Here is a 72,089-nt window from a genome sequence, read left to right as displayed (position 1 = left end):
CATCCTCAGACCAATGGTCAGTCTGAGCGAACGATTCAAGTGTTGGAGGATATGCTTCGTGCGTGTGTGATAAAGTTTGGTGGTCATTGGGATAGCTTCCTACCCTTAGCGGAGTTTTCATACAATAATAGCTATCACTCAAGTATTGATATGGCTCCATTCGAAGCATTGTATGGTAGGAGATGTAGGTCTCCCATTGGTTGGTTTGATGCATTTGAGGTTAGGCCTTGGGGTACTGACCTTTTGAGGGATTCGATGGAAAAAGTGAAGTCTATTCAAGAAAAGCTTCTAGCAGTGCAAAGTAGACAAAAAGAATATGCAGATCGAAAGGTTAGAGACTTAGAGTTCATGGAAGGTGAACAAGTCTTGTTGAAAGTTTCGCCCATGAAAGGGGTGATGCGGTTTGGAAAAAGGGGTAAACTAAGTCCAAGGTACATTGGACCATTTGAAGTACTCAAGCGAGTAGGGGAGGTGGCTTATGAGTTAGCCTTGCCCCCAGGGCTGTCCGGAGTACATCCGGTATTCCATGTGTCGATGTTGAAAAGATACCACGAGGATGGAAACTACATTATCCGTTGGGATTCAGTTTTGCTTGATGAGAACTTGTCTTATGAGGAGGAGCCTGTTGCTATTTTAGATAGAGAAGTTCGCAAGTTGAGGTCAAGAGATATTGCATCCATCAAGGTGCAATGGAAGAATCGACCGGTTGAAGAAGCCACTTGGGAGAAGGAGGCGGATATGCGAGAAAAATACCCACATCTGTTTACAGATTCAGGTACTCCTTTTCGCCCTTGTTTTCCTTCTTTTGATCGTTCGGGGACGAACGATGGGTAAATTGGTATCTAATGTAATGACCCATTTAGTCGTTTTGAGCAATAGACTTCAATTTTGAAAAAACTGGCAGAAGCGACGGACCCCACGACGGAACGTCATGGGCACGACAGACCGTCGCAGTGTCTCGTTTCAAAACACTTAGAAAATCTGAAATTGGGTAATGAAAATCGACTCTCTGAACTTTGTGACGGAATGGCAGGACGGACCGTCACAGGTGTGACGGACCGTCACAGACCCTTGGTGGAAATATTGGGTCTCTGAACCTTGCGACGACCTGCAGGACGGACCGTCGCAGGCACGACGGCCCATCACAGGTTGCGCAAATCCTAGGCAGAATCGGATTTCCTTACACGTTTTAAGGGACGTTTTGGGACTATTCTTTCCTTAATTATAGATTTCGTGGGTTTATATTAATAACTCAAATTCTTGGGGGTTAAAAGAGGTAACCCTAAGTTAATTAGTGGGGTATTATTGCCATCTTTTATTCTTAATTATATACTAATTAGGGTAAAAGAAAGAGGGTTTGAATAAGAAAAATAGAAAGAACGAAGAGAGACAGAAAAAGAAAGAGAACGAGTAGAGAGAGAGAGAAACGAAGAGGATAGCAAGGACTTTGAGAAGATAGCTTGTTGATCGCAATTCTTCGGTGGAGGTAGGTTATGGTTTTCATGCTTTCATAGTAAACTCTTAATAGAGAATGATGTGTATTAGTAGTATTGTAAACCCTACTATATGCTTAATTGTATGTTTGCATGAATATGATTATGTGATTGTGATAAGATAAGCATGATGAAAATATTGAATCCCAAATCTTGAAAAGAAACTTTAATATACATTATTAATGATGATGCCTTGGTATAGAAGAAGGCTTGATGAATTAAAGTAATGAGATTGAGGATGCCTTGGTATAGAGAAGGCTTGATGATTTACAGAATGATATTAGTGGATCGGAGTGTCACGTTCTGACACATAGATTTAGTGGATCGGAGTGTCACGTACCGACACATGTAGGGGATCGGAGTGTCACGTTCCGACACATGTAGGGGATCGGAGTGTCACGTACCGACACATGTAGGGGATCGGAGTGTCACGTTCCGACACATGTAGGGGATCGAAGTGTCACGTTCCGACACATGTAGGGGATCGGAGTGTCACGTACCGACACATGTAGGGGATCGGAGTGTCACGTTCAGACACATGTAGGGGATCGGAGTGTCACATACCTACACATGCAGGGGATAGGAGTGTCACGTTCCGACACATGTAGGGGATCGGAGTGTCACGTTCCGACACATAGAATTAGGGGATCGGAGTGTCACGTACCGACACATAGTGGTAGGGGATCGGAGTGTCACGTACCGACACAAGAGGAGGAAAGATAATGAATCTTGAAAGATGATAATATACTCAACTTAATAAACTTAATTCCCAAATGAGTATGGTGTTGAGGCTTGAGCCCTCATGGATGAACTTGATGGTACTTATTGATGATTATAGTACTTGTTGTTGCTACATGTTGAGTTTTATAGTTGATTTACGATAATATTTGATATATACTGTTCCCTACTTTGAGTTGGCCGATGATATCTACTCAGTACCCGTGTTTTGTACTGACCCCTACTTTTATGTTTTTCTTCTTGTTATTTGTGGAGTGCAGCAAACGTGCCGTCATCTTCGACTCAACAGTAACTCAAGCCAGTCTTCATCACACCGGATCTTCAGGGTGAGCTAACGCTTCTAGCTTGGACTGGATCTTTTCCTTCATGTCTTGATGTCTTGAACCTCCGGCATGGACTAGCTTCTTATGTATTTTTAGCTTTTAGAAACTCTTAGAATTAGTAGTTTAAAGTAGATGTTCTTGTGATGATGACTTCCAGGTTTTGGGAATAATAGATGTTGAATATTGATAGTTATTGAATTGGTTTTTATTAATGAGTTTAAGTCTTCCGCATTACTTTCTGTTGCTATTACATTGAAATGTTAAGGTTTAGATTAGTTGGTTCGCCCACATAGGAGGGTAAGTGTGGGTGCCAGTCGCGGCCCCGATTTGGGTCGTGACAAAAACTTCTATTGATTTCAAGTTCTATCAGTGCCACATAAATTGAGACTGAGAAAATAACATGTATTATTTAAAATGACGTATATATATGCGTTTTGGAGCTTTTAAAGTTCAAAAGGTCTAAATGGCCTCAAAGTAAAAATTTTATGGTGTCGTTAGCTCCGAAATGTCGAGTTTGGTCTTGATAGACTTTTTGTTTGGTTCCAAGGCTTCTATACTCACTTCGAGTGACCAACTTTTTGGCTTATGGATAAAATAGAGTCTTGGTGTGGGACACAGTTTTTATCGAGACAACCCTACATCAAATATGATATATAGCTACGAAATCAAATTTGTCACTAATTATTCGCTTTTAGTGACAAAATTTACTTTTTCGTACTTAAATATATGAGACACATACTTTTAATGACGAAACATAAGAATTTGTAGCAAATTTTTGTCCACTAAAGACTCCCACCAAAAAATTATTTTGGGCCATTTTTTAAGTAGTTTAAACACGAATTTAAAGTTACGGGTGACACATTATTTCGTCACCAATAGTGTAGGTAATTCATGACAAACTACGACATCAAATTCGTCACTAATTATTCGCTTTTAGTGACAAATTTCACCTTTTGCACCTAAATATATGAGACACATACTTTTACTGACGAAACAAAAAAATATGTAGCAAAGTTTTATCCACTAAAATTTTCCACCAAAAAATTGATTGACGTCATTTGTTAAGTTGTGTTAGTCACGAATTTATAGTTATCAGTGACACATTATTTCATCACTAATAATATATTTAATTCATGGAAAAACATTTTCTGTCTTATAATTTATTAAACTTTTGACACAAAAAAAATTTAATCTAAAAAAACTGTTGTTACAATATCGATAAATTAGAGTTCGTAGTTAAATATAATAACTTTTAGCTAAGAAAATTTATATTTAATTATGAGATTTATTTCATCACTAATGATATAAATAATTGGTGACAAATATTTTATTGTGTCTAATCAATCTATGATTTAGTGACAACAAAAAATTGTCACAAAATATGTAAGGTGTTAAATAGCAACGATTTATAATTGTAGTGAATAATTAAACTATTTTCTACGAATAAAATTCACAGCTAAATACAATTTCTTTAAGCTACAATTGTTCATAATTACAAGTAACAATTTACAAAAAAAAAACAATACAAGTGCTTCAACAGAAGTAGACAGAGTCCATTAATTAATTGGCAAGTGAAAATATTAAAACCAATGAATTCGGTCAATTTTGTAAGAATAAAAAAGTTCAATACATCAATTTTCTTAAATTACGCAATTATAAAATGCATCATTTGAAAAATACAATCAAGGTTATATGTATTGTGATTGAGCACGATTCTACCACTAAATCACTAATATTTGTTGGTTTGACACTTTTATTTTTTATTTGATACACTTTCATTGATAAGCACGATAAAAAAATAGTTTATGAAGTCTTTGTGCTAATTTTTGTGCATGTCTATTGAATTCTGATTGGTAAATTACATAGATTAAGTCGATCTATTTACTTCTATTTATAAATATGTATATATTTAATAGTAATTCCACATACGTACGTAGAGTAACTATACAGAGATAACATCGACTTACAAACTTACTCTTTTCAAAGGTGCAATATATTTCATGAATTTCTATTAACTTTTTTCATCAGTGTGAAAATTGAAATAAACTAAAAATGGAAAGCACAAATAAAAGAAATGGATTAAAGAGGATTTCAAATATATTATGATGAAGTACTACAGTTATTGGTATCGATGTTCAACTTGAACTGATAATCAAAAATTTAATTTTAAATAAATTTATTATTGTACTGAATAATTTTTAAAATTTACAAAAATAAATAAATAAAATGACAAAAATTGTACTAGATATATTTAAAGATATTGAAAAAAATACACAGTTTAATTTAAATATAATCGACATTTGAATGAATTGTGGGTGGTAAATTTTATTCATTTGTCTATGAGTATATATAATCATATAATATATTAATACTACAAAAGTTAAATTTGAAAGAAGTGAATGGAGTATAAAATAAAACAAAAATGAATGACAAGAGAGAACAAAATAATTGTTTGTATATAAAATATAGTCATTAGTGACGATATTAGATTTTTTTTAACTACGAAATACATATAACTATAGAGACAATTGATTTCGTCAATGATTGAAGTAAAATAATTAGCAAAGAATAATTTGGTCTGTAGTAATAACTGTTTTAGTGACAAAGCATACTATTAACTACAAAAATATACTTTTTATAAAAAAAATTGTCACAAATGTTTAAGCATTTGGGAACGATTTTTCTTTTGTAGTTAATAAAATACTTTTAGAGATGAAGCTGTAAATCGTCTTTTTATACTTTTAGAGACATATATTTAGTTACTACTGAGTGACGAATTATTTTTTCGTTACACAAGATTTTTAGTGACGAAATATGATTTATTAATGATGAATTATTCCTGATAATTGAATTTGGTGTAGTGTCAGATGGAGGTTTCGACATCTCCAGTGACTCTGCAACGTCAAATTTATGGGATAACATAGTTTGTTAGTGTGCACAGGTTTTCGAACCAATCCTGAATATTCGATCGGAGTCCATTGGGGCTTAGCCAAATTTGATTGATGTTATATGTTGGTGTACCCTCTTTAGAGGCCTTGGACCGCTTTAGTGACCAAGTGACCGCTATAGTGGGGGTCAACCAACGTGGACTTGGTCATGTAAGTGACCACCTGACCGCTTTAGTAATGGCCACTTAAACACTCAGTTAATTGTTTATGTGGTCGTCGCTGGTGGTTATATTTAAGTGATCTTCCACTTTCCTTCATAATAAGAACCATTGTTGGCAATTTGTTTTGGTCTAATTTGTTGAGCATCTTTTTGCATGGAGATGGAAACAGTGTTGGAGCGTTTGGAGGGTCGTTATTCGCGCTAGCGGAACCATAAGTTCCTTTCGATTTTCTCCCTTTTAACTCTTTAATGGTGATTCCTCGAATTTTGATACATGAAATGTTTTGGGATTTGTTTAAGTTTGGATTGTGGTCATTTGTGGGGCATAAATTTCTTGGGTTGGTCGAGACCCATTGGTTAAGTCAATATTGAGATTTCTTACGTAGATCTTACAAAATTATTTTTGACTTATTTTAGTTTTATTTTTTATCATCCCGATTTTGGTGTCTAAATGTCGTATTGACGTCGGAATCATCAATTTAATAGTGTGGCATCATTCAGATGCAGCTTCAAAGGGTAGAGCGCTAGTTTAGATGTTTGGATCATGATCTACTTCAAGGAAGGCTACGACTTATTATCCTCAAACCTTGTTTGTTAATTGTTCTAACATGCTAACTAGTCAAATGTGGAGTAGATTTCTAGCATGATTCTTTGTTATGTTCCCTATTGGGTAATTCCTGAAAATTCTTACAGTTAGTTGATTATTGTTGTTCCCTTGAGTTAAAGGTAGGCTAATATGACCTTAGTTATTATTGTGGAGTCTTAGCCTAGGTTTCGATGGAATTGCTTTAGATATTGATTTATGGAGCTTGTGGGACTTGCTTCGGGATTGGATTTGGGTTAGATGTGATTCTTCGGCTAGATTACGACCTTTTGTAGACCTATTAATGTATATGATTGGTCGGTTGTGGTGAGTAAATACCTAGACTCATTTAGGATCCCATTTTCTTTTAGAATTATTGCTGACTCGAGGTCAAATTTTGGAAGAAGATAGCTAGTGTTGTAGTTATTTCGATGTAAATTTTTTGAATGGGTTAGGGTTCTGTACAACTTATATAATTTAAGGTTCTGGGAGCTACTAGGTATTTGTGTGTCCACTTCGATGTAAAATTTCAGGGTGAGACCGGCCGTTTCGATATAAGATTTTGAGGGGTGTTGAGTTTTTATAAGACCTTCCGACTTAAGATTTTGGAAAGGACTAGCTATCGGAACGTAAGATACCAAGACATATTAGGTTATATCAACGATTTCTGAAGTAAGATTTTGGAAGGAATAATCAATTTAATGTAAAATTTCAAAGTGTGTTAGGTTTCGATGAGGCTTTTCTATGTAAGATTTTGGAAGAAACTAGCTAGTCCAACAATTCTGAAAGACGGTAGATTCCCTTGTAGTGTAGAGTTTGACTGTATCCATCAAAATTATGTGGGTTAGTTCGTGCATGCCCCGAGCCAACACCCGGGATGTGACCGACACCCAATGACCATTGTTGGCCTTGAGCGAACCCTTGGCCTGACTTACTTAACTCAACGGAAGATTTAAACATAGGATTTATCTTAAGAATAACTTTAAAATAGTACTTAGCTAAAATGACAACTTCAAGCCTTACAAATGAAATGGACCAAGGAAAACTAAAATTTTCTATCTATGAAGCCTCTAAAATAGAGATGGATGTTGGGACAGGACCCCCGATCATCCTAAAAACTGAAAACTAAATCAAATAGCTAAATCATAAGGATGTCCTCCAAAATAAAGAGAGTATTAACAACAGAATCTGAGCTGCTCACTGGATCAACGGCATGCCAAAATCTGATCCTAGTTACCTGCATCTGCATCATAATACGATGCAGGTCAACTGGCATCAGTATAATGAATGTACAAGTACGCAAGTTGGAATGCTAACAACACTTAAGCTTGAAATGGAGTAAGAAGAAATACTTAGTTTGGCTCTGCTCAACTCATGGATAACTACACATTTCAATATAAGACAATTTAAAGTAATGTGCAATATAAAAAAAAACTGTCTGAAAAATATTGTAACCTAATAACATACAGTATTAAATAAATAGTATTAAATAATATTAGTATTTACTGTGTACTAATCCTAGTCCTATTAGAATTAGTACTCCTTAATCCTAGTCCTATTAGGATTAGTACTCCTTCCTATATCTCTTATATATATCTCCCATGTGTTCCCTTATGAGGTTAACACTTCAATACAATCAATATTCCTTCATGGTATCAAGAGCCAGAAAACCTAGATCTTCTTTTCTCTAGGTTTTTTTTCTCTCTTTAGGGCACCGATCGTTCCCTCTCTTCTTTTGGGCGGCGGCAGCATGCACGTTACTTCTGATCTATCCAAGCTTAACGCTCCAAATTCATATCATGGCTCCAATGGTGTTACTGTTGGCAACGGTGAGTCCCTTAATATTTCTCACACTGGCACGGGTACCATTAAAACCCCCACCGCTATCTTTCACCTAGGTAACCTTACCAACGTCCCTTCTATTAAAACCAATCTCCTTTCAGTTCACCAATTCACAAAAGCCAATAATTGCTCACTCTTGTTCACCTCTAATGATTTTCAGATCCTAGACAATACTACCAAGAGGGTGATTTTTCAGGGCCCCTGTGAGCATGGTCTGTACGTTCTTCCTGGCACAAGTTCGTCTGCCCACCCAGTTTCAGAAAGCGTTCCTGTGGCTCCGGTGGCTCTTTCGGCTGATGGCCACAGTCTGTTGTGGCACAGTCGTCTGGGTCACCCGTCTACTCAAATAATAAATTCTTTAATGTCTCAATTAGGTTTTTCTTCCATTCATGTGAACAATTGTGACTCCTGTTCAATTGCTAAATCTCATAAATTACCTTTTACTTTATCTAAGAAGCGTACAACTGCACCTTTTCAGCTTATTTATTCTGACCTATGGGGTCCTACTGTTGTTCCTTCATTTGCTGGTTTTCGCTATTATATTTGTTTTGTGGATGATTTTACAAAATACACTTGGTTGTACCCACTAAAACACAAATCACAGGCATACACCACCTTTGTCACTTTTGAAAAAATGGTCAAAATACAATTCAATTCTCATGTTAAACTTTTTCGAAGTGACAATGGAAAGGAATATGTCAATAACATTTTTGGCCAGTTTCTGCAATCCCTGGGAATTATACATCAAACATCCTGTCCATACACTTCCGAACAGAATGGGGTGGCTGAGCGTAAGCATCGCCATCTCATTGAAATGGTGGTTACTCTTCTACATCAATCTCATCTCCCTGTCTCCTTTTGGATAGAAGCTCTAGCCACCGCAAACTACCTCATTAACAGAATGCCCAGTCACACTCTCTCCAACAAATCACCCTATCAACTCCTTTACCAAGAACTTCCCAATTATACCAACCTCCGCGTCTTTGGGTGTCTTGCCTACCCTTGGCTACGCCCTCATATTACTCACAAATTACAACCCCGATCCGTCCTTGTATTTTTTTGGGCTATCATCCTACCTCCAAGGGTTATCGCTGTCTTGACCCACAAACTCATAAAGTCTACATATCTCATCATGTCAAATTTGTCGAAAATGAGTTTCCCTACGAGTCTATTTCCCCCTCCACAAATACATCATTCATTGGCGTCCTTCCCCTTTTTCCAACATACTCACAGGGTCCCTCACCACCTTCCCCCACACCTCCACCCACTACCCAACCACCCCTCATCACCCCTTCGACCGTCATCCACAATACACCCGCAGCCACCACCCACAGTCACAACCAACCCGAACCACCCCATACCCACAACATCTCCAGCCCGATCCGTTTTGGGTCCATCCCGGCCACCCCCGAATCACCACCGCCCGTACCACCCCCCAATACTCATCCCATGTTAACCCGTGGCAAAGCCGGTATCTTTAAACCCAAAACCTTTCAAGCTACCATACTACCAAATACACCCCTTCCCGATAATGAACCAACAACCTACTCTGTTGCCTCAAAAAATGCTTATTGGCGTCATGCTATGGATGACGAGTTTAAGACTTTGACTGATCAGAAAACTTGGGCTCTTGTACCTCAGCCCCATGGGCGACACCCAGTGGGCTGTAAATGGGTTTACAAAATTAAACACAATGCAGATGGCAGTATTTCCAAGTACAAGGCTCGTTTGGTTTTTAAAGGCTACAATCAGGAGTATGGGCTTGATTACTCCGAGAGATTCAGTCCTGTTATTCGGTAGGAAACCATTCGCCTGGTATTGTCACTCGTTGTGCGCAACAATTGGATCATCAATCAGTTGGATGTTTCCAATGTTTTTCTTCATGGCATGCTTGATGAAACTATCTACATGACGCAACCACCGGGCTATGTTGATCCCCGCTTCCCTCAACATGTTTGCAAACTCCAGAAGTTTCTGTATGGGCTCAAGAAAGCCCCCCGTGCTTGGTACACACGTCTGAAAATGTTCCTCCAGGGACTCGGCTTCACGTGTTGCGTACACGACACGAGTCTGTTTACTCGACATTCAGCACACGGTACAGTCATTCTTCTTGTCTATGTAGATGATATCACTATTACAGGCTCCACTGCAGCTCTCATTCAGGATGTCAATCGAGCTATGCATACTACCTTCAAAATGAAGGACCTTGGTCCGTTACATTATTTTCTGGGAATGGAGGTTTCTCGGACAGGCAGCAGCTTGTTTCTTCATCAGTCAAAATAGGCTCGAGATCTGTTGCAGAATGCTGGACTAAAAATGCACCAGTCAACCAACACCGATGGCAGTCTCTTCATCTATGAATGGAGCCGACACCCCCTTTGCCGATATCACCCACTTCCGCAGCCTCATTGGGGCTCTACAGTATCTGGTCATTACCCGTCCTAACATCCAGTTTGCTGTCAACCGAGTTGCTCAGCGCATGCATCAACCAAGTGAACATGATTACCATTGTCTAAAACGCATTCTCAGGTACATTTTTGGCACTCTTGGTCGTGGTTTGCTCATTCGACATGGGGACTTGGAGCTTCGGGATTTCTCAGATTCAGATTGGGTGAATGATAAAAATGACAGAAAATCTACATCGGGGTTTCTCATTTTTTTGGGGCCGAACATGATCTCCTAGTGTACAAAAAAACAACCCAAGGTCTCTTGGTCCTCGACTGAAGCTGAATATTGCGCCCTCGCTCTTCTTGCTGCTGAGACCATGTGGGTCAGATATATTCTTCGTGAATTCCACGCCACTCACACTGTTCATGCTCTCTATTGTGACAACAAATCAACCATCTGTGTGGCCAAGAATTCCGTCCTACACACCAGAATGAAGCATGTTGATACCGATTGTCTCTTTGTTCGCGATGAAGTTCAGGCCGGCACCATGACTGTGCAGTATGTACCCACTGAAGAACAACCGGCTGATATTCTCACCAAGCCTCTCCCGAGCCGACAGCACGATTACCTCAGTTCCAAGCTTCCGTTCGCTTCCGCTCTGCTCAGCTTGAGGGGGGATAATAAAATATAGTATTAAATAAATAGTATTAAATAATATTAGTATTTACTGTGTACTAATCCTAGTCCTATTAGGATTAGTACTCCTTAATCCTAGTCCTATTAGGATTAGTACTCCTTCCTATATCTCCTATATATATCTCCCATGTATTCCCTTATGAGGTTAACACTTCAATACAATCAATATTCCTTCATAACCTTTTAATGTATGCAAGATACAATACAGGTAAACTGATGTATATAAAATACAATAAATTATGTGGCAATTTCTCTAACTGACAACTATTAAAGAGCTGATACAACGATCTACCTCATGCTGCCAGTGCATCCTATACCCGGCCAAAGGTATAAGACCTGAACTATCTAATTAGTCAACTAGTCTACTGTGAAAAGGGTTCATCTAAAATGTGTGAACTTTTTCTACCCATGGTGGCTACATGGTTTATGGGGGCTGTGAGTTTTGTGAACTTTCCTCCATATTAGTGCTCAGTACTACTCCCAAAAATATGTTGGCTCTTATATTTTAAAAACATACTGATTATGTGGTTTGATATTAGTGATCAAAATACTTATCTCAAGGCTATCTTGGAAATCAAGTTTCCCTACTTGCTTCTTTTTTAGAAAGCTATAGTTCTTTTCTAAAAGTTTACCTTAAGGATCCTCGGAATCAAAGTTTCCTTACTAATTTAAATGTGCAACATTTTAAGTCTCTTTGGGAATACTTAGTCCCTATATACCTTTGAAGAAAAGGACTTCAACTTACTATTTACTTATCTTAAAACTTAAGTCTAAAAACATAATTAAAATGTTTAAACAAGACTTTTCAAAACCTTTAAGAGTTTTTCTTTGACTTATTTCTTAGCTTTTAGACTTAACTCTTTACTTTTTTGACTTAGATCTTAACTTTTGTTGAATTGGGTTATGGATTCAAGGTTCATGATCTCATGTTTATGGATGATTCATGTTGTTTAGATGTACCTTAGAGTGTTGGAATCAACTAAGAAACGTGGGTACATCACTTATGAACTAGTACGAAAAGATGGGGGAAGAATAGGATCTCCACACAATCCTGTCACTCTGAGAGGCACGCGGCGCCAGAGCCTGACAGAGAGACTCTGTCCTGAGGCGCTCTGGCTGGCGCGGTTCTAGGGCTTGTCGGACAGAGCCTGCCCTGAGGGGCTTTGGCAAGCGCGACGCCCCAGGGTTTGTCAGACGGGAATTCTGATTTTTCTTCTTCGTTTTTCCTCTCTAAACCTTCTCATATTCCATGGATATTTTCCTAAACACTTAGTATCACTAATACCCTCAGTACCCAATAAATTCGACTTGAAAAAAACCTAGAATTACGAATCAAATCAACTAAATGTATGCTCCGACTCAACCAACTAGAATTCAACAATTGTTCATCAAGAACTTCAATGTTCGTCATTCAATTTACTGAAAATTCACTGATTTTAAACACGTTGGTGTGTGGGTGAACTAACCTAACACATAATGATCTCACATACCTTAATAGGGATCACCATCGATGAATTCCACAAGGATCCTTGTCATTCTTGATGGATTTTTAATCTTGCTTTCTTCTCTTTTCTCCCAAGCCCTAAGCGTGAATTTATTTTCTAAAACTAACTTAAGGCTTATTTTTACTCCTAATAAACCCTTAAAACAAATTAGTAAATAGTAGGTTAAAAATACTAATTTACCCTTACTAAAATCCGCATTGGGACTTTCTCAATCCAATAATCCAACTTCCAAAAGGCATATCTCCCTTATACGGCATCAGAATCGAGCAAACTCGGCACCGTTGGAATGATCTTTTAAAGGGATTTACAACCATATGAAGAACTGAATCTAACTTACCCTGAGTTAGAAGTTATGACTGTTTGAAAATGACCAAAACTCACTTTTTAAACTTAAGAAATTGTCTAGATTTTTCCCTTTCTTTCCAAAAGTTATTATTTTGGTGTTTTTAGCTTATTCCTAGCTATTTCAAGTTACGAGATGTTACAATATATCCCTCTTGGGAGCATTCATCTTTGAATGAGATTTCTTTCACTATGTTAATGATAGTAACATTATTTCAGCACTCAACAAACAAAAACAAGTAATAACATGCTTACACATAATCTTATAAAGTGCTAAGAATAGAATTTAGTACATCGATTGACATTCTCTCCGTATTCAAAGAGATGTGAATATCTCTTCTTCATATCATCCTCAGCTATCCCAAGTTGCTTTTTCAACAAATTGATTCCTCCAAAGGACTTTGACTGATGCAATTTCCTTTTTTCTCAACTTGCAAACTTGACGATCCAAAATTTAAACCGGAATCTCTTCATACGATAAGCTGTCCTTAATCCCAACATTCTCAGTTGGTACAGTCAATGAAGGATCACCCATGCACTTTTTCAACATAGAAATATGAAATACCGGATGAACCGTTGCTAACTCTTTTGGTAGTTCCAACTCATTAGCTACATTGCTAACTCTCTTGGATAGTCTATAAGGTCGCATATACCGGGGACTAAGTTTCCCCTTCTTACAAACCTCATAACACCCTTCATGGGTGAAACTTTAAGATATACCAAATCATCCACCTCAAATACTAACGACCTTCTCCTTACATTTGTGTAGGACTTTTGGCGACTCTGTGCCGTTTTCAACCTCTCTTGAATCACTTTCACATTTTCCATAGCTTGGTGAAATAGATCTGGTCCTATCAACCCTGCTTCATCAACCTCGAACCACCCTATAGGAGATCTGCATCTTCTTCCATAAAGAGCTTCATATGGAGCCATCTGGATGCTCGAATGATAACTGATGTTGTAGGCAAACTCAATCAGAGGTAGGTGATCATACCAATTACCTTTGAAATCAATCACACAAGCTCTTAACATGTCTTCTAAGGTCTAGATAGTACGCCATGTTTGTCCATATATTTGAGGATGTAAAACAATCCTTATGTTCACCTTTGAACCCAAACCTTTCTGGAAAGATTTCCAGATTGTGCAGTAAATTATGCAAATATCTGAAATAATGGAGAACGGAACTCCATGAAGTTTTACCACTTCTTAAATGTACAACTTAGCATAATCGTCGGCCAAATGGGTAGTCTTTACCGGCAAAAAGTGGGCTGATTTTGTCATTCTATCAACAATCAACCAACTTGAATCATGTTGTCTGCAAAACTTTGGTAAGCCTCTGATGAAGTCCATATTAATCATCTCCCACTTACATTCCGGAAGTTGAATGTTCTGAGCCAAACCACCAGGTCTATGGTATTCTACTTTCACTTGCTGGCAATTCGAGTACTTTGGAACAAATTCAACAATGAACATCTTCGTACTTTCCCACCAATATACTTCTCTCGTATTGCAGTTTATCTTGGTGGAACCCGGATGAATGGAATATGTGAAGCTATAAGCCTCCTCCATGATCTTAGCTTGAGTCCATCCGCCCTAGGTACACACAATCTACTTTGATACTTCAGTATACCATCTCTCCCTTGTTCAAAATCCAATACTCTTTGCTTATGAACATTCACCTTCAAATCAAGAAAAATGTGGTCTTGGTCTTTCTTCTCTTTCACCTCTGACACTAATGATTCAGCCCCATTGGTCACCACTATTCCCCTTTCTTTGGAATCCATACATCTTTAGCTAACTCCCTCTTTTCTTCCTCAACATGGAAGGTACTCCCCATGGATAGACTGCTTAAGACATCAACAACCACATTAGTCTTCCCTGGTGATAAAGAATACTCATATTATAATCTTTGAGTAGTTCTAACCACCTCCTTTGTCTGAGATTTAGCTCCTTCTGGGCGAACGCATATTGTAGGCTCTTGTGGTCAGTGAATATGTCAATATGAACACCATACAAGTAATGGCGCCATAATTTCAAGGTGAAAACTACGGCAACCAACTCAAAGTCATGGGTTGGATAATTCTTCTTATGGAACTTCAATTATCTGGAGGCATAAGCTATAACCTTGCCATTCTGCATTAACACACAGCCCAAACCAACTCATGATACATCATAATACACTAGAAGTCAACCTCTTTTTCAACTCCTGGAAGCTTTTCTCACTAGCTTCAGACCATTCAAACTTAATTGTTTTCTGAGTCAACTTGGTCAACAGAGACGAAATAGATGAAAACCCGTCAACAAACCTTTTGTAGTAGTCAGCCAACCCAAGAAACTCTTAATATCAGTAGGAGATATGGGTCTAGGACAACTTTAAACTGCTTCTATTTTTTGGATATCCACTCTAATTCTATCACCGGAAACTATGTGGCCTAAGAATTCCACAGACTTAAGTCAAAACTCACACTTGGAGAACTTGGTGTATAACTCCTTATCTTTCAAAGTTTGAAGAACTATCCTGAGGTGACTAGCATGATCTTCTTAATTCCTTGAATAAATTAGTATGTAATCAATGAAGACGATAAAAAAACATATCTAAATAAGGTTTGAAGACTCTATTCATGAGATCCATGGAGGTTGCAGGCACATTGGTCAAACAAAGGACATAACCAAAAACTTATAATGCACATATCTGGTTCTAAAAAAATTGCCTTTGGGAAATCACATTCCCTAACTTTCAACTGATGGTAACCTGATCTGAGATCAATTTTCGAGAAGCAGAAAGCACCCTGAAGCTGGTCGAAAAGATCATCTATCCTTGGAAGAGGATACTTATTCTTGATGGTCGCCTTATTCAATTGGCGGTAGTCCATACACATCCTAATGTACCATCCTTCTTTCTTAAAAAACAAGACCGGAGCGCCTCAAGGAGAGACACTTGGTCGGATAAAATCATTATCCAACAGATTTTTCAATAGTTCGTCCAACTCTTTTAACTCTAATGGTGTCATTCTATATGGTAGAATAGAGATAGGACGAGTATCTCAAAGAAGATCTATGCCAAAGTCTATCTTTCTTTCAGGAGGGACTTCAGGTAGATCATCATAAAAGACTTCTATAAACTCTTTTATATAGGAACTGACTGAAGAGAAGGTATCTCAGCATTATACACTACAAGATAAAAGGGATTTAGTGGCAATTAAAAAGGCATTAGCAGCCATAACTATGGTGGCTATATCCATTACGAGCTAATGTACTTTGACCGCTGTATCAAAGGTCAATAAGGCTTTTGCAGCCTTTTCGACAAAAGATTGTAAAGCCAATCTCTTTTGCCGCTAAAACTCATTCGATTTAGTGGCAATTTGATGTGGCAATTTATAGGGCTGCCAAATCAAATCCTAAGCGGTTAGTTATTCTCATGCGTCTATTTTTATTTTTATAGTTGATAAAAATAACTAAATTGCCACTAAAACACATTTGTTCTAGCGATAATTGGTTGCGGCAATTTAGATGGTTGTTAAATCCAATAAAAATAGTTAGTTATGCTTGTTTAGTGTCCATTTTTATAGCTGGCAAATCCTACTTAATTGCCACTAAAATGCATTAGTTCTAGTGGCAATTAAAATAGTTGTTAAATCAAATTTAAACGACAATCACGCTTATATAACATCCATTATTAAAGTCGATAAATTTAATAAAATTGCCGCTAAAAGTTCAAATCTTTAACGACAATATTTTGGTGGCAATTACAAAGGCTAGAATATCCTAATTTTTGTGGCTAGAAAATTCATTTAGTTTGATGCTTAAAGTCAAACTTTAGTGACCAATTGTTAGCCACAATTAGTAATGACTACATCCACTCGTAAATCCAATATTCTAATCAAAATAGAGCTTATTATAGGACAATGAAGTTTGTCAAATGCTAGAAAATATATAATAAAATTCAGATAACATAATATATCTCATAATCCTAGAGAAACAAAAGAAAGTATGAATCCAAACTATAGTATCACAATTTTAAAACTAAACTTATTTGAATGAAATATCTAATATCATTGTATAACCAATCCAATAAAATAATGTCTTTAAAGAATTTCCATGATGGTTCGACGTACTAAAATATTTTATAAGTAAAATTTGTGAACATCATACCGTATGACCTGAAAATAATAAAATAAATGTGTCAAAAGATGAAATCACATTGATAAAAACATCAAGAGATGGGAATTATGTCATCTCATAAAAAACTACTCAAGGATCTAAAGCCACTTGGATCTCCTGTGTATATTATGATATAAAGTTATTTCATGTCTTTATATGATATCACTAATATCAGCTATACAAATAACACATATGGATCAGACTAACTACATTACAGGGGCTGGAGACAATGCCAATGACTTTGTGATAAAACTAAGGACTGATTCCACTAAGATGTTTCCACAAATAGTCAGCTTAGTAGTAAGGATGAGGAGAAGCAGGCAGATGAGTAAAAGAAGTGCATAGTCCAGTTCCAGTCAACAGAAGTAATAAGGATGAAGAACAGCAACTAGATGTAGTAAAAGTCATTAGTCCATAACCAATTATTTGAATGTAAGGACTAATGAGCAGAAAGATGTTTCAGTTTCTAATACTTCAGCTACTGTGGATAATACTGAAATTTCAATAAGGGGTGAGCGATTGCATATGATGAAATTGCATTGGACTAGTCCTTACCAATGCCAATACGCAACTATACCAGCAAAACCTACATATAAAACAAACTACGCTACATGCCTAGAGGGAGAAGTTTTTGGTTCGATGGGCTACTTCATGGCTGCACGATATAGATGGATTATAAAGAATAGTTATCCATCCTAAATGGTTGCCATTCATGGAGATGCAATAGTCTAAAATAGAGAAAGGATAAGACGCGCTGTAGACAGAGTAGCTTCAGAATTTAGAACACTAATATCAACAGTTATATCAACTCCACTCCTTACCCAATCATTATTCTCAATCTGAAACATGGAAATTTTCTAAGATACCCAAGTCAGTAGAATCATTTTGCATTGATGACTCGAGTTGCACACTATTTTCCTCTCACATATCAAAAACATCTCGAGGTCTAGTTAATCTAGGGACAAACCATTCATGTTCTTGACGATCTTATACAAATATTACTTGTTGAACTTGTTTTGCAAAAACAAAAGGTTCATGACGATCTCGGTTGCCATAATCAGCCAAGCGTTAAATTTTTCAACTGTGAAACCCAAGTCATCCATAAAGTTGAAGATATTCTTTCTTTCAACAGTTACTATAAGAACTAAGGATACATTAGTAAAAAATAATGGAATTAATCAATACGTAATTGCATAACTCACAAGATGTCATTTTAACGATAAAAATTATCAAAGAGAAAGTTGATACTAATTTATCCAAATAATGAATCAGCTCAACACACATGAAGAACTTCTCCATCGAGTCTATTTACATGAGAATGAGATGGAATCTTTCTCAAGGTTCCATGGAGGAACCTTGTCTATAATAATCTCTGATGTCCTAACTAGCTTATACTCCGAGGTTAGCAATACTCTTAAGGATTACCGTAGGTCACTCAAATGGGGTACAAAAGTGACTAGATTATGTGTTATGCAGCACGAACCTGAGACAATTGAGAACCTTTTCTTTAGATGTCAATTTGATAGTATTATTTGGTATTGACTTTTCTAAGATGCCTAAGGATTTCCCAAATGTCTATGGGCTGGTTTAATAAAGATAGTTGGGCTCTACAAAATTCTAGAATAAGTTTTAGTTAAGCTGAAATCTTAATTATATTAGTAACAAATTGTCTACCATTTATTGTTCAAAGGAACCATCAAGTTAAAGCTTGTAAAGTAAAGAATATTATAAGACGGGTTGCTCAAAATATTCATGTTCAAGAACAAGTTGCAGAACCTACAGGCAGTTTGTAGTAGCTCATATTTTCAGATTTAAGCATTTGCTAGTTAAGTATAAAGAGATTCTAATTGTAATACACTTAAGGCTTACGTAAATGGCTAAAGTGGAGTGTACAAAACTAACATGATTGTGACCTGAATGTATGTTATGTAGCAAAAACCTTAGACAATTGAGAACCTTTTCTAAAAGTTCAAGTTTACTTCTATCATTTGGTCAAAACTTTTATGATGCATAAGGATATATAGAAAGTATACGGGATGGTGTGGAGGTTAGTTATGCTATAAACAAATATATATTCTACAAGCAGTTTTATTTAAGTTAAATTCTTAATTATCTTACTAGCAAATTATATCTTCAATTTTATAGTTAGAAAGAAACCATTAAGGTATATAGCTTGCATAGTAAAGAATATTCTATGAAAGGTTGTTCAAGATATTTAAATTCAAGGAGAAATTACAGAAACCACATATGATTTTGTAGTTCCTACTTACATATTTAAGCTTCTAAATGTTCAATTATTGAAAGCTTTCGATCAGTATACACTTAAGACTTACATAGGTAGTTGAAATGGGGAATACAAAGTGACCTGAATGAGTGTTATGTAGAAGGAACCTGAGATTATTTAGCACCTTTTCATTAAGTGTAAGATTATTAAACACCTTTTATATTGAATTCTAACACTCAAAACAGAAAAAGAATAAACAAGTCCAGAACCCATAGGTGATGCTAGTGATCATCAAGGACTGAATTAAATGTGTCCCCTACTATGGAACCAGGAAATTTGAATGACATGACCAATGAGCCGAAAGATGTTTCTATTTCTTACACTTCACATTCTATGGACAATACTGAAATTTCAGTAAGGGATAGAGCGACTGCAGATGATGAAATTGCATTGGACTGCTCCTTACCAATGCCAATACACAGCTATACCAACAAAACCTACAGTTTCTTGTTCGATGGGCTATTCCACGGCTGCACAATATAGTCAAGATTGGTTGATCCATATCTAAATGGTTGTTAATCATCCAAGTCTTTGTCTCAGTTTGCTGCCAAAATTTCCTATTGTATTTAGGTCATTCACTGCCTTTAAATGTTTCTTATAGGTCTTTAATGAACTGTAAAGTCCCACTTACAGTTTATGAGTTTCTGCATATGAGAAACTTTGTTGGTTATACTTCATAAAATGATTCTACAATCTAGCTAAATTCTTGTATTTTGATTAAATGACTTTGTTTTGGATAAAATTACTTTATCATAGACTGCATATCACTATTACCAACAAGAAAACAAACTTATTTTCGAGGGCTGGCAACAATATTGATGAATTTGGGATAAAATTCAAGGGTCTTGCAAGTCATCAACAATAGTGATCACAATAAGAAAATGCATAAGCAATGGAATATAAATCATCTTAAACAAAGAAATCAGGGGATGAGGTTAATAAAGATTACTTCGTAATCAAACCACTAATGTACAACTATATCAACTAATCTTATAAATAGAACTAACAACACTTTAGCGGTTGGAAGCAATTCACATGATTTTGAGATAACATGCAAGGGTTGACAAGACATAAACATGAGTAGTCTAAATTGGAAAATGCAAAATTCATGGTTATGCAGATAGACTGAAACAGAGAAAGGATGGGATAGGTTACGTAAGGAATAACTTAAGTAATTGCAACACTAACCCACAACTACACCAACAAAACCGATCAATAAAACTAATTAGACTTCAGTCTAGAGGGGACCAATTAATGGTTCGATGGGCTATTTCACATGCCTAGAGGGGAGCAGTTATCTCAATTAGAAAATGCGGAATCAATGAAATATATTTTATCTTAAACAAAGTAATCAGGGGATGAGGCGTATAAGGATTACTTCGGGTGATTGGACCACTAGTATGCAACTATATTGACCGAACTCATAAATAGATTTAGCAACACTTCAACGGCTGGAAGCAATGCAGATACAAGGGCTGGCAAGGCAGAAACATGAGTAGTCTCAATTGAAAAATGCACAATTCATGGCGATGCAGATAGTCTAAACCAGAGAACAAATGGGACGGGCTGTGTAAGGAGTAGCTTAAGTAATTAGAACATTAATACACAACTATACCAACAAAATCATTCGATAAAACTAACTCGCCCATAGGCCTTGAGGGGACCAATTTCTCGTTCGATGAGCTATTGCACTGGCCTAGAGGGGAGCAGTTATCTCAATTAAGTGCAGAAGCAATGAAATATAAATTATCTTAAACAAAACAATCAGGGGATGAGGTTTATAAGTATTACTATGAGTAATCTGACCACTAATACTCAGCTATATCAACAGAACATATAGACAGAACTAACAACACTTCAGCAATCGGAAGCAATGCAGATGACTTTAAGGTAACTTTCAATGGTTGTCAAGGCATAACCATGAGTAATCTCAATTAAAAAATGCAAAATTCATGGTGATGCAGATAGTTTAAAACAGAGAAAGGATAGGACGCACTGTGTAAGGAGTGACTTAAGTAATTAGAATGCTAATAAACAGCTATTCAAAGAAAACCTATCAATAAAACTAACTCTACTTCAAGCCTACAGGGGACCAATTTCTGGTTCGATGAGATACTTTACAGGCCTAGTCAGTATGTCGTATTCGAAAGGAAAAATGAATTCAAGGCCAACATATCGATTAGATGAGGAAAAGTCATTGCATCACAATCTGATAACATAATTTCAGGTCAAGGTTAATTGCACAATGTTTAGACACATAAAAAACACATATGATCATTATAATCACCATGAGAAGGAGCAGAATTTTTTTTCTGATGCCTAAGACTGATTGGTTGAGGTTAGTTAGGCTATACAAAATTCTAGAAGTAATTCTAGCTAAGCTACAATCTTCATGATATTACAAACAGTGATACAACTATACAAAAATAAAGTCGTGAAATAGAGACAGGACATGAAAAGACATAAAAAACAAAGTATGATACAACTTCACTTCCCTTCTCACTTTAAGCGAGAAAAAAACTCACTTTTGAGAATGCTACTCGAGAGTTTTCCCACAATAGTAATAGTATTTGGATAGAAGTGTAGCTATATTTTATTTTTCTTAGCTCAAACTGATCTAGTTCCCTTTCTTCAACTCAATGAACTTTCTATTGAAATCTAATACTTAAAACATATTCTCACTTCAAAATATAATTTTCAGCTCTATTCGCAAGAATATAACTCATTTCATAAATTATTTCTAACAACTCCATCCAGAAGATCAGAATGAAAAATAGAAAAATTTGCAGACAGTGTGTTGAAAAAAAAACTTATAGCAGCTAGCGGCGCGCTACAGAGAAACAGAGAAAAAAAGAAGAATATAAGAGAAAAAAACTGAAAGATTTTAATTTATGACGACTATTAAAAAGTTTAGCAATGAACAATGTATTTTTCAAGTTACCAATTGCACAAAATATATAGTTGTAAAAGAGTACTATCACATACTAAGTAATGAAATTTCATCGATTCGCATTGGTTTCTAGTTCTTCAACAGGGAAACAAGCAGCAGTTCTCAGTTTCTAAACGTAGAGAAACAATCTTAAGAATCAAACATTCCTTTTCAATTAAATCCCGAAATCGATATGAAATTTAATTCCAATATAATAACATCCTCAATTGGAACATACGCATCAACGTACTACAAAACTTGGTTTGATGTTCTGTTTTAGATTTAAAATAATAATCACGAGAATTTAATACATTAACAAAAAACATATCAAACATATCAATCAATTGCCCAACAAATAAATAGTAGACATAAATCACACAACATACTTCGTAAACACATTATAACTATGTTTACAAAATAAGAAATCACATCAATTTTTCGATTACCTGGAAAGTAGAATCTTTATCCGATGAAGACATCAAAGTGTACGATACTATTAATTCTGTCAAAACCTACAGAAAAATGTAAATACAAAAGAAAATTGAGAAACCGTCAAACTTCATATGAATTCCAAAATCAATTCTTATTCATGTAGTTAACAAAAGTTAACCCAAATGTTCTGCCAGCTATTATGTGATAGGATTTCGTTTCAATAAGAACATGATATGAAAAATCTGAAACATAGAATTTCTACGTGAAGATGGAGAGCAGGGAAGAGCTGCGTGATGTACATGAGATTCTAAAAGAGAGAATTTATACATGAAGATGTAGAATAGGGCAGAGCTATGTGAATAAGGAAACGCTAAGGTGAATATGGAAGATGTGCAAATTGATATACCTGTGGGCTTTGAAGATGGAGACTCGCTATCATAAAAATGACAGAGGTGCGATTGATATTCAGGCAGTCGACTATAAAGGGAATAGGGTTTTTCTTTTAACTTTGTAATTTTAGAGTTAATTATTAATAATTGGAGGAAATATTAAATTGTACTGGAAACTTTTGGAGCGACAAAAAAATGAAAGTTGAGTTCAATAATGACTTCTATAGGCATATAAATTTTATTTGCCGCTAAAAATATATCTTTTAGCGGTTATAGTTCATCTGCCACTAATATCTCAGCTTAAATAATGAATTAGCAAAAAATAATTAATTGCCGCTAAATAATTGCCACTATAACGCTGTTTTGTAGTAGTGATAGTTATTAACTAGGACTAAGTGGTAGACACACCCCTTAGAAAGTAACTTCCTCACCTTAAGATACGAAATGAATCGACCCTTAGGCACTTTTGTACTACTTTTCCACTCTAAGATTGGATCATTTGGAAACTGAAACTTGACTACTCCATTTCTACAATCAACTGAGGCATAGCAGGCATGAATTCAGTCCATACCAAGAACGGCATCAAAGTCTACCATGTGTAACTCAACTAAATCAGCCATGGTACTCTTGTGACTAATGAAAACAAGACAATCACGATAGACTCTTTCTGCTAAAATGGATTCACCAACGGGTGTGGAAAAACTAAATGGTTAACTAAGTTGCTCAGGAATAATTTCAAAGTTCATGGCAACATAGGGAGTTACAAATGATAAACTCACTCCTGGGTCTAATAATGCATAAACAATAAGGTCAAAGACTCGAATCATACCAGTGACAACGTCTGGCAAATTCTCATGTTCTTGGCGATTGTTGAGAGCATACAAGCGGGTTCTTCCTCCGACAGCACCAGAAGTAGTTCCCTTGGGTGCAGCCCTGTCTGGTGGACCAACTGATGAAGACTAAGCTCGGTTGCCCCCATTACCACCACCTTGCTTGTTCTTTGGGCACTCCCTCATGAAATTCCAGTCTGACCACACTTGAAGCAACCCGCAGAGCCCTCACAACAAACACCAGAGTGGTTTCTATTACACTTGGTGTAGGTAGGAGGCTTACTACCTCCATGCGCCACACTACCTTATGAATATGCAGGCTTAGCTTGGGAGTATAGACCATGATGCTCACCTCTGTCTCTAGGCGCAGGCGCACTAGCCGATGATGGCGCAGGCTTAGCTTGGCTTTCTTGTTTTTGTACTCTTCTCTGTCCCTCAACTTTTCCTCCTGTACATGTTGTACATAAACCATCAACATCGAAATGTCTATGTCTCCCATAAGCATTGCAGCCCGACCCTCTTGGATTGAACCATGACCCAAGCTAACAACGAACAAACTCATCCTACTCCTCATGTCCTTAACCATCTCTGGAGCATAACGAGATAGTTGGGTCAATTTCAACACATACTCATGCACACTGAGTGAGTTCTGCTTAAGGGTGAGGAACTCATGTACCTTGGCCTATTTCAATTCTCGAGGAAAGAAACTCCCCAAGAAAGCTTCTTCAAATCAAGCCCAATTAAAAATGTGGTGCATTTTCATCTCTGCCCTCCTTCCACTGGTCGTACCAAGTCCTCGCCACATTCTTCAGTTGGTATACAACTAGTTCAACTCTCTCAACACCAATGACATCCATCATATCGAATACCTTTTTTAACTCTTCCATAAAGTTTTCCGCATCTTCAACTGTGCTCGAACCAGTGAAACTGGAGGATTCATTCTTATGCACTCACGAGTCCTTGAGGTGCCAGCCCCTTCTTGTCGAGCTTCCCTTCGTTGACCAACCTGGTTAGTCACAGCTTGACTCAACATCCTAATTGTCTCTCTGAACTCAGCATTAGTAACTTCTCCTTGTGGTTGCACTTCAAGTGCATTGGGTAGTTCCTGTTCCTAAGGTTCAACGTTCCTCCTAGTTGCACGACCTCTTGCTGCTCTTCGTAGAGGCATGGTTATTTGAAACACGCGCAAGTACGAATTAGAGAGAGACTTTTAGAGATAAACTCTAATGCACGAAAAGGAATATGAAGGAAGCGAGGAATTCCTAATTATTGTAGCCTCATAATCATAGATCTGGCGCGCTTCACACCATTGACTAAGACTCTACAGACACAACTTCATAGACTCCCTAGGACTCTTGAACTCTGTGCTTTGATACCAAATTTTTCATGTCCTAAGCCTACACCTTGGACGTGACCGGCACCCAATGACCATTACTGGCCTTGCGCGAACCCTTATCCTGGCTTACTTAACTCAGCAGAAGACTTAAACATAGGATATAACTTAAAAATAATTTTAAAATAGTACTTAGCCAGAATGGAAACTTCAAGTCTTTACAAATGAGATGAAAGACCAAAGAAAACTAACACTGACTATTTATGAAGCCTCTAAAATAGAGATGGATGTTGGGACATGACCCCCAATCATCCTAATAACTGAAAACTAAATCAAATAGTTAAATGATAAAGATGTCCTCCAGAATGAGGGGAGGCTCACCAACTGACTCTGATCTCCTCACTGGATCAACGACACACCGAATGTTGATCCCAGTTACCTGTGTCTGCATCATAATACGATGCAGGTCAACTGGCATCAGTACATTGAATGTACAAGTATGCATGTTGGAATTATAACAACACTTGAACTTTAAATGGAGTAAGAAGAAACACTTACCTTGCCTCTGCTCAACTCATGAATAACTACACATTTTAATATAATGCAGTTTAAAAGTAATGTGCAATATAAGAAAATTGTCTCAAAAATGTTGTAAACTCTAATGTCTACTAGATACAATTAACTCTAACATGTATATTGAAATACATGTAAACTGATGTATATAAAATACAATAAATTCTATGGGAGTTTCTCGAACTGACAATTATTACTTAAGAGCTACAGTGATGATACAACGATCTACCTCACGCTGTCAGCGCATCCTATACCCGGCCAAACCAGAACCTCCTAATGGATCCACTAGTCTACTGGGAAAAGAGTTCATCTAAAAAGTAAGAACCTTTTCTACCCATGGTGGCTGTGATTTGTCTAGACTCTACTCCATATCGGTGCTCAATACTAGTCCCAAAAATATGCTAGCTCTTATATTTTAAAATATACTGATTATGTGGTTTGAGATTAGTGTTCAAATACTTAGCTCAAGGCTATCTTGCAAATCAAGTTTCCCTACTTGCTTTTTTTTAGAAAGTTATAGTTCTTTTCTAAAAGCTTGTCCTAAGGCTCCTCAGAAATCAAAGTTTCCTTACTAGTTTAAATATACAATATTTTAAGTTTCTTTGGGAATACTTAGTTTCCATATACCTTTGAAGAAAAGGACTTCAACTTACTATTTACTTATCTTAAAACTTAAGTCTCAAAACATAATTAAAATATTTAAACAAGACTTTTCAAAACCTTTAAGAGTTTTTCTTTGACTTATTTCTTAGCTTTTAGACTTGACTCTTTACTTTTTTGACTTAGATCTTAACTTTTCTTGAATTGGGTTATGGATTTAAGGTTCATGATCTCATGTTTATAGATGATTTCATGATGTTTAGATATACCTTAGAGTGTTGAAATCAACATGATTTCATGATGTTTAGATATACCTTAGAGTGTTGAAATCAACTAAGAAATGTGGCTACATAACTTAGGAACTAGTACGAAAAGATAAGGGAATAATGGGGTCTCCAAACAACCCTGGAGCTCTCAGAGGCACGGGGTGTCAGAGCCTGACGGAAAGACTCTGTCCTGAGGTGCTCTGGCTGGAGCGATGCGACAGGACCTGTCGGACAGAGCCTGCCCTGAGGGGCTCTGGCAGGCGAGCGTTCCAGGGTCTTTCAGACGGGAATTCCAACTTTTATTCTCCGTTTTTCATCCCTAATTCTTGTAATATTCCATGGATCTTTCCCTAAACACTTAGGTTCACTAATAACCTCAATATCTAATAGATTCAACTCGAAAAATAACCCAAAAACATGAATCAAATCAACTAAAGATAAGCTACGACTCAACCAACAAGAATTCAACAATTGTTCATCAAGAACTTCAACATTCATCATTCAATTTACAAAAAATTCACTGATTTAAACACGTTTGTGTGTGCATGAACTAACCTTACACAAAAAGATCTCACTCACCTTAATAGGGATCACCCCTGATGAATTTTACGAGGATTCTTGGCGTTCTTGATGGATTCTTGATCTTTCTCTCCTCTTCTCTTTTCTCCCAAGACCTAAGCGTGGTTTCATTTTCTAAAACTGACTTAAGGCTTATTTTTACTCCTTATAAACCCTTAAAACAAATTAGGTAATAGTAGGGTGAAAAGACTAATTTATCCTTACTAAAATCCAGATTGGAACTTCCTCTATCCAACAACCCAACTCCCGAAAGACATATCTCCCTCATACGACATCGGCGAGCCAACTCGGAGCCATTGGAAAGATATTCCTAAGGGATTTCAAACAATATGAATAACTTACTCTAACTCAACCTGAGCTCGAATTTATAGCCATTTAAAAATGACTAAATCTCACTTTTTAAACTTAGGAAATTTTCCAGATTTTTTCCCTTTCTTTCCAAAAGTGATTAGTTTGGCCTTCTTAGATTATCCCTAGATATTTTGAGTTACGAGATGTTACAGTTCGGGTTTTGTTTGTATGATTTATCACAATTATTTGTTGTATGTGCCTCATGGATTATAAAGTCCAATCAGGTTTAGATAGTTTTATCACTTCCACTATTTACTATATCAGCTTTACTTCGGTACATGTCTAGTTATGCTTTTGATTTTGTCATGTTGCCTTATTATCTTTATATTGCAATCGCAAGCTCGATTGGTCTATGATGCTTACTGAGCATCCATTCTTTTGGTACTCATACTGCACGCCGAACATGTTTCCCTGATTCAAAATTGAGCACTATTTGGCTGCATAATTCTCGTGTTATTGTAGCTGATATTTTAGAGATCGAGGATGAGCTTATTAGTGTTCATAGTTGACTCATCTCCTTCTGTACAGTTTTGACTAGTCTTTTGTATTCCGAGACAACTTGCATATTGGTTGTATATGTCTAGTATGTCTTGTCCTTTTGCAGTAGCTTTGCACTAGCATCCACTAGATGTGTAATTCACATTTATTTTCAATGTTCTTATCTTAATTTTGTATTATTATGCTTTTTACTATTCTTCCGCTCCCTAAGCTCGTTATCATTAGTCCTGGGCTAAGGATTGACTTACATTCTAATGGGATTTAGCAAGTATTATCATATCCCAGTTTTGGATCTTGACATATAGAAAATTGGTTAGACACCCAATATGGTCTGACTAATTTAGTTTGAAATGAGTATATGGATCTCTAGAGTCCCCCCCCCCCCATAGATTATGTGATTGTTAACAAAGAAATATGTATGTAGTGGTGTGTTTGGTCATTGCATTACATTCATCTTGATCTGATTGTATCAACGTGTCTTGAAATATTTTTGGATTATTGGAAATAATCAATCTTGTATCTACAAAGGTAAATTAGATTTATTTGATTATTTGATATTTGAGAGATTATTTGTTTAGCTATTGATTAGTAGTTAATGTAAGACCCCGAAAATGAATTAAGGTGCTTAGAGTCTCACATGTGTCCAAAAATGTTTAAAATATGTTCATTAAGTGTTTTATAGCATGTATACTTGATCTGAGAAACACATATATGCATGATTTTGTAAATCTAAATGATATGAACAGTTTAATCCTTAGGCATGGTTTCTACATGACAAGATGATGCTAAAAGTTATAACATTGTTAAAACACCTAATCAGCCTATTATGATTTGATTTTAACATTAAAATAATGGAATCTAGTTTATTATTTTTAGACTTATTAGCAAAGCATCAAACAATTGATTGGATTATAATACCTACAAACAATAATTCTAGGTGGTTAAAGACAAACCTATAGGCATGATTTCTAAAAATTTTACAATGAACAAGTAGGCATGTAAATCCCCCTCCCCTAGACGACCCTCAAATAAATTTATATATATGATCTTTAGAGTTACAAATGTTACAACATTCGAATAAATAAAATAAGAATATATATATATATATATATATATATATATATATATATATATATATATATTCAAATAAATAAATAAATCTTTCTTCAATTAATCTTCAACTTGAACTTCAAGTTTGAAACCTGTCAAAGCAATCAACTAACGGTTAAGTAGATTAGGAATGGTAGCAATGCAAGCAAGTTGATCCAACCTTTACTCGAACAAAAGCAAAATGGCAAAGTAGCGAAGAAGAACACTTGAATGTTTATCGAAATCTTAGTGTATTTAGAGTAGCAAGAGAGCAATGAGAGAATGAAGAGAGAACTTGTGATTGAGAGTGAATGATTGTATGAGTTGTGTCCTTTTTTTTTTAATGAATAAAAGAGGTCTTATTTATATAGCAAAGAGGGGTGCACTTAATAAGGGAAATAAATAAATTAAGGAATCAATTATTAAACCATTTTCCTTAATTTAGAGGGGAGAGTGATGAGAGAATATTTGATTGAGAGTGAATGAGTGTATGAGTTGATCCAAATAATGAAGGGAGGGGTCTAATTTATATAGCAAAGAGGGGGAAACAAATAAAGAAAAGAAATATTTAAAGGAATCAATTAAATATATTGTTTTCCTTATTATAAAAGAGGACCAAATCATAACATTTTAAAATATTTCATTACCAAATATAAACAACTAATAATAAATCAATAGAGGATAGTATATTTTTTCCTTAAATAAAGAAGAGCTAAAAATCAGAAAATTTTTAAAATATTGCAATACCAAAAATAAACTAGTAAGAAATTAAAAAAATTAGGAATAAGATACATATATGTTCCTAAAAATAAAGAAGAGTAAAACAGATTTTATTTAAATTCATTTTACCCAATATAAGGTATTTTTACCATATAAGAGCAAGTAAGAGATCAAATCAATTTTAATTAAGGTAAATGAATAAATTAAGAAGTCACTATTTTTACCAAGATACAATTTACGGACAATCAAGATTCACATGAAAGGAAAGAAAAACTAACATATTACACTAACCAACTAATAAAGATTTTTTTCAAAGATTAGCTTAATTATAATTATGCTAAATGATTTAATTTGGGACATTCACCATATACGAATTTATTGAAATCACTAAGCATCTAAAGAAGGGTCAACTTTGCAACTTTCAAATCAAGAAAATCAATTCATTAAATCAATTTGTAAGTAAGCTGTAAAATTTCAAACAACTAAAAGAAATAAAACGTAATAACATACTGGGTCCAAAAGCATATCAATTAGTAACCCATTTATGCAAGTTTTTCTGAATGAAAGAGAATCAAAATTTAAAGTGTGGACTAAAACCTACTGATGATGTATAAAAATTAACAAGACTAATAAAGTAATAATGGGCAAATCAAAGACAAGTATGAGATCTTCATATTAATTTCAAGAAGAGCATTGGTACATTTAAACCTTGCAGAAAATGACATAAGAACAAGTGGATAATAATTAATTTAAGACAAAACTTTATGTGAGCAAGCAGAAATTTGCCAAGTTGAATCACGCATTGAAAATATTAACCAATAGACATGCCATGGGAGAGTTTTTGAAAGGTATACCTGATCGGATCCTTATCTAATCCTTGAAGATTTTATCAAAATTTACCGCTACTGCTGGTCGGAGAAGAGAGGAAGAGACGGATGGAGAAGAGGAGAGAGGAGGCGGTGCCGCCGGTCTGCCGGTCATGGCCTGCGGCTACTGGTTGCTGCCTTCACCGGCGGCTTCTATCTTCTCGAGTTGCTGCTGGCATGCGCCCAGGCGCTGCTGCTGCATGGGCTGGTCTCTCGCTGTTCGTCGGTGGTGCTGTCCGGTGACACCTGCAAAAGAAGGAAAGGAAGGGGAAGAGGAAAGGGAAGGGAAGAGACGGAAGAGGAGAAGAAAGGGGCGATTAGGAAGAAGGGAGAGAGAAAGACGAAGGAGGAGCGAGACGGAAAGGTCACCGGCGGTGATGACTTTCGCCGGTAAAAATGGAGGAGAGGGAGAGAGAAGGGAGAGGGGAGGCTGCTGGAGAGGAAGAGGAAGGAGAAGAATGGGTTAGAATTTTAGGTTTTGGGGTCTTTTGGTGTTGAGAAAAATAAAAGATTTAATCACAACCGATGATCTAATTTGAAATGAGGGGCTAGGATTCGACTAATAAAATAGATGGATGAGATCAAAAGATGAGATGTATTGAAATCATATTGGATTGAATACGGAATGGCTACAATTGCAATTAAAACGGCTAGAATTGAAATGAAAGAGAGGCTATAATTGTAATAAAAGTTTAATTGGAGTAGCTAGAATTGAAAGAAATTATGATAGAATAGGCTAGAATTTAAAATTTAAGGAAAGTGTAGGAATTACTATTTAATTAAAATATTACATATATTAAAATATTTTTATATAATTAAAAATCATTTAAATTTTAACATTTGAAATTCATTAATAATTTTAAAATATTTTAATAATATTTACGATAACTTTATAAAGTAAAACATACTAAAACATATAATTTTCAAGCAAAGTCGGCTAAAAATTCTAAAATTTAAAATACGTATTTAATCGAATAGTATTCCTAAAATGGTCAAAAGTCGGTCAAAATTAGGTGTCAACAAAGGGTATGGGACCTTGTCAATGCATTGCACATGTGTGCCTTGATAGAATAGTTCCTAGGTTTGGTTTTCTATGTACATGAATGTGAATGCATGATTATATTAATATATAAACATTTGTGGCCTTAATGTGTTGTGTGAAAGAATTGCTCACATATATGTAAACAAAACACATGTATGATGATCTAGTCAATTGAGGGGCCTTAAAAGGTGTTTTGAAGTGTACCTTAAACTAGATGGTGCTTTACATATGTTATGTCTATGTGAAAGGACTTCTTACATGATTTAGGTTGATGAACTCTCATCTATGACCTATAAGCTAAGCATATGAGGGGTTAACTCTCTTAAGACTACATTTTATAAAGTAATGTTAATAAAGGCTTTTCAATAAAGGAAACTTAGCTTAGCACCGAGTGAACTTGAAGATAAGGGTGTCCCTTCCCATTGTAGGAATGTGGATTCACCATAGTCCTCACGAGGTGGTTAGCCTGATAGCCTAAGGGCATAGAGTGATATTTCCATATATGCCTCTAAGTTCCATAAATTATGCTTGCCCCATAGGATCTAGAAAGTGATATCACTTAGTATGCTAACACGTGTTAATGTTCTACTTTGGCTAAGTAGAGCACCTTCCCTTAGTGTAAAGCTCTACAACACCAAATTTCATGTAGCACCCATGGTCTTAGTGTCGGTTAAGGCTATAGTTTCCCTAAAGTAAAATGGACAATGGAAGTAAAGAACTAGACCCTAACTAGGATAACCTAAGGGAAGTTGCTTAGTGTAGGTAGGGGTATGGGACTTCACCTATGTATTGCACAAGTAACTCTTGAAGGGAGTTCTTGGAAGGTGTTCTAATGTATGATTATATTTATGTTCCTTATGCATGACATTGTGGTGTTGTCTATTTGTTGTGATGATATGCATGGTATGAGTTCTAATGAGTTTATATGATGGGTGTATTACTCGGTGTGAATGAAGTGTTGATACTTGCCGTGTTGATATATGAAGAGAATTAATGTTTCTGGTTCTATGATAGATATGAGGTTATGGGGCTTCACATGTACATTACACTAGTAGACTTAGATTAGGATTGTGAATAAGTATGTTGGGTTTAATGTGAAGTATGTGCCTTGTTATATGAAATGGTTCTATGAAGGTATGTATTGGCTTGTGTAGATGGTATGTATGAGTACCTTGTGGCCTTAAGGTGATGCACTGCACCAAGTATCACTAGAGGGTTACTTGGGAAGTTTAGGAAATGAAGTTGAATGAACTCACTGTAAATGGAAATAAACTTACTGTAAAATGATGCAAGATGTGACTTAAATTTTATGTGTGATTTTATGTGGTATTATGACTATTGGATATGCCTAAATGAAGTATGTAAGTTGTATAATGCTTAATGTATCAAGTTTTATGAAGTTTTCACAAAAAGGCATGATGCATGGTTTAAAGTAAAATGTCCCTTTTAAATGTATGTTTTTGCATGGTTGTCATACTTAGTGTATTTTTGTGCTAACTCCATTCTTCTCTACTTTTTACACAAAGCGTAGGCTATAGATGCTTAAAGGATGTCTTTAAAGTGAAGGTTTTCATATGTATTTCCCATGCTCAAGAAAGGGGTCCTTATGATCCAAGGATTTCCTATGTCAAGTTTATATATTCAATGTATTGTAATAGCTTAAATACTATGTTATAATGTTAAAGGGTCATGTCCCTATTCTATTCTATGATGTTGAGTCTAAGATGACAAAAGAGACTTAGAGTCTAAATATGTATTATGACCTATATATATATATACATATGAAGTGATGTTTCTAGCATATGATGTCCTATAAAAAGTTTTAAATTTTTCGCTAAATTTACTATGACAATGCGATGAATGATAACTATGGGCTTGTATAAGACCTCCGAGAGATCTAGTACGTCATGTTACTTCTAGGGGTGCTCCCTGGTCGTAATAGTTGAAAGATTAATTTATTTTATCATTTATTGATATGTGTTAATAGTATAATTTTAATTGAAATGATCACTAATAAAGTGAGGAGGTAACCATATGGAAGGTTGGTTAACCTTCGTCATCACATCTATTTACGATCAGTTAATATTTCAATTTAGGAACAGGCAATAATATTGTCTAGTACATGTAAGTTAGTCACTTACTTTTAAGTCGGCTTTTTATTTTTGAAAATATTTAATAAATATAAAAATAATTTTTAAAATAAGTCAAAAATGACTTAAAATAATTTCGGAAGTGTTTGCAAAATTAAAGATCACCTAAATAAGTTTAAAATGACTTAAGTACGTTAAAAAAATAAAAAAAAAAACCTTGTTTTTTTTTTGTTTTTTGACTTAAAAAGTTATTCAATGACATCTATTTTTTAAATCAATTTAAACTCGCTCTATATCTCTTTACCATAGTTGTCTTTTCTTTTCTTTTTACAATTAATGTTGTTTTAGACTTATATTCATAATTTTTGTTGTTCTTGTATTTATCATGATGAATTAAATTTATGTTATTGTATTTAACTTTTAATAATAGTCAAATTAATCTACAATACATTTATAAATATGTCAATCAAATTATTACTTTGGGAAATACTCCCTATAGTTCATATTAAGTGAATTGTTGGACTTGTTTCACAATTATAAATAAAGTGAATTGTTCGAAGTTTAAGAGAGTTATTGAGATTTTTTTCTTCATAAATATTCTTTATTTAATCAGGTTCTTAGTATTTTTCATGTTCTAAAAATATAGTTTGAAAATAATAATCTTTAATTAATTTCGATTACTTATTTTAATTAAAGTGTAATTAACAGAGAGCTTAATTGGAAGGAGACTTTGGTAATTGGATTTGATGTAATTAAGTTTAATTATACTGTCGGTCTTGTTCGATTGGATAAGTAATTACTTGGTCAATATGTAATTGATGTAATTGGTAGGGAATTACATTCTACAATTTCCCGACAGAGGTTGTGAATTGCTAGTAATTACATGGTGTAATTACCAGCCAATTACTTTTTAATTTCTATTTCTAAGAATTTTTTACTTCTATTATTTTAAGTTTTTTTTTTAAAAAAAAATATTATTGTTTGTTTTTTATAAATATATTTCATTTTCTTCTTGTTCTCAACCTTACTTTATGTGATTCTATGTAATTTTTTTGTTTTATCTATTTCTTTATGCCATTCTTATTTTCTTATTACCATAATTTTATTAGCATTCTAATTTTTAAATTAAAATAGAATTTATTGTTAAGTAAGATTATAGACTTACGTTTTCTTTTTAAAAAGGGATAATACCCAATTACCCCCCTAGCCTATACCCAAAATCCCTACGACACACCTTATCTTTGATGAGGTCCTATTACCCCCTCCAACTTTTTTTTAAGTAATATATTACCCCTTGCGTGCCTACGTGGCAAAAATAATCTGCAAGATCGATTTGTTTGTTGAACACACGACGGGACCCACTTTTTCAGTTTTCGATAAAGTAACTTTAATGAAATATACTCCTCCTCTCTCACGTCCCACCCCACTCCCTATGCCCCATAATTAGTAAATCTATATGAATAAAGATAATGAGTTTTGTTTCAAATTGTTAATATTGATCTTTTATTATTTTATCATTTGGTTTAATATAATTATCAAATTCAGAATTAATAATCGACATAAAATAAGAATTAATAATCGACATAAAAAGATGTAAAGAATATATTAAATTTTACTTTACCTTTTCAAATCAAGGAGCTTGAATGATAATGGATGGAGCTTCTTCAAAAATGAAGAACCATAAACATGGGGTTATTTTTTGAAAAGAGGAAGAAGATGCTTTGAGAGAAACAATAAAATTTATTTTTGATTTTTTTTTCAAATTGCTTTGACACGTGGCTCATTTTTATTGGCCATTGTTAGCCAAAAGCTGCACTCACTCTGTACTCACTCCGCACTCACACACCCTAGATGGGTGAAATCACAATTTTTGTCAAGTAGGCACGCAAGGGGTAGTATATTACTTAAAAAAAAAGTTGGAGGGGGTAATAGGACCTCATCAAAGATAAGGTGTGTGCAGAGATTTTGGGTATAGGCTAGGGGGGGTAATTGAGTATTATTCCTTTTAAAAATAAAAGATAAAATGAATCATATTTATGTATGCTATCTTGAAATTTGCTATAAGAGTATTATGTTAAATTTTTTGTTTTTGAATTTATAAGTTATGTTACATATTTTCAGTTTCATTTGTTTTAGTAATATTGGATTCATATTGCATGTCATTTTTTAATTAAACGATAAAATATTTTTGTCAAATATTTAATAATTGATGACATTTTATTTATATATTTATATTTTTATCAAACATGCATTTCACAATATTCGTAAAAATTTCATACTTTTAGATTTTATGATCAATTCAATTGAAATATATTAATTTGAAAAAATATGAATCAATCGAATTGATGTATTCTAATGACTATTTGTTAACATCAATGGGGAAAAGAGATTTATGGTGGTTCAAGTGATAAATCTGAATTTTGGTAAAAGAAATACGATTAAAAGTTGTAAATGAAAGAAATTTCGAAGAAAAATAAATTGGATCATAATTATAAGTTATTTAGGAATGTAATGATACTAGTGAGAATAAAAGATTGTAGTGATATCTCTAATGTGAAAAAAAATGGAGAGAGGTAAAGGAATGAAAGAGGAATGATGTGAAAAAGAAAGAAAGCCAATCTTTTTTTTTTTAATAATAAGTAATGTGTCATTTAAAATGTTATGTGGATGATGATATGTTATTTTTATCAAGTGTTTGAAGTTCAATCACAACGAAAAGAGTTTAAAATGCTTAGTTTCACCAGAAATAAATGATGCAATTGACAAGTGATCAAATAAAATAGTTTAAAATACAAACTCATATAAATACAAAAGTTTATAACACCATTCCGCCATTTATTTATAGTGCTCATAATTACATATCTTGGTTGGGTTACGTCTACTGTACTTGTTTCTAGATCTAATATAGTTACATCTAGTTACATTATGTTTAAGGAAATACATCTAGTCTCTTTCTTCTTTTGTTCACACTTCTCTCCCATTCTTATTTTTATAATATATCTTTATTTTATATTTTTATGGCCTAAGTCATATACAAACCCTTAAAGTTGTCTGCATATTTCATTTAGACACCTTAACTTAGGGCAGTACCTATTGAACACTTTAATCTTAACAAATTTATATCTATTAAACATAAAATGAAAATTTATGAAAAGACATAAGTGCGTGTGTCTCAAACACAAATACATAGCAGATAGACCAATAAAATGATAACACGTGGCAAAGATTAAAAAAATTAAAGAAAAAAACAAATTATTTTATCAACCCCCCATCCCTGTTCTTCTTCGTCAAAATTTCCTGCCATTTAAAGCTTTTCGCCCATTTTGAATTTTCTTTGATCACTTACTACCATAATTATCTAAAGAAAATAACGAATTGAATTTTCTTTAATCACTTGCTACCATAATTATCTTAAAAAAATAACAACTTTTGATTAAAAGAATAATCATTTAATATTATTTTTATTTAAAAAAATGAAGCTTTGCTACAACATTTGAGTTTTAGATCTATTAACTTTTAATAAATTAAGATAAAAGCAAAAGAAAAAAAAATAGAGAGTACTTAGATGATGAATGCAGTGAAGAAGTGAAGAAGAAGACAAGTTTTTTCATTTTTTTAAATTTAATTTTAAAAAATTAAGTATATAAGTTGGAAAACAAAAAGAAAAAAAAGAAAAAAATTAAATTTTTAATAGCTATACGCGCTCAAGGAGAGTGGAACACACTCTTTTTGCCATGTCATCATTTTGTATCTAATAGGAATGATTTATGAATAAATAAAGTGTTCAATAGGTACAAGCCTTAGTTGAAGTGTCTAAGTGAAATATGTGGACAACTTTACGTGGCTGTGTATGACTTAGGCCTATTTTTATTTATCTATGTATTTTGTATCAAATATATACTAATATATCCAACGTATCTAATGCATTCAATATCAATTTTATCTACCTAATACAAAAAATGCATTGGTAAATTTAGTATATCTACGCATAGTTACATATTGGTTCTTACAAGGCATTAATGTATCCAATGTATTCAGTGTAATTTCATATATATGAAATTATAGAGTCAAAATCAAGTGTAATTTGTTTCAGATACAATGTATACCATTGGAGTCAAATCGTCTCGCTCCATATGTAGATACACTGACTTTCTTGCTCGTCGCCCTCCTATCTTGCGCGTCTCTCCCCCTAAGTATTTGCATTTAAGAGTTTATTTGACAATAAAAATACATGTATATAAGCGTATTTGATCTAAAATCTCGTATAAAAATCATTAATTAATGAGATAATATATAATTATTTCAAACTATAAGAAGAACTAGTAAATATGATAAAAATGTCTATGCAGTGAAGCATTTTTTTTCCAAAAATAAATTAGAGTTGCGAACTAGTGCAATATTCAATTTGCTTCATATTATATGATCTATATTGATTTAATTAAGATTTAACTAAAAATATATTTTACTTAATAAATCTCACTAATAATATTTTAAAATTCTAAATTTGAGCACCACTACTATTACTTTGTATAATTATTTAATATTAAAAAAATAGAGAGAAAATATACTCCATCTATTTCAATTTATATGATACTTTTCATTTTTTTAAAAGTTAAGTAATTTATGTTTAATTGAAAATTTACAAATGAAATTTTCTTTTTTTAAAATAAAATTTATATATTTGTAAACTACGTAAAAACACTATAAATTACAATAGTTAACAATTCAAAATAATTAAAAAATATATGAAAAATTTACATTTATATTCAATGTGTAAGAAGTAGTAATTTTTCATAATTACGTAAAATGAACAAGTAAATTAAAATAACTATTTTAATATAAAGGCTAGAAAATATTAAACACCATATATGAGAAACTTTCTTACAAAAATGTCACGTAAATTAATACGAAAGAAGTGAATTACAAAAAGATTTGACAGTTTTAATCCAACGGTGGAGAAGAAATCATTCAATCTATCCAAAAAAAAAATAATCAAAACCCTAAAAATCTACCCAATCCCATTAGGTTTTTCTCCCACCATATAAATAGTCCCTCACGTGCTCTTCGCCTCCCTCGCCACCCATTCTACTTCCTGAATTTTTCTCCTTCTCCTTCTCCGTTCAATCGAATTTTTCAGCCATGTCTGACGAGGAGCATCAATTTGAGTCTAAGGCTGATGCCGGAGCATCAAAAACTTACCCTCAACAAGCTGGTACTATTCGTAAGAACGGTTATATCGTCATCAAAGGCCGTCCATGCAAGGTTACTTTTTTACATATATTTAATTTATTTGGTTATAGCTGATGTATAGGGCTGTTCGTGTAGTTAATTAAGATGTGTGTGTTGGATTTGATTTAGATAAGGATTGATTTGCTAATTTTTTTTAAAAAATTTATTCATGTATGTGTGATTTATTTGGTAATATGATATCTATAGGGTTGATTGAGATGTGTTTGGATGAGATTTAGAGGATTACATGGTGTATTTGCTGTTGCGGTTGTAGATCTGATGCTCTGTGTTTTTTACTCTAAGTGTGTTTGATTAGGAAGTTGTTTTTTCGGTTGTGTAAGTAAGTTTGATAGTAGATGAAGCGATCACTGTAGCGAAGTAGTGTAATAGGCTGAAAGGACTGTATATAATCTGTCTATTTGCTTAATTTGATTCACTAGCATCTTACTAGCTAGTGAAAAAAGGAACCTTGTTTTCTTACTATGGGATATGCAGTGGTTTTTTTTTTGTACTTTTTTTGGGATCGTGGACCTGGTGACTGGTTTATAGACTTGTGTAGTTCTATTTCTGGTTTTGATTGCATATATTCTTTGGTTTGTTTGTTAGAAGAAAGGAATATGGGTTGCTTGTATATTTTGTGCAATTATGGTAGAGTTATTTTTTATAGTAGATTTTGTCTTACTAAGAAATAGAGTAGCGTTATGTTAAACAACCTAAACATGTAACTATAAGATTTAGGGTTAGAGGGTTACCACCAAGGTATCAAGGGTGGGAAAGGGTCACTTTTGGTTTGGATGGTTATCATCTATTGTATTGTATTGTTTTGTTAGTTTAATTACAGTTTTATGATATTGTATTGTCAAATCTATCTTGTTGGTAATGACAATAAGTTCCATCATGTGTAACAAACTAACAATTATATCTGTTTATTCTTTGAATGTTATCATGTGATATTATATAATAATGTAAAGCCATACAATTTATGTAAATGTTGTATTCATTAAAATAATATAGTACAGTACAATACAACACAACTCAATAACTTATGTAATTAACATTCATTAAAATAATATAGTACAATACAATACAACTCAATAACTTATGTAATTAACATCCAAATAGAGTAATTTTTTAGTGGTCTTACCAAAGAGAAGTGAAACACAAATAGATTTGATACCTCACCAGAGGTCCTTAGCTTCTAAAAACTCTTAGTTTATTTTTCTGCTGTTTGGTATGAACATTTCTAATGTTGAATATATTTATCCATAGATCTAGATGTGGATTATATGTTGCTTTAGTTTGAATTATGTAACTGTTTAAATGGTCCTTGTGGATGTATCATAGTTATGGATGTATATGTGGATAATGTGCAGCAAGTAACTTGATGATTCTGCTTCAGGAAATTGCATAGATGTATCTCCTTTTATTATGGTTCAAGTCATTATTACATTTATCTAGTATAAGCACTAGCTCTAAAGCTGATACTTCTCATTACAGGTTGTGGAAGTCTCTACATCCAAAACTGGCAAGCACGGTCACGCCAAATGTCATTTCGTTGCTATTGACATCTTCACTGGGAAGAAGCTTGAGGATATTGTCCCCTCTTCACACAATTGTGATGTGTGTGCTCTCTGTTTCTTGTTTATGATCTTTGCCCCTTTTCCCCTATATTCCTTTTATCTTTATATTTGTGCTGATATTTGACAATTACGTGTTCAAATTGCAGGTGCCCCATGTTAATCGTACAGATTATCAGCTTATTGACATCTCTGAAGATGGATTTGTATGTGCCTTTATTCCCTTATCCGGTTCCTTTTTATATTTTTGATTGATGTGGTCTAATATTGCCGCACAACGTTACAGGTGAGTCTGCTTACTGACAATGGTAACACCAAGGATGACCTCAGGCTTCCTACTGATGAAAATCTGCTTTCACTGGTTAGTAATCTAATCTGAAGTTGTGTTTTCGGTGGCCCTGAAGGACCGGAAATTACAGTCACTTCCTCTTGTCGTATTTTGTTTCCCCCAGCCTTTTATTTTCTCAGTAAATCTTCTTCTAGCACAAGCTTATTGCCTTTGCCATGTTAAAAAATGAATTTGTTTGGAGTCGTGGTTGTGTAAGAAACACAACCTGTGTACAATTAAGCCGATGCTCCGGACATTTAAAAATGAAGGCAGCATGGTTATGTGCACAGAGATTGAATTAGCAGAGTCGACATGTCTGCTCCCTCTGATACCCCTTTGAAGGGTTAATGATTTGGGGGCCTGGTTTTAGACTCACATTTTCTTTATCTACGAAAGTTGTTTTGGGTCAAAGTATATGCGGTCTTCTCAGTTGTATGTAGCCTTCAATTCTTTCTCAAGCTTCTCGAATCCTTATGGTAGAAGTTAGCATGTACAACCATGGTTGTAAGTAAAAAAAGCTCATTGATAGTGAAACATAATTTTTTCAGAACTTTGTTGGTTATTTTTCTTTTGAAAACTTCAGCGTACTTTGATGCAGCTACTGATTATTTTTTAACTTTCCGAATTCAGATCAAGGACGGGTTTGCCGAGGGTAAGGACCTCGTTGTGTCTGTTATGTCAGCTATGGGTGAGGAACAGATTAATGCTTTGAAGGATATTGGCCCCAAGTGATCTCTTGATTGGATGGATTGCTTGACGCGATGGTTCTTTACGACCTTGAGTGAGATAGATATTTATAGTCATGGAAAAAAATTGTGATCTTATGGAATATTCGTATCATGATTTATGGACCATTGTGAGTTAGATTTTTATTTATGTTGTTTTAAATTGTGGTATTCATCTGGAATTTTGTCCTACTAAAGTTTTTTTTATTTGGTGTGGGGGAGATCTTTAACCTGCAGTTATATACCATCTTCTTCACCTATTTTGCTGCTTCATTACTTCAAATTACAGGAATTATTCTATAGTTTCTCCTGCATATATTGGAGTAATAGTATACACATTTTGAACTATCACGTTATTTCGATGTCAGATTCATCGATATGACTGAAGTAGTGGTTGGATTTTGAGTAGAAATGTACGCATCAGAAAATAAGATAAAAAAACTTGAGAATAATTATTGGCAAATATAAAAAAACTTGAGAATAATTATTGACAAATAGGAATTGTGTAACTCAAAACTTTACCTTTATATTACACGCTTGATATAATTGATTCACGTACAAGAAGTAAGTACTCAAAGAACATATGCACTTTATAATAATTGTATTCGTTGAGAATGACACATTCTTTAACTTTCTTTTTTCTTTGTTTAGTTAGTTTTTAAATAATGATATATTTTTATTTTGAGTAACAATTTTACTTCATATTACACATACATACAAATTTTTATCATTTATTGTAGACTTAAAATTTTAAAAGTCTTTCTATCTTAAACTTCATTCAAATCAAATTAACTCACACAAAATGAAAATGAAATAGTGGAAGTAACCTTTTTTTGGGCAAAAAATGGTAACATACACACACAAGGCAAAAAAAGATTATAATGAAATGCAACATTGATACAATTGTATTCATTGATACAAATTAAGAAATTAAAGAATTAATTTGTTGGGAGCCTGATTATGTTTTTAGAGTTGGTTGTTTTCAAAATTCATCATTTAAACCAAAATGTCTTTTCTAAATTTCTTTAATTTTGTGTCAAGTCAAATGTCAAAAACGTAAAATGGAACATGACAACATCACAAGCTCCTGAAAGGGGGTGCAAGTTTATAGGTTCCACACTCTCTAGACTTTGCAATTTTCCTCTATTTGGTTAAAATATTATGAAAAACATATTATTTCAAGAAAAACAAGTTTCTTAAAAATCAAGACAACGATCTCTTGACCAGAGTAAGAAAAATAAATTCCAATAGTAGAATTACAAGCTCATGGTCTCCTCCATAACCCCACTCCTTGATCACCCTAAGCTCACCACTTGCTCAGCTTTTCTTCTTTGACATACTTCTTGATAAAGAAGGTTTAACATTTTATGATCAAGTGAGATTATAGCTTTTTCTGTTCTTCATATATCTGATGGAAGTAATAATACTTACTAGCAGTTTAGCAAGTATACTATAAAAGGAGTAATTTTACAAAAATGTGTGTTGTTATAAAGATGATTGTTGTAAAAGGAAAAAGAACGTTATACAGAGGTAAAATACAACATAAAAAACCAATTCCCTAGTAAACTGTTGTTATAAAGAAGTTTTGACTTCACTTACATTTCTGTCTCTTTAGAAAGAGCAGTGAGATGATCAGACCATACAGACGAATGTAGCTCGACCACCTTACCAAAATGACTCCAGGGCCAGCCAAGTTTCTACATCAGGTGGTGTTGCTTCTTCAGAGAGCAGTTTAGACTCTCCTGATATTTACCCATTCCAGATGTCATCATCAGGAGCTGACGAAGTTAGGTACTTCGCGGGACAATCAACATCTAGCATGATTCTTCAGTAAGTTCTGCACTAGCGACGGAGATGAGGCATCTGGCAAGGAAGATAATGTTCAGACACCTACAAGGATAGTGCAAATAGCTTTTTTGGTACTGATCATGATGAGACTCAGTAGACTAATGATACCATCTTCAACCTGGCCTATTCCATTGGATATAGGGAAAGAGGGACCCTAGAAATATATCAACTTCTGATAATGCAGTGTATCATCTTTGTTTAGCTCCCTCATTCGAGTTTCTCCATAAATTGATCCAGAAAAACATAGATAAACAAATATGCTAAGTTGATTCTGTTCCACACTGGATTGAGTAGTGCATAAATATCACATGCAATAGCGATATGCAAAGGAATCATCATAACTATCATATGCAGTTGGAATACTGCAAATGAATCCAGCTATGACTTTCACACTAGCAAATAAAAGTAACCCCAGAGTACAGCATTTGACTGAATGATGCAATATATTCCATAAAAATTCTTGAGATGGCTTAAAGTTAATGCAAATACAGCTCAAATATGTACTGCATTTACGTTAAACTAAACGTTTGGGACTATGGCACTGTTATCTAGATTGAACACTTCATAATAGACAATTCATCTGCTTTGCACCAAATTAATACAAATAAAACCACTATAGATGCAGATCCTAAAGGCAATAACACTTATGTGATACAGGAACAGTTCATTTGCACCCAAAACACCTACAATTGTATATACACCATCCTTCACAAAGTGTGCCCTTCTTTAACAATCCAAATCCCCAAAAGACCATGGTAAATAAGTTCTCCACTTGGAGAAGCCCTCCAGACTACAACAGCAATAACAACAAACCCAATAAAATCCCATAAAGTGGGTCTGGGGAGGGTAGAGTATACACATGCCTTACCACTATCTCTCAGAGATAGAGAGTATGCCTCTGAAAGATCCTCGGCTCGAGTAAATCAAAACAGTCTGATATGATTGTATACTTATCTCCAGACTCCAAGTATAAAAAAGGGATTGTATGATAGCAGTCTGGTGAAAGGTGATTCACAGCTTTATAAAGAAAGGAATTACAATTGATGTCTGATGTGAACCTGGAAAATAAGCATTATATCACCTACATGATTGTAAAAGATATCAGCACTCAAATCTACCAAGAAATAATGATTTATTAAAAAGCTTTTATTTTAGCTAGGGATTTCAGCTTCTGAATGAGAGATTTCAATGGGAAAGTTGATATGATAAATGAAGAGCATTAGCAAATGAAGATGAACAAGCTATCAGAAAACTGAATCTATAAGCATATAAAGCGCGAAAACAAAAATTCCGGATGTCATCATCAGGAGCTGAAGAGCTAGGTACTTCGCAGTACAATCAACATCTAGCATGACTCTTCAGAAGGAAACCCCATTGTCAAGGTATGCACAAGTCAGGACATGACGCATCTGGTAAGATAATGATCAGACACCTAAAAGGATCGTGCAAAGGTCAATTAAGTGGAGAAGCCATTTTGGTGATGACCATGATGAATGATGATATCACTAGACTAGGGCTTAAGTCATCTGCGATCCCTTAAAGTTGTCTGCATAATTCATTTAGACACTTCAACTAGGACTGATACCTATTGAACACTTCTATTGTTCAGAACAAGTACCTATTTGACACTTTTCGCTGACATGGCAAGGAAGGTGTAATACACATCCATTCAGCGCGTCAGAACGTATTTTAGTTTTTTTTTTTTTTTAAATCTCTCTCTTCTTCCTTCTTCCTTCTTCCTTGGCCATAACTTCTTCCAAAACCAATACCATCTTCGCTGATGATGTTGCCACCAACACCTTCCACCCTTTTCTTTTCTCCTGCCTCCTCTTCCTCTCCCTCCCCCTCACCTCTATCATATTCAACTATAGAAACACCATTACGATTTCCTTTTCCATTTTCTTTAAATTTGTTAAATATTGTGATCTTATTTACGGGAAAAAATAGACCCATACAATGACTACTCTGTTTCTTCTTCCATTTTTTTAATTGAAAATATATCTAACAAATCAGATTTAAAATAAAAAAAAAAAACGAATATGCTTAGATGATTATGTAGTCAATGATTTAATTGATATCGAAAATTATAAGTGGTTCATATTTTGTAGGTTCATGTATTGATTAATTTTTAGGCATATGCAATTTGCTATTTTCAACTTAAAAAAAAAATAGATCTGAAAAAAGAATAGTGGGTTAAGAGGATTTGAAGGTGATGAAAACTATGGTCGAGGAGGGAGCTATGGTGACGAATAGGATTTCAAAGTGATGACAACACTTAAATTTTTTCTTTTTTCTTTTTTTTTTCCGTCAAAATGCCACATGTACGTAATTGATTTGTCAATTTTCCACGTCATCGCGAGTGTATTATACACATTTCATACTTTTAGGTGATTGTCAAAAAAGTGTTCAAAAGGTTCAAATCCGAATTAGTAGAGGTGTCCAATAAGTACAAGTCTTAGTTGAGGTGTCTAAGTGAATTATGCGGACAACTTAAAGGAGCCGTTCATGACTTAAGCCGTAGACTGGTGATACCATCTTCAACCTGGCCTATTACATTGGACATTGGTAGAGAGGAGGCTGTAAATATTCACTTGGAAAAAGAACATACCATTCTCTCCACTTAATGCAGCATCTGATGGTCATTTAGTCATTTCTGCTTACCAAGTGTTTGTGTCAACTGTCCCAGAATAGTCTTGTGATGTCTTCCCTTCATGAACAAAACCATTGCAAAACTTACCAAATGACACAAGTAGAGGGACCCCAGAGATATCTCAACTTCTGATAATGCAGTATATCTTTTTTTAGCTCCCTCATTCGGGTTCCTCAATAAACTGATCCAGAACACAGAAAAAACAAATATGTTAAGTGGATTCTGTTCCACACTGAATTAAGTAGTGCATAAACTATCACATGCAATAGGCATATGCAAAGGAATCATCAAAACTATCATAAATGATTGGATACAGCAAATTAATCTATTTATGGCTCTAGTAAAGGAAAGTAACCCCAGAACACAGCACTTGACTGAATGAAGCAATATATTCAATAAAAGTTCTTGAGATGGCTCAAACTGTAACTTAAATACAACACAAATATGTACTGCATTTACATAAAACTAATTGTTTACGACTGAGGTGCTGTTATATAGATCGAACACTTCATAGTGAACAATCATCAGCTTTACACCAAATTAATTATTAATTATTAATTAAAAAAAACCCACTATATATGCAGATACTAAAGGCAGATAAAACTTTTGTGATACCGCAGCTGTTCATTTGCACCCAAGCACCAACAATCGTACACATCATCCTTCACAAAGTGTGTCCTTTACCACTCTAAACCCCCAAAAGACCATGGTAAATAAGTTTTCACTAGGAGAAGACTTGACTCTAGACTACAACAACAACAAATCCGATGAAACCCACAAAGTGGGGTCTGGGGAGGGTAGAGTGTAAGCACACCTTACCACTACCTCTCTGAAGTAGAGGGGTTGCTTCAAAAGTATACGATCTACATGATTGTAAAATATCATCAGTACTCACATCTACCCAGAAATAATGATTCATTAAAAAGCTTTTACTTTAGCTATGAACTTCAGCTTCCAAATGAGAGATGACAATGGGAAAGCCCTAATAATTTAAGCTGACATGATAAAATGAAGATTATTAGCAAATGAAGAAGACCAGGCTATCAGAACACTGAGTCTATACGCATACAAAGCAGGGAAACCAAACATTTTGAGGGTACCTTCAAATTCTATACGTTCCAAGCCAAGTGAAGTTTTTGTGATTGCATGGAACAGATTCCCCCACTTAATGAGAGTAAACCTTAATAGCTTCTGCACTTTACACTGCGCCACAAATTCAAACTACACTAAATGATAGTATTCAACTTCTCCGCCATACATTTGCAACTTCTGCCTGAAAGTAAGTGCCAACATCTTATATAATTTTCGCCTGACGGCCGTGACCTTAGCAGGTTTTACAAACCAAATGCAGAGACTATTGCATCACCTGTCAGAGAAATTATAAGGATCATGTTTAGAAGATTCTGAAAATTCATGTAGGTAGATTTGGATATAACCAGTTTGCTATCGATTGATAATGCAACATTTGTGCATCTTCGACACTGAAAATAGCTGACGCCTTATGGATCAGTTGGTAATACAGAGGAATGCTGGGCTCTTCTTTCACTCCCTGGCTAATTTGTCATTACTCAGATAACACCTTGTCAGTTCTCAAGTTATAAGACTTCCTCGTCTATCAGTACCAATTTTCCAATGATTTTCTAATGGCACACTCGCTCGCGTCTTAAGACAAAAGGTGATCATTTTTTTGCAAGTAAAACAAAAAGTAACGACACAGAGGAAGAGATACATGAAAACATTTTCACGAGATTGATACCTAGTATTATATCCTAGAATCTCCTTAGCCCAGTTATTAGTTTCCAAGAGAAGAGAGAATCTGTGAGTTCCTCTTTTTCCATCCCCAATGCATACTTCTCATAATTTAGTGAGAGAACCTGTTTATTATGGAAAACCACAACTGGAGTCCCCCACCCCCACTCACACACATAGACAGAGAGAGTATAATAAAGAAAAGAGAAGAAAGTGGCACTAGTTTTAAGAAAATAATTCTTAAGAGACATTTCCTAAACAAAGAAGAATATTTATGAAAGCTATTCCAAAATAAAAATCATCAATTATGGAGCTCTATGAAGGTCTCACGACATTCCTATTAGAAAGCCACACTCTATTTATTACAGTTGTTTTAAGCTCAATCACTAACTGCATAACATGCAAATGGAGACAGATAATTGACCATGAAAGAAAACTCAAAGATATCTTTATAAATTGTGAATGACAAAAAGTACATTGTTTAAAATTTTAAAATCTCAAGCTGAGGTTTTCAACAGCTTATTACTGTGCAAGAATCCTAAATTACCATCTTTCAAATGATTTTCTTTTGGTAATAAATATGATATATGTTGGCAGACAACAGATCTGCAAAGAAGCTATTTATGATGAAGTGGTCAACTAGGCTAAACCACATAACTTATCCGCCTTCAGCATCTGATAACTTTCTCAAGGATTCAACTCATTCTTTTTCTTCCCAAGAGACGCATAAATTGAATCCTTGTCAAAATAACTTCCACTAGCTTCAAGAGCCTTAAATTCGAATTTCAAACATGTGATTGGACTTCTGCTAATGCTGAAGAAATAGTCAAGGCTTCTAGCACAGGTTGAGTTTCTTCACTTGAGGTTTCCATTCTATACGATTTACAACTGAAGTAGAAAACAGTACTCATCATGGAGTCAATAAGTATCACAAATGAGTACAATATCACCAAAAGGGGCCCTTCCCATAATCTTGAAGATCCATCTCCATAGCTTATTGTCTTCACTCTATGCTCAAACAAACCCTGCACAATTGCCATCCCAATAGTTGATCCAAGAAATATGAGAAGTCCAACTTGTGTCTGCCCCTTGATGAGTGAACTGGACATAAGCAATGCTTGTGGTCCAGAGTCATCCTCTAAAACAGATATCACAATTGCAATGTTGCAAATAATAATAGCATTTGCTAAAATTATAGAGAAAATCATCCCTACTATCATTGCGGGATATAAAATCAAATCGGGAGGAAACCCCATGATCGAGAAAACACTGCTCACAGAAACAAGAAGTACAATAAACAATGTGAGGCATCCAGCAATCACCACACACACCCACAGGTAAGTCACAACAACCCGCTTCCAAATCTTGGTCATAATGACATAAAACTTTTGTGAATCAAACTTTTTCCTAGAGTAAGTGCAATCAACTGAATAAACTATAGCAGCTTTTGAAAACACCGATAACGTTACATACAGAGGGAAGCACATTACAGCTGAAATCACCACTTCAGAGAATTTATGACAGGACTGCTTGATAAATGGCTCAAGTGGAAGCCCACTTGTTTTGGCTACAAGCAATAACCTCATACTCAATCTCGTAACAAACGGCTGATAGACCAATACATTAGATAAAACAACGGCAGATACAGGGCAAATTAGCAATGCAGCAATTGTCATGAAACCTATTGAATTATACCGCAGAATTCTCACAGTTTCCCTCAAAATCTCTAGAGCACTCAAAGTAAGAAACTGGTGATCCGTATGTGAAACCAAATCAATAGATTCCAATTCAAATTTTTGATGATTTGGGTCATCTTTTTTACCTTCACCTGATGTAACTGAGTTCACTCTAGGACTCAGTCCACTGGAAATTTCCATCTTTAACCAAATTACAAACCACAATTTTTCTTTACAAAAACACAATTCTTGAGAACCAAAAGATACAAAAACACAAAATTACATGTCCCTTTAATCAACAGTATAATAAAAAGGAAGAAAAGATACTTATCACCAAAATCGGATCTACCCCTTTTGATCAGGTTTATTAAAATTCACTGTTTGTCAGCTCGAACCATGTATACACAATGTATAATAAATCGCACCCTCGGCCGGCTAACATTAAAATCTTGGATCTGTCTCTACGTATTAGCTCCAAAAAAATGGTACCCAGATCTGCAAGATTGAGTTGGGGAACTTTCACAGTGAAACTTGGATGACAGCTTTGTAAACCAAAAGGCTATATGCAAAACTCCAGACACAGAAAAAAAAATCGCTGAAACTGTATATAAGTGATCTGGATTAAAGAAATGAGCAGAAGAAGAGGGTCATGAAGTGCATATACGGTGCAGAAAAAGAGGAAAGAGTGAAATGGAAGAAGAACAAAGGAGGATGAAAGATCAGGTGATTTGGGGGATGAAGAAAGGTATCATAATGATGAGGGAGAAGAAGAAGGAAGAAGATTGGAAAGTGAGAGTGGAAGTGCCAAGATATAAAATATTTATCCCATCACTATTTATTTTTATCCCTCACACCAAACGATCCCTTATTGTCATTGATCGCCACTTTCACCATCATTGTCAGACATTATCATCGTTGCGGTTAGTCCTTGCTACCCATCATCTTTACCGTCACAACTTGCATCGCCACCGACAAATTGTCATCCAACATACATTCTTTAGTAACCACACTAAAACACAAATCACACTTATCATCACAACTGTCATCACTATCTTACTAGCGACTAACATCAGTTATTACCATCATTATTTGTCGCGATCCAAACTGCTGCGATTGACACTCATACTAAACCCTTATCGGCGAACTAAATCTTAACGTACAACACATATAATCATCTAAGCAAGTTATCGAATCATTAACAAAGTGATTAAAAATTTTCATAATGAAATTAATAAAAACAAATGGAAATTTAACTACTACATTCCCGAAATTCAAAACTCATCGTACTAAAACTCTAACACAAGTATATAGATAAATATGATATAAGTATGTACTGTTTCTAACATAATCCCTTTATCATCACTAGACCTTACCTAGTATGTCGATTCATTAACTACTAAGAAATGATCACCAATCAATATAATCCATAAACCCACTTCATAAACAAGTTACAAAATAATGAAAATCATATCCACACTGGCCTTGTAGTTGTTGATGTTGTCCAAGCTATACCCTTTTATGGGATTAAAATGGTTGATTGCAAATACAATAATCCAATTAGGTTGAGGTTGAATTCCATAGAGAGCGTACTAGAGTTTTTTTACCATTTGTATCGAAATTCAAATCAGTAACTACTGTTGGAAAATAGAAGGTATTGAAAATTACTAACTACTTTAACTAATTGGATTCTTATCAGTAATAAAGATAAACTAGGGTTACAAGACTTGGATATCAGAAGTCAAGCAAATACTTTATTATCAACTCATTCAAATATTTTCATTGTGCAAAACTAAAGAATACATAAGTTTTCTAATGTCTCTTGGCTCAATTCAGAGAATATCACCTAAGTCTTTACCGTCATTTAGGTGTTAAATTAATTTGTTCATTCATCAAAAGCCTCAAGTTAACTATCCTCTTTTGAGCTCAAACTATTGGACGGTGATTGGTAGCACCAAGTCCCTATCAATGATCACGTTTCCTAATATTACTTTTTTAGTCAAGCAAGAATACATACAAATTCTTAATGTTTGTAATCTTTTAAAAAAATCTTTACTAAAGAACCTTAATACACAATAATCACCCTTCATGATAAGATATTTGTTGTAAAGAATACATTATCGTCATCCCTACTCCAAGTTTCATAGCTCTAGTTATGAATTTAGCTACTTAAAACTAGTGGTAAACAATAATGAAAAAATTAAAACAACTAAAGAAAATTAATTGAGAAGAAAGCAATAACAACCTTTGATTTATACAACTCTTTCGAGGGAATCTCGTTTGTTCCACAATAAGCTACTAAAACTGCAAAGAAGACCCTAAAACTAAGAATAATGGATCTTCTGATCTGTATGAATAAGTCATAATCTTCTACTAATAATATGTAATTCTAAAAACTTCACCACAAAGACAAATATATAGTAGTAGGATTGATACCCTAATTCGATTGAACTCTATTAATGAGGTCAAATACAGTCTGATAGACATGGGTTGTGATGTGGGGCATATGGCGAGGGCAACTGTCTCGTGACATAGGGTCCATCTCAGATTATCATCCTTTGGTTGAGTGTCTAAAGTTTAGTTGTTGGATAATTGCACTACAACACCCATTTTAGGATCCTTCATACAATTATTTTTTCTTGGGAAAATACCCAAGTACCCCCTCAACCTATGCCCGAAATTCCAGAGACACACTTATACTATACTAAGGTCCTATTATCCTCCTAAACTTATTTTATATGTAATTTTCTACCCCTTTTTAGCCTACGTGGCACTAGTTCAAAAAAAAAAGTCAACCATCATTGAGCCCACAAGATAGTGCCACGTAAGCTAAAAAGGGGTAAAAAATTATTAATAAAATAAGTTCAGGGGAGTAATAGGACCTTAGTATAGTATAAGTGTGTCTCTGAGATTTCGGGCATAGGTTGAGGGGGTACTTGGGCATTATCCCTTTTTTCTTTGTCTTAGTCTGGATTGCTCAGTTTTGCGTTTCAATTCATCTCATAAGTCTTTTCTTGCTGCTTTTGGCCTAAAAAATTATCTCAATCATTTCTATTAGCTTATCATAACATGTAATCAATAAAAATATGAATATTTACAAGATTATACCTAGAACGTCACTAAAACATTGATAAAATATGGTGTTTAATTACATAATTACACTCTAGACATCCATGTAAATCCTACATCTTACCAGTCATCTTTAGCAATCACTCAATAAAGTAAAAAAATTGTCTCTTATATATATATACACACACACACACAAATACACACACGCACGCACGCACACACATTCTAAAGGGTCTTCATGTATTCTATCTAGTTATGAACTATATCATGTACCATACCAACAACACATCAGACTTGAGCTACTAATTACCAGAATAGTAAGTATATGTTACCTTGTGCACATATCTCAACATGTTAGCCTCTTCGATCATCTCTTAGGACAACACATTAGCTATAAAATAATTAAAAGTTCACAATTCATAATATTAGTCAAATAGATAGTTCACATGCTTAGCCACACATGCAATCATCAATTCAACCATTAACAAAACACAACTAGGTCCGAAGACTAGTTAATATGCTATACAACTCATACCTCATACAAAACTAAGCAAAGTATAACTTTAAATAAATAACCTACCTCAACCAAAGATCTGAGAACGAACAAGCTAAATAACTAGAGACTTTTCTTTTCTCACAACCACAAAATTCTTAAAGTATAATAAAAACAAAATATGATAGTACTTTAATAATATATTCCATCAAGCAAAGTTTTTTTTTTATACAAATTCACCTAATTCTACTTTTTATATGATTTAACTATTTATCTAGAAGTTATATCATCATACATGAGGTTTCCATGATCACATCCGTCTCAGTTATGGAGTTTCATCCCCGTGAACCCCTTTAGAGCAATTCATATGCTTGAACAATCCATTTTATAGAGTTTCTAGTTTCCTCAAAGCCATAGTTAATGAATAATTCATAATTCTATAAGAAAATAAGAACAATTTTTTTTAGAACAACATAAACATACTCCCAATATGCTGTCCCACCAAGTTAAATAATTTTCAAACCCACAAATTTCTATAAGGATCATGCCTTTAAATTTTAACTGGAAATCAAATTAAGATTGAAAATATAGATAAATAACACTTAATTTTTGAGAGGAAAAGTCCTAGTCCTTGGAAAAATCATCATTGGGATTCTCTAGTCAAATATTTTTAGTTCTGACTTAAATTGAGTAAAAGATGACATAAAATACGATATTCTTTTTCAGGACTTATGCTATGGAAAAGAAATGCTTTGCTATGGTGAACCTCTGCAAGATGTAAATCTTCGTCATGGCTAAATATTATTTTCTATAGAGATGTCTCTATGGTGAAACCCTACTTTGCCATGGCGAAGCCCTAGCAGTGAGCTAACCCATCTTTTAATTCTAATTTTTTTCAACTCTTAACCTATAGAAACCTATACGAGGTATTATGATCCCTAACCAATCATAGTTACGAAAAAATCATTGTATCAAATATCAAGTAAACACATGTTCATTCCCGAACATACAAAATTGGAAGAATAAAATGAAAGAAAAGGATACCTAAATTCACGAAAAGTTGAGGAGATCTGCTATGCATATCGAATTTGGTCTCCCAACTGATCCTGTACAAGGAAGTTCTTCCATTAGACCTTAATAGATAAAATCACTCTGAATTTCAACTTCTAGACCTCCATATCTTGAATAGTTACAAGCTCCTCCTTATAAGATAGACTCTTGTCAAACAACACAAGTTCTCATGAAATGATATAATTTCCATTGCAATAGAACTTATGCAGTATAGACACATGAAATACTAGATAAACACTAACAAACTTTGAGGCAAAGACAACTCATATCTTACATCTCCTACTCGCATAAGATCTCAAAAGAACAGATGAATTGTATGCTCAACTTACCTTGATTCTCAAACATCATCCCACCTTTTATAGTCTAAGTCTTGAGAAAGACTCTCTCTCCCACCATGAATTTCATATCTTTAACCTTTTGATCTGCTTATTCTTTTTGTCTATTTTGAGTTGTCAAAAACTTCTTCTGGATTCACTTGACCTTCTCCAAGGATCTTCTTAGAAGATCATTACCCACAGTCTCATCTTAAGAACATCAAATCCAAGAATAGAAGATCTATATCTCCTCTCATATAAAACCTCAAATAGAGTCATTTCAATGTTTGAGTGGTAACTATTATTATAAGCGAGCTCAGCCAATGATAATAATTAGTCCTAATGACCACCAAAGTCTATTATACACATGAAAAATATGTCCTCCAAAAATGAATAGTCTTCTTATACATCCTATCAATCTTATAGTGAAAAGTTTTACTAATATCAAGCCTCGTATCCTACTGATCAACCTGCAAGGTTCTTTAAAAATTATAAGTAATTTCTGTACCTCTATATGAAATTATGGATATTAGGACCCATAAAACTGAACAATCTCTCAATGATAGATCTTTTGATAATTATTCAACATTATTTTATGTTTAGGTAATTTCTTTTACTTTATGTTCAGGGACTAGAATCATTTTTAGTGATGAATAATGTAACTACCCGAAAGGTCATTTTTGAATTTTTAAAAATAAAATTACCATTTACCCTTTCTAATAGTTGCCCTAAATCATTTAAAATCAGTTTGTGAGGGTTGATTTCAAAATTTGAAGAAAATGTTGTAATTTTGAAGTTTTAAGTTTTGAAAGATTAGGTTGTTCAAAAGTGGTTTTCAGTGTCAAATTAGCATATCGAGTCTTAGAATGAGATTTTGTCAACTCCATCAATTCGGTAGATGTTTCGAGGATTTAAGGTCTTGAGTTAAAAATTTTTGGAATTTTTGTCTCTAATTTATATTTTTTCAACATTTGAATTTTTGATACTCGGATAAGGTTTTTGATAGATTCATTAGAAATGGAGGATGAATTCATGTATAGAAGAGATCTGGTTGAAATTTCAGAGGTTTAAAGCTCAGTTTCATCTTTTTGCGCCTTAAGTTAGCTTATTTTGACTTTCACAAATTTGGAATCAAGTTTACCTCATATTCGTGTTACGAATGTTCCATTGAATCCATAATATCGAGTTTACTTGAGTAAAATATGATCTGTGTGCTCAAAGTTCTGAACAAATTCTGCGAGTACATTTGCCTTATGTGTTATTGTTGATTTACAAGTTTCTAGTGCAACATGAGTTGTTCTTTGCGATCACGTAAGGTTGATTGGTTTGTGCATCGTGAAGTTGGTCGTGATCGTGTAAATCTAGTTCTTGGTCATTGTGATTGTGTGTCTCCCTGTTGCGGCCACGAGGGTCAACTTAAGTGAATTAACCCAATTAGATAACCGTGATTGTGAGGCCGGGGGGTCGTGATCGCGAAGAGTGAATTTTGTTCAAACAATACGTTTTTTTTTTCAAAAGCTGGGGTTTCATCCCCCTTTGTCCATTTTCAAATTTGGGAGATTGAATAAGGTAATTTTAAAGAATATTTTGATATTCATCAATTTGGTAATGAGTTTCTACTCCCCATCTTTTTTATACGCTAATTATTACTTGATTTTGATGGTAAGTCCTTGCTTTTGTCGCAAACCTTGAAGGTTTTTGCAAGAACTTGTGCTTATAAAAAAAATGGTGGTTAAGAATAAATTCAACTCCTTTTTTGAAATGGGTTCCTTTATTGATTTTCAAATATGTTGGGTAACAAAATTTTATGTTAAATTCTAGATTTATCCCCTTATTTTTGAAATCGGATTTTTGTGTTATTTTGATCCCATTTTCCAATATATTGATATGGGTCTTGATAGTTCTAAATTATTTTTGTGAATTTGACTAGGTTGTGTTGATGTAAAGACCCAATCACTACTAAAAAAACTTCAAAAAATGACGATTGAAAGTGACACACTGCATCACTTTTTTAGTCTAAATCGACGGAAAAGCAATAGAATAATGTTTGTTGCTTTTTGGCACAATACATTTTTAAAAGCGACGAACTTTGTCGCTTTTTGATTATTTTTTTAGATTTTTTTTTTCAAAAGCGTCGGACTCCGTTGCTTTTTTGATATTTTCATTTATTTTTTATTTTCAAAATGCGACGCAGTTCTTCACTTTTTTGGAAAGTTATACTTTGAAAATCTCAGAAAAGCAATGGACTTAAATACACTATATGTCATTTTTCTGGAAATTAATTTTTTAAAATACTTAGAAAAGTGACGGACTAAAGGACTCTATTTGTCACTTTTCTAGATTTAGTTCAAAAATAATGCATAAAAGCGATGGACAAAACCACTCTGTGCGTCACTTTTTTCTGCAATTTTTTGACAATATAAACTAGTAGTTCTGATGCCCACATGCAAATATAAATCAATTTAATTCATATTCAACTATCCCAATTAAAATAATAGAATTTAAACATCACCACAACATATAAAACATCAAACTTAAATCAATCTTCAAAAATATCTAAATCACAGTATAAAAACATATAAAGCCATTGAAAATGCATTTCAAAAGTTCATAAAAGAGACCCAAACTAGGGAATGTGATCAACAAAATCCTCCTCCTCCTCCTCCTCCTCCTCACTGTCGTCGTCGGTGTCCTCGAGAGCCGAAGATGTAGTAGGTTGATGAGTGAGGTTTAATAATTGTTGTTTGATTTGCTGAACGGTCGCATTCATGCTTTTTTGTTCAGCTACTCTTCTTTGCTCCGACCCTGCTAGTGCCAATGTTAGCTATGTTATTTGAGCCGACATAGAAGCAATCTAAACACCGTCAAGTGCCTCGGCTTGACGTGAAGATTCAATACCTTGTAAACCTGACGGAAGTCGTCTTACATCGTTTCAAGAGTATAGACAATAGACTCTACCATTGTATGTCCCCCTTAACCACTTTTTTTTTCCAAATTTGGGTGGACAGTTTAGGTGTCATTAGGACCTAACTATCTAAATTCTTAGCAACGCAGTGATTAAACTCATTCTACATATTAAATATAAAAATTGACATCAAGATATATAAATGTCATAAATATATTCACTATTAATATATATCATTCATATTAAATAACTTCCAAAAGTTCATCCGGTCCTTTCCTCCACTCATAGATTCGGATCCGACTCATTTTCTTTCTTCTTCACACGAGTCTTCTTGAAAACCTCCGATCAAATGAGAGTGCACACCAATTATTTTTTCCTATAAATAAAAACTAAATTTTATAACAATACATATTACCAACTAATTGTTTATTTTAATGTTTGAATTAGAACTTACCATCTCTCTTGTAATTGTTCCAACGGTTTTTGCACCTCCGGTGTGCAACGAGCCACCCTTAAGACTATCTCTAGTCTTTTTGGCTTGTTTAGACATTGCCTTAAACTTATCAGTATTTCAATGCTGACGCAATTCATCACAAACATAAGGCAACCCGGACGTAGATTAATATCCCAAACTTTGTTTAGCCGGTTAGATAGTCTCGCGGATGCCCTCCTCTCAAATGTGATCGCAATAACCCAATTGTACCTCGACTCCCATAGTCTGAAAAAATTGAATAGCGTTAATTATTTGATAGTAAAAAAAAGTAAAGTATACTAAAATTATTAAATTTAACTAAAAAAGATATACCTTAAATTCATTAAACATCACTTGGCGTATATTGTTTGAAATCTCGCTCCAAAAGTGATAAGCCTGTGTAAAAAGTCTTCAAACACAATCTTTTAAAGTCCGAACAACATCTTTTGCAGGATTCCAACTGCAAAATATATATTTAAATATGTTGGTTCATAAATAATATGTTAAAACAAAAGGAATAAGTAAAATAAGTAACAAATGGATAATAAAAAAACTTGCGATGATCCATCTAGCTCAAACATGAGTCTACTAAGTTTATCCTTTTGGCTAGGAGCTAAAACATACATCTCATATCTGGTGCAACACTAGATGTAGCTCTAGATCAAGGTGATACACCAGGATGCACAAAATACCGAGTCCGGTCATAGCATGTGATTGTTCACTACTAGAATCTCCAATTCCATGACAGATAACTGAGGAGATGTAAATGTGGGAGAGGGAGTACCATCCGATATCCTGCGTGCCGACAAAGGTCGTGTTTAATGAATAGCCTCTAAAGTTAGGTCCTCATAGCGCCATGGAGGTAATGCCTATGAAGTAGAGGAATCATCGATTGGTCGACAATAATTAAGACAATATGTCCGAGGAACTGCCATACCAAATGGAACAAAAATAAATGAGTATCATGACTGATGCACTCTAGTGTAGAAGAAATAGATCCTGGATTATTTTAAGGATCTATGAGTTACCTAGACTTCTTTTTAGTCGTATTAGTTTCGCTAAATCCAAGATGCGATGTCTACCATCGTTTGATGACACATATATGCAAATTTACATTTAAAATATATAAAAATCACAAATTAAATAAAATTAGCAAAATAAATTAACTTACATATACTAGCTTTCATTCTACTACTATTCCTTCTCTCTTGTTTCAATTCCATCATTCTCCCATTCTTTCTCCCTAGTTGTTTCATTTTCATTATCATCACATTCTTCGTCATCGAATGATTCATTTTCGTCATTTTCAGATATTTCTAGCTCAACATTCTTTATGTCATCATAAAATACTTCTTCTAAGATGTGTTGAGGATGTTGTAGTGTGGTTCTCAATTCAACATCAACTTGTTGATGTACAATTGCAACATTATTTTGATACGCCACATCTAATAAGTTATTAATTTCAATTCTTTTCATAGACTTAGTTTTTATAATAACCCCCAATCAGCTTTGTCTCTACGCAATGAATGTGGAGATAATTACACCCATTTAACATTTTGTGCAATAATTGTCACACCCTGAGCTACCCCCGAGACGCGGACACGGAACCTAGGACCACAAGTGATCCCAAACAAACCCTGCTGGCATGATCATGAGCATACTAAAGATAATAAACTGTTGCGGAAACTAAATCATACTTAAAATGAAAAGATGGGGATTACCCATATTCTATAACTGAGATATTTGAAAACAATGAGTTTAATACAAAAGAAATATTAACTCAATACTAAGCTTAATCTAACTATGTCTTAAAATAGCCTCTAAACTAGTCTAGAAATACTGGGACAAGCCCCAGCTAAATCTAGCAAAAACTGAAACAAAATGACTAAAGACTGAAATGAAACTCATGACTGTTGTCCTCGGAGAATGAGGATCACCACTGAATCTGGTGAACTGGAGATCGGGAAATCTATCTATGCGTGATCTGGATGCTGAGAACCTGAACTTATATCACGAGAAGATGTAGCGCACATATGCGTCAGTACTTGAAAGGTACTGAGCATGTAGAATAGAGTACAACTAAAATAAAACATAACTGAACAAACACAAAAACAAGTATAATAATCTAAACATGATGTGGTAATTTCTGAGCTAACTGGATGCAATGACCAATTTATAACATGTCGAAACTGAATACTGAATATACTGATAAATGGTCAATGAAGAGAGTCTGACTAAACTGTGGGAGCTACTAATAACCGGTAATAAAACCACATGAGCTAAATGTGGAGTCCGATGTATACGCCCCATCGAGAGGACCCAATATACCCTGCCAAAGGTATAAAGGCATGCTGGCGTGATCACTAAACTGATTGCCCACAGAGGGGACTTACAACCTACTCGTCTAGTAGTTCTAAGACTATTGGGTACGCTAAACCCTAGTCCCACTCGGTATTATGCTACTCCCAATGAATTCTGTAAATTAACTGATTATATCTAAATTTCTGTAAATACTGGATAGCTCAAAAATGAACATGCAAACTGAGAAGGCAACAATTAATCTGGTAATTATGCATTTATAACTGAGGCATGTATATTAGAATTTTCTTAAACATATGATCTAGTATGTGTAATTCAAGAACTAAAGAAATACAAAGCTAGGGTTCTGAAATTCATGCGATAATCTGAGTAATAATATGATAATCTTATTTGGAACATATATTTAATAAATTCATGAAGTTATATCAAAGTTCTAGAAATCCTAGATTTAATCATGATAAGAAAATCAAGAATTGACTAAAACTAAGGACCCAATGGGTGAAAGGAACCCACTAGTAAAATCCCACATACCTGGTGATGAAATCCACGAAAAAATACTTAAGTTTTGGGGCTGGAACTGCTGGAGCTTGTGGCATTCCTAAACTAGGGTTCTTGAGTTTTTTTCTCCTCTCTTGCTTCTAATTTTCTAAGTTTTGATTTAATTATTTGACTTGGAGATGTTTTAATTATGTTTCTAGGCTTAAACTGACTAAAATCTGTTCGACAGGACTTTACTAAAATGGGCATAACCTTTTAGTCGGAGGTCTTATTTTAGAAAGGTCGATTTCTATAGAAAGATAATTCAATTATATATCTGTGGGTAGGTCATGGGAGACCTAATTCATTTTATGCTAATAGTTATGATCATTTTAAGTTGACCCAACTATATTTCCCCTTAACTGGCTGCAAATTTTCCACCTACGGACCGTAGGTCTACCTACAAACTATGCTGGTCATCCATAGATCTTTTCAGAGAGTGGTTGAAGGGAGTCTTGATCGGCGGTCACGGATTACGGACCGTCGTTTGAGCTACGGACCGTCGTTTGACCTACGGACCGTAAGTCCGTCCGCCGTCCAGGACTTAACATATTTTTCTAGGCTGAAATTTTTGGGAGTTTATGATCCCATCGACGGTTGTGCAGGACGGACCTTGGTTCAGGCTACGATTCATCAATGTCACCGTTGGTAGCACCTGCAGATTTTTCTGAAAAACTAATTTTTGGTCTGTTTTGGCTAAGGGGTGTTACATTATCTCCTCCTTGGGATCATTCATCCTCGAATGAAGTATAAACTAGCTTAAATAGAGGGAGAGAGATGCAAAACCCTTTACTAAACACTGAGAACTAAGTTCTGAGTACATGCAATTACACTAAAAATGAAAGTACAAACTGAGGGAACATGATTCTAAAACTGAATTTACGCATAAATGACTGTAAAACTAAAGAGGAACTATTACCTCAAGCTGGAGTGGAATCGAAAGGAAAAAGGTAAGGATACTTGGCTTTCATGGCTGCTTCTGCTTCCCAAGTAGCTCACTCTATGGACTGACTCCTCCACAAAACCTTGACTGAAGCGACTTCTTTGTTTCTCAACCTTTTAACCTGACGGTCAAGAATCTCAACTGGTACATCCTCATATGGTAGACTATCTTTCACCGCCACACTCTCTAATGACACTATAGAGGCTTGGTCACTCACACACTTCTTCAAGAGTGAGATGTGGTAGAATGCACTGCTGCTAATTTTGCTGGCAACTCTAACTCATATGTCACCTTGCCAATCCTCTTCAAGATCTTGTAAGGGCCTACATATCTAGGACTGTTCTCCCCTTTCTTTCCATATCTCATCACCCCTTTCATAGGTGAGACTTTCAAAAAAACCCAATCATCAACTTGGAACTCTAGTTCCCTTCTCCTTACATCTGCATAAGATTTCTAACGACTTTGGGTTGTCTTAAGTATATCTCTAATGAGTTGCACTTTCTCCATAGCATAAAGGACTGAATCTAGCCCTATCAAAGCTGCTTCACCTATTTCAAACCAACAACAAGGAGATCTACATCTACACCCATATAAAGCCTCATAAGGGGTTATCTGAATGCTGGAATGGTAGCTATTATTGTAGGCAAACTTAATAAGAGGAAGGTGATCATCCCAACAACCTTTGAAATCAATCACACAAGCTCTCAACATATCCTCTAAGGTCTGAATGATACGCTCTGCATGCCCATCCGTCTGTGGATGAAATGCTTTACTAAGGTTAACTCTAGAACCAAGACCTTTTTGAAATGCCTTCCAAAAATGAGAGGTAAACTGAGGACCTTTATCTGAGATGATAAAAAAAGGAATCCCATGCAACCTAACAATTTCAGTAAGGTAAAGCTTGGCATAGTACTCTACCGAATATGTAGTCTTGACCACCAAAAAGCGAGAAGACTTAGTCATCCTATCAACTATCACCCAAATTGAGTGATGCTTTCTGCTAGTACGAGGTAACCCTGTGATAAAATACATATTGATCACATCCCACTTCCAAGTAGGAATATCGATCTCTTGAGTCATACCTCCTGGTTTCTGATGTTCTACCTTGACTTGCTGGCAATTGGGGCACTTACTCACAAAGTCTGCTATATCCATCTTCATGCCATTCCACCAATAGACTTCCCGCAGATCGCGTTACATCTTAGTGGCACCTAGATGAATATAATACCTTGAGTTATGAGCTTCTGCAAGAATATATTGCCTCAACTCTACCACATCAGGAACACACAATCTACCTTGGTAGCGAAGTACACCATCTCCCCCTTGGGAGAAAACCTCCACTCTCTGATTGTTGACTGCACCCTTTAGTTCAAGCAAGATCGGATCACTCTCTTGCTTTTCCTTAACCTCCAACACCAAAGACGATTCTGCCCCATTCTGAACTGTCACACCACTGTCTGATATGCTCATAAAGTGAACTCCCTAGCGAGCAAGCTTGTGAACATCCTTCACTAGCTCCTTTCTTTTTACATTAACATGGGCTACACTATCCATAGATAATCTAGTAAGAGCATCAGCCACTATATTCGCCTTTCCAGGATGATAATGCACACTCATATCATAATCCTTAAGGAACTCAAGCCATCTCATCTGGCGAAGATTCAACTCTTTCTGGGTGAACACATAGTGAAGTCTCTTATGATCGGTGAACACATCTACATGAGCACCATACAAGTAGTGTCTCCATATCTTGAGTGCAAACACCACTGCTGCAAGCTCGAGGTCATGAGTTGGATAGTTCTTCTCATGCACCTTAATCTTTATAGAGGCATACGATATAACCTTATCTCTTTGCATCAACACACAACCAAGGCCAACTCTGGATGAATCGCAATAGATCACATAACCATCTGAACCCTCTGGTAGAGTCAAGACAAGAGCTGTAGTCAATCTAGCTTTCAATTCTGCGAAGCTTTTCTCACAATCATCTGACCATTGGAACTTGACCATCTTCTGAGTCAACCTAGTCAATGGTGAGGCTATGGATGAAAATCCTTTCACAATCCTTCTGTAATAACCTGCTAGACCTAATAAACTTCTGATATCTGTAGGAGAGATAGGTCTGGGCCATTGTTTCACTGCTTCTATCTTTTGTGAATCTACGCGGATCCCTGCGTGCGATACAATGTGACCAAGGAAAGCAACGGATTGCAAACAAAACCCATATTTACTTAACTTAGTGAATAACTGGCAATCTTTGAGAGTATGCAGAACAACTCTCAAATGACTTGCATGTTCTTCCTCACTCCTAGAGTAAATGAGGATATCATCCATGAAGACGATAATGAACAAGTCTAAGTACTATTTGAACACTCTTTTCATCAAATCCATGAAAGCTGCAGGAGCATTGGTTAGTCCAAACAACATAACTACAAATTCATAATGATCATACCGAGTTTTGAAGGCTGTTTTCAGAATGTCACTATCTCTGACTCTGAGATGATGATAACCCGATCTGAGTTCTATCTTTGAGAAATCACTAGCACCCTGAAGTTGGTCAAACAAGTCATCAATCGTGGGGATGGGATACTTATTCTTGATTGTGACCTTGTTCAATTGTCTATAGTCAATGCACATTCTTAGAGAACCATCTTTCTTCTTTACGAACAATACTGGTGCACCGCATGGTGAAATACTAGGTCTAATGAAACCCTTATCTAGAAGGTCTTTGAACTGCTCTTTCAATTTCTTAAGCTCTGCTGGAGCCATTCTGTAAGGAGGAATAAGCTGGGTATCTAGAAGGAGATCAATTCCAAACTAGATGATAGAGATAACCCTTAGATATTCACAGACTACTGGAACTGGCTCAAGAGATGGGGTTTCAAGTCTAGAATTCTTAACACAAACTAGATGATAGAGATAACCCTTAGATATCATCTTTCTGGCCTTAAGGTAAGAAATAAATCGATCCATAGGCACTAGGTTACTACCCTTCCATTCTAAGATTGGTTTGTCTGGAAACTGAAAACGAACAATCCTTGTTCTACAATCGACTGAGGCATAACATGAGTGTAACTAATCCATGCCTAGAATAACATCGAAGTCTACCATTTCTAACTCTACTAGATCTACTGAGGTGACTTTCTGAGAGAACTTGACAAGGAAATTTTTGTATACCCGTCTGGATATACTGGGTCACCGACTGAGTAGAGACTGAGAAAGGTTCTGAGAGACTTTATGGACTAACACTGAATCGGACTGCTATACCGAGTTACAAAAGACAAAGTTATGTCCGTTGTATGAGTGAACCATATGTGAGTCACATCCTTGAGTTGGTAGGATGCTAATCTCACATATAACTACCAGTTATTGACATCACATCAAATATTTTCTTGACCTTGTCAATGAACTTCTGTGGGTCCTTACAAACTTGTGACCCTGAAAACTTAAGCGGATTCATCTTAAAAAATCACAAACTCTGGGTGCCATTGATCGATCAATTTTATTAGTAGGAACTAGAACCTGCTGATTGTTCTGGTTGGTCATACTCTTGACCAAAAGCTGAATTGGCTTCTGAGATTCTGCATTTGAACTTCCTTATCTGGTACTAGAGGAACTGTGTTAGCATTACGTGCATTACATTCCATGCCTAAGATCTACGAGAAGGCATGATGTTAAGCGCTCAACGTCGAGTTAGAATGGAATTAGATCATACCTTACGCACGATAAGAGTAACAAGAAGGTGAAGTTTTTGCTAAAACACTTCATAGCCTCCCTCTCATTCGATGTGGTGCACTTCACACCCATGAAAAAGACTCTACTTAGTGTGGATCTTTCATACATCCTAAGACTTTGGAACCTAGTGCTATGGTACCAAGTTTTGTCAAGCCTCGAGCTACCCCCGAGACGCGGACATGGAACCTAGGACCACAAGTGATCCCAAGCAAACCCTTCTGGCATGATGATGAACATACTAAAAATAATAAACTGTTGCGGAAACTAAATCATACTTAAAATGAAAAAGTGGGGAATACCCATATTCTATAACTGAGATATTTGAATACAATGAGTTTAATACAAAAGAATATTAACTCAATACTAATTTGAATCTAACTATGTTTGAAAATAGCCTCTAAACTAGACTAGAAATACTGGGACAAGCCCCAGCTAAATCTAGCAAAAACTGAAACTAAATGAATAAAGACTGAAATGAAACTCATGACTGTTGTCCTCGGAGAATGAGGACTCACCACTGAATCTGGTGAAGTGGAGATCGGGAAATCGATCTATGCGTGATCTGGATGCTGAGAACCTGAACCTACATCACGAGAAGATTTGGCGCATGTATGCATCAGTACTTGAAAGGTAATGAGCATGTATGATAGAGTACAGCTGAAATAAAACATAACTCAACAAGCACAAAAACAAGTATAATAATCTGAATGTGATGTGGTGTTTTTTGAACTTACTGGATTCAATACCCAATTTATAACATGCTTAAACTGAATACTGAATATACTAATAAATGGTCAATGAAGAGATCTTGAATGAATTGTGGGAGCTACGAATAACTGATAATAAAACCACATGAGCTAAATGTGGAGTCCGACGTATACGCCCCATCGAGAGGATTTAATATACCCTGCCAAAGGTATAAAGGCATGCTGGCGTGATCAGTAAACTGATTGCCCACAGAGGAGACTTACAACCTACTCGGCTAGTAGTTCTGGGACTATTGGGTATGCTAAACCCTAGTCCACTTGGTATTATGCTACTTCCAATGAATTTTGTAAATTAACTAATTATATTTTAATTTCTGTAAATACTGGATAGCTCGAAACTGAACATGAAAACTGAGAATGCAACAATTAATATGGTAATTATGCATTTATAACTCAGACATGTATATCTGAAGTGTCTGATATATATGACATAGTATGTGTAATTCAAGAACTAAAGAAATACTTAGCTAGGTTTCTGAAATTCATGCGATAATCTGAGTAATAACATGATAATCTTATTTGGAACATATATTTAATAAATTCATGAAGTTATATCAAAGTTCTAGAAACCCTAGGTTTAATCATGATAAGAGAATCAAGAACTGACTTAAACTAAGGACCCAATGGGTGAAAGGAACCCACTAGTGAAATCCCACATACTTGATGATGAAATCCACAAAAAAAATACTTAAGTTTCGGGGCTATAACTGCCGGAGCTTATGGCATTCTTCAACTAGGGTTCTTGAGCTTTTTTATCTTCTCTTGCTTCTAATTTTCTAAGTTCTGATTTAATGATTTGACTTGGATATGTTTTAATTATGTTTCTAGGCTTAAACTGACTAAAATCTGATGATTTAGGGTCAAAATGACATAACTTAGGGTTTGAACAAAGTGGGAAAGGTCAAAAAGACCCCTGGGAAGGTTGTTGTCGGGCCTCACGATGGCCAGGACTGATGCTCCGTCGTCTTCCCGACGCCCCGTCGTTGGATCTGTTGTGAGGGACTGTTCGACAGGCCTTTACTAAACTAAGCATAACTCTATTTTCGGAGGTCTGATTTTAGCAAGGTCGGTGGATATGGAAAGATAATTCAATTATCTATCTGTGGGTATGTCATGTGAGACCTAATTCATTTTGTGCTAACATTTATGATCATTTTTAGTTGACCAAACTACATTTCCCCTTAACTGGCTACAAATTTTCCACCTACGGTCAGACCTACGGACCGTAGGTCCCACCTACGAACTATGTTGGTTTCATAGCTCTTGTCAAAGAGTGGTTGAAGGGAGTCTTGATCAACGATCACAGACTACGGACCATCGTTTGACCTACGGACCGTAAGTCCGTCCGTCATCCAAGACTTAACCAATTTATCTAGGTTGAAATTTTTGGGAGTTTCTGATCCCATTGACGGTTGTGCAGGACGGACCGTGGTTCAGGCTACGCTCCATCGATGCCACCTTTGGTAGCACCTGCAGATTATTATAAAAAACTAATTTTTGGTTTGTTTTGGCTACGGGGTGTTACAATAATAAAAGGATCATAACTTCTTTATTTGCTGGTGTGTTTAATTTCAATTATATTATATTGATGGTCCACATTTGTGCCTCTATGTGATGGGTCAAACCATTCACACTATAACAATAGAATCTTTTTCTTAGGCCAACCTGAATACCTCACTTCAATAATCTCATAAATGACATCATAATATTTAATAGTTTGGTCAATACCATTAACATCACCTTGTATGTGGAAACCACTATTATTTGTTTTCAAGTTCCTACAAAATTCTTCAGTTTGAAACTTAAAATCATTGAGACAATACTTATTCATTATTAGTACTTGAGATTTAGGTCCAAGTGCTACTTCTTTCACTAATTGCAAATATTGAACACTTGAGTATTCATTGTGAACCTACGTGATGATTATTTCAAGTAATTTAATTTAGTGTAACATGAATATTTAGTGATTCAATGTAAGCATACACAAGTTTGTTAGCCATTTGAAAAATTTTGTATAGTCATTCATTATCCATGTTTACGAACAAGCTGATCATTTTACATTCAAGTATTTCGTTAGTTAATGAACAGTTATTAGTATTTAATTAATAAAATATTTTTAACATTTAATTGAGATATGGTTGAATCTATCGATAATTAAGCAAAAAATGTGTCACGGCTGATTGCATTTCCATATTAGTGAAGCCTCACTTTCCATACTTTTCAGATCCTTGACCATTTTGATTGATTAAAAATTACTATCGGTGAAAATAAAAGATCAATATTGCCTTCATCATTGCGATTGAGCCTCTTTCTCCTACATGACACATCATCACCAAAGTAATAAGAATAAAAATTAGTAGTTTCTCTCAAATATGACCTTGAGCAACTGATCCTTCGATCTTTCAAATGGATACATCCATCGTGTTTGAACCGGACCTCTGAGACGAGCCTCTTATACAAGGTGAATTGGAATATGTTTCATCCCATCAGAAAAACCACATGAAAATCTTCTCCAACTTAGTAGTGATAATAAGAATATTTTCCTCCATCCTGTATATACTAATCTCCAACAACTTTTCAGACCTTAAATCTTTTTAAAAGACTTATATCTGTGATTGGTTTCCATATCTTTCGGGTAGATGACTAAAAGCGATAGAAATTAATGTTTACATGAACACATGATAATTATGAATTTTCAGACCTATAAAATTTTCCTTCATTCATATCTTCCTACTTCCTAAATTCAAAGCATAGCCCTATGGCATACTCAAATTCTTAATCCGCTCACAAATTTCATCTTTCTCATCCAATGTGAATGAAATGTTGTTTGTGCTTATCTATTTTACTATTTTGTAATTTTCGTAATTATAACTCTTTTCTCCTACAATATTTCTTTATGTCCATTTTAGCTTTTGGATTGTCTTTGTCTACCCTTGACATCCATCACTGTGTTAAATAAATTGTCAAAATAATTTTTTCAATGTGCATCACATCAAGATTATGTCGTAGCAGATTGTCCTTTCAATACGACAATTCTCAAAATATGCTTTGGTTTGTCCAATTATGTTCAATACCATATCCAGAAAGTCTAAAAAGTGAACCTTATGTAACTTTAGGTAATTGAGAAACTCTTTCCCAAATTTGATGCCATATGAGTAATGAGGTGTGTGTGTGTGTGGGGGGGGGGGGTCACTTTCAATCTTATTTTTTCTAAATGTATTTTTCATCTTTTCTGCCATGCTTTAAAGTGAATGCTTTAATATTTTCCATCCAATACGAATATGCTAGCTGTTCAACTGTTATCCAACAAGACAACATTCCGTATCCAACCAAACAACATCTCGTATGCGGAAAAATCATTAATAGTCCACATTAAAGAACCACACATAACAAAAATCTACTTAATTGATATATCACAAGTCAAAATGCCTTCAAACCATTATTATTTGAGTTCATCTATCAATGGTTGTAGATAGACATCAAACAATTTTTTTGGATTACAAGGACCTGCAATAACACAAATTAGAAGTATATAGCGGATGGTCATGAACATTTTAGGAGGAAGACTATATAGAGTAAGAGATACTGGGAAACATGAATAGGGTGAAGCAACATTAGAGAATAGTGTGTAGTCCTCTGCACAAAGACCTAATCTAACATTTTTTTGGTTTACTAGCAAAATTAGTATACAGATTATCAAAATGTTTCCATGATTCACCATCAAATAGATGAGAAAAGACACCCGGTGGCCTTCTATATTCACAATGCCATCTCATATGTGGGGCATACGTCATTGTTGCATACAACCTCTTTAACCTACGAATAAGAGGTTGATAATGAATCACCTTAACTGGAATTATCTTTATAGCCAGAGTCCTCTTATAACGAGCATGTCTACAAAACCTATAATTTTTTAATTCACTATCAGTCTTGTAAAATAAATGCAACCATTAGCATAACAATGAATTATGTCATACGTCAATCCTAACTTAGAAATCAAACGTTTTGCCTGATAGATTTTCTTAGATATGTTTAACTTCGAATTAACTAGTTCACCCAAAAGATCAACCATTGAGTCCATAGACGCATTAGGAACATAGAAGATCAACCAAACACTTTGCTTGATAAAAGTTCTTTGGTATACTAAATAATTCACAAGCAGTGATTAAGATGAGGTCTTTTTCGACAGATTACACGGATGTTGAGGTTTCTCTCGGTGGGTAAGATTGATGTCTAGGGTTCATTGGGCGGGATCCTGGACCTTGGGCATTCCCTGTGTGTTTCATTCTGAGGTTCAATGGATCTGTATGATAAAACAAACATGTATCACTCTACATGACATTGCACATCATTGCATTGGATTTCATTGATTATGATTGTTGTTTTCTATGTTTGTGAGACTATTGATTGTGGAATGCTATGATGATAGACTGATTGTGTTGAAGTGCGAATTGAGTTATTCTCGTTGTTTTTTTTCATTTGGAGAACTTAATGTATAAACATATTCTTGATTATTTTTGATCTATAATTATTGAGCTGTTACTTCTGAATTATGTACTATTTGAGATTATAAACTGTTAGGTTAGGCTGATTTCTATGCAAGTTGTAGTTTGTAGAGGTTTGGTTGGGTATTAAAGGAGTACTCATATTCTATTTTACCTTAACTTGTGTTAATATCTAGCTTTTTAAATACCGTGTTGTTTGGTACTCACCCCTTGCTTCCACATTTGAGATTGGATCATCGTGATACTCTTCTTCTTCTTCTTCTTCTTCTTCTTCTTAGGTTCCTTTGTAGATACTTGAAAGATAGCAACTTTTCATCTCAGCGGACCTTTTTGTTCGTTTGTTATTTCTTGCTCTACTCTGAAAAAAAAACATTTAAGACGACCCTCTCATTCGTTTATTATGTCCTTGTTCTACCTTGGTAATAAAAAAATTTGAGAATTGTACACTAGTGACTTTTACATATGACAATCAAGTCTTGGGGTATTCTATGAGATTGGCTAAGTTATCTGCAATTATGTCTTGATGTCTTTATTTTCATTTTTGTGTCGTATGATTTGGGGTTTAAGCTAACTTGTCTTGGTGTGATAAAAATACTGTTATCACGTTCATATTTTGGACCATGACAGTTCTCCTACCTAGGTGTTTGAGTATATGACCGCACGACTCGATAGGTTGAAAGTAATGAATGAAAATAAAAGTCGGAGTGGAATATTAATAAATCGGTAATAAACTATGCAATTATCCAAAATAATAAATATAATGTGAAAATAATAAACATGAAAAATATATGTTAAATATTAGTGTAGAAATATGAGGAAGAATACTGAAGTATACATATAAAATTCTAAATAAAAATAGTTAATAATTACAGGCATCGTTAAGGGTACTTATACTAGTTTGTATTAAAGTCAGGAGCAAAACAGATTTTAACAAAGTTTGTAACAACTTTATGAAAACCCTAGTCCCTCGTCTTTCGTATATAAAATCATGTTATAGCGGCGCCTCTCATTCAATCATTCTCACCACAACTCAACCTTATGCGGCTAAGAAGAAGGATATTCACAACAGTAAAGAGGATGATAAATCTTCTTCCTGTATTCTTTAGAAATCAATCAATGAGTCATCACAA

At 34.7% G+C, this 72,089-nt stretch overlaps 4 protein-coding genes, 1 long non-coding RNA gene, 1 other non-coding gene and 1 pseudogene across 6 annotated transcripts; 2 read left to right on the top strand and 5 right to left on the bottom strand.

The window, feature by feature from the left end:
• Positions 1 to 13,472: 13,472 nt before the first annotated feature.
• LOC138340893 (uncharacterized) lies at positions 13,473 to 14,587 on the bottom strand. The gene is made up of 2 exons (XM_069293065.1): positions 14,389 to 14,587; positions 13,473 to 13,711 (listed from the first exon to the last, which is right to left on the bottom strand). Exons 1-2 carry the CDS (start codon positions 14,585 to 14,587, stop codon positions 13,473 to 13,475), a joined length of 438 nt encoding a protein of 145 aa, XP_069149166.1.
• A 2,342-nt stretch (positions 14,588 to 16,929) lies between these two features.
• LOC104647559 (uncharacterized) lies at positions 16,930 to 23,399 on the bottom strand. Its single transcript, XR_741641.4, has 3 exons — positions 23,231 to 23,399; positions 22,839 to 22,904; positions 16,930 to 17,178 (listed from the first exon to the last, which is right to left on the bottom strand). It is a non-coding gene; the product is annotated as an uncharacterized lncRNA (long non-coding RNA).
• A 524-nt stretch (positions 23,400 to 23,923) lies between these two features.
• On the bottom strand, positions 23,924 to 24,629 carry LOC101256212 (uncharacterized). The gene is made up of 2 exons (XM_026028954.1): positions 24,396 to 24,629; positions 23,924 to 24,172 (listed from the first exon to the last, which is right to left on the bottom strand). The coding sequence occupies exons 1-2, from the start codon at positions 24,627 to 24,629 to the stop codon at positions 23,924 to 23,926; spliced, it is 483 nt and encodes a 160-aa protein (XP_025884739.1).
• A 14,509-nt stretch (positions 24,630 to 39,138) lies between these two features.
• On the top strand, positions 39,139 to 42,084 carry eIF-5A3 (eukaryotic translation initiation factor 5A-3). The gene is made up of 5 exons (NM_001247578.1): positions 39,139 to 39,312; positions 40,777 to 40,899; positions 41,006 to 41,062; positions 41,143 to 41,217; positions 41,815 to 42,084. Exons 1-5 carry the CDS (start codon positions 39,190 to 39,192, stop codon positions 41,914 to 41,916), a joined length of 480 nt encoding a protein of 159 aa, NP_001234507.1. The 5' UTR covers positions 39,139 to 39,189; the 3' UTR covers positions 41,917 to 42,084.
• Positions 41,446 to 41,564, top strand: LOC112940804 (small nucleolar RNA snoR100). The gene has a single exon (XR_003245069.1). It is a non-coding gene; the product is annotated as a small nucleolar RNA snoR100 (small nucleolar RNA).
• A 6,491-nt stretch (positions 42,085 to 48,575) lies between the features above and the next one.
• LOC101245192 (uncharacterized) lies at positions 48,576 to 50,637 on the bottom strand. The gene has a single exon (XM_004228320.5). The coding sequence runs from the start codon at positions 50,031 to 50,033 to the stop codon at positions 48,942 to 48,944; it is 1,092 nt and encodes a 363-aa protein (XP_004228368.1). The 5' UTR covers positions 50,034 to 50,637; the 3' UTR covers positions 48,576 to 48,941.
• Positions 50,638 to 57,390: 6,753 nt separating this feature from the next.
• LOC138340892 (uncharacterized) lies at positions 57,391 to 62,915 on the bottom strand (annotated as a pseudogene).
• Positions 62,916 to 72,089: the final 9,174 nt, after the last annotated feature.

Source organism: Solanum lycopersicum, chromosome 1 (genome assembly GCF_036512215.1).
Source record: "Solanum lycopersicum chromosome 1, SLM_r2.1".
In the NCBI taxonomy this organism is placed as follows: Eukaryota; Viridiplantae; Streptophyta; class Magnoliopsida; order Solanales; family Solanaceae; genus Solanum; species Solanum lycopersicum.
The sequence above is the reverse complement of the archived record's forward strand: the minus strand, read 5'-3'. Positions and strand labels throughout refer to the sequence as shown.

What these genes read in the sequence shown, in the direction of transcription:
- LOC138340893 (XM_069293065.1), bottom strand. Translation starts at nt 14,587, where the DNA reads ATGGAGGAGGCTTATAGCTTCACATATTCCATTCATCCGGGTTCCACC. An exon ending in GAACATTCAACTTCCGGAAT is followed by an intron (nt 13,712 to 14,388) that starts GTAAGTGGGAGA and finishes TCACCCATGAAG; the next exon opens with GGTGTTATGAGGTTTGTAAG.
- LOC101256212 (XM_026028954.1), bottom strand. Translation starts at nt 24,629, where the DNA reads ATGGTTAAGGACATGAGGAGTAGGATGAGTTTGTTCGTTGTTAGCTTG. An exon ending in GCCTGCGCCTAGAGACAGAG is followed by an intron (nt 24,173 to 24,395) that starts GTGAGCATCATG and finishes AACCGAGCTTAG; the next exon opens with TCTTCATCAGTTGGTCCACC.
- LOC101245192 (XM_004228320.5), bottom strand. Translation starts at nt 50,033, where the DNA reads ATGGAAATTTCCAGTGGACTGAGTCCTAGAGTGAACTCAGTTACATCA.
- eIF-5A3 (NM_001247578.1), top strand. Translation starts at nt 39,190, where the DNA reads ATGTCTGACGAGGAGCATCAATTTGAGTCTAAGGCTGATGCCGGAGCA. An exon ending in ACATCTCTGAAGATGGATTT is followed by an intron (nt 41,063 to 41,142) that starts GTATGTGCCTTT and finishes ACAACGTTACAG; the next exon opens with GTGAGTCTGCTTACTGACAA. An exon ending in ATGAAAATCTGCTTTCACTG is followed by an intron (nt 41,218 to 41,814) that starts GTTAGTAATCTA and finishes TTCCGAATTCAG; the next exon opens with ATCAAGGACGGGTTTGCCGA.